The sequence below is a fragment of the Chenopodium album genome, chromosome 11 (assembly GCF_948465745.1).
Source record: "Chenopodium album chromosome 11, dcCheAlbu1.1, whole genome shotgun sequence".
NCBI lineage: Eukaryota > Viridiplantae > Streptophyta > Magnoliopsida > Caryophyllales > Amaranthaceae > Chenopodium > Chenopodium album.
In genome coordinates, this window is record NC_137844.1 from 23,551,017 (window position 1) to 23,623,105 (window position 72,089).

The following is a 72,089-nucleotide window of genomic DNA, read 5'->3' on the forward strand; positions in this document are numbered from 1 at the left end:
TTTGGTGGGTTGGTTACCCACATTACGATCAAACACCTAGGTTTCACCCCTACCGACCGTAGCAAAGTAGAAGGCTCTACCCTTATGGACCTTGCTTACCTATGAGGCCTTAATTGGATCCAAACCATGGGTGGCGAGATGGGATGGATAATCCACCGAGAGTCGGGTAGGAGGGACCAAGCCTTTAAGCTACCTAACCCCACCTTGACTAAGTTTGAGAAGGGTAAGCCTTCCTATACATTTGAGTTAGATGGTCAAGGGGAGGCTCAAGCGGCTCACCATACACCACCCCACCCACAACCTCCATTCTAACCACCGCCTCAACCCTACACGCATGACATCCCTACCTCTTCCATTGATTATAACATTGATCCTAATGCCCCATATGACTTCTCGGCTTTTAGGAGCCAATTAGATAAGATTGAGAGGGGACAAGGAAAAGTAGAGGGTTTAGTGCGAAACCTTGACACTACAGTAGGTTCTCTAGATAGACGGGTTGGGCATGTGGAGCGAAACCTAGGGAGGGGTTTATACCCCATGTATGATGACAATGCCCACCGATAGGCTATTCCCCCTGAGAATCTTGTTCCCGATTGGTTTCAATACCCCCAAGGAGGGTATTCGACCCCCGGTGCCTATGGTAGTTATGTGGACTATTCTTCGGTCCATGGTTATGGGGTCGATGCTCCTTTTGGTGGGCTTGGGGGGAATGTGGACCCTAACTATTTTGCAGGTGGTTCGGGTTATGGAGGTGTTTATTCGAGCCATGGAGGTGCCGACTCTAGCCATGGCGGAGGCTACTCGAGGATGAACGAGGATGAGGATGAGGAGTAGCTACTCCTAGCTACACTCCCAAGTCAATGAAGGCATTGCTTGATTTGGCTTGGGGGAGATGATCTTGTAAATATGGTAATTCTCTCTCTCCTATCTCTATTTATTGCTTTCTAGTATAGATTTATTTTCTTTCTAGTGTAGTTTTTATTGATTTCCTATATGAAAAATACAAAAAAATTAGAAAATAAAAAAAAAATACAAAAATACGTTCCAATGAATTATGAATCATGTTTCCCTGTGCTCTATACTTGAAAAATATTGTTTTGATTCTTGGTATATGATGATGAGCATTGTGGATTTGTTGATCATGATTTGAAGTTTGATTGCTTGGATGCCTTAACATGCGTCAATTTTTTCCAACTACTTGTGAATATAGTGCTTGACTAGTTGATTTGGTTAGGAATGTGTGTTAGTTCCTGGTATGTCAATGAATTTGAGCATTGGTTTGAAACTATGAGTAGTATTTCATGGCTCATTATTATGCACATGAGGAGGACGAAGGCATTTGTTCTTTAGGTGGCCTTCAGATGATATTAGTTACATTTGTTCCCTGCTTGCTACCCATGTTGTTGCCTTGACTTTTTGTTGTTTATTAGCCACATTACAAGCCATATTTTCCCCATTGGTTACTAGTCCCAAGCTTGGCTTGGGGGAGCTATTATTAAGTGAGGTGAGGGAGTTTGTAGTGTGCTTATTATTTGCAAAATTTGGGTGGGTTTTGAGAAGTTATTTGTTCTTGATCATATTTTATTTTTGATGAGTTTGGAAGTTGAATTGTCTTGAAAAAATAAAGTACGATAATATGAAAGAAAAAATAAAAGAAGTTCGAAAAAAGGAAAAAAAATGTTTAATGTTCAAGTGTTCTAAGTTAAGGTTGATCAAAAGAAAAGAAAGAAAAAAATTGAGTTTCAATGAAAAATTCATGTTTGATAGTTTAGAGTTTGTGATTCACTCGAGTTCTACATTATTATATTTTTATGAGTGAAATTGTAAGAGTTGGGATTGTTTGAAATTTTTGGAGTTGTATTTGGTGGATTTTTGTTGCAGTTGGTTATGTTGGAGATGTTGATCATTATTTATTTTGATTATGGGTTTTATTAGGATTTGGCTCCCTTTAAGCATAGCTTTTCTTTCACATATTCCCAAATATATCCTACCCTTTTTCCCAAGTCTTACATTACAAGCTTTAAAGACCTTCCGACCTTGTGCATAGAGTTGTGTAGATGTGAAAGTGTTGCTTATCAATGCAAGTTATGATTTGACATATTTCGAGTCGACTAGTAGGTTGAGTGTATGTCTTTTTAAACAAACGAGAGTGTGAGTTGGGAGGGCATTGTTCTCATTAAAGAGGTTGGGATGGAGAGCGATCGAGTACATCTTTTACTCGCCACATAAATGAGAGTTGAGTGTGTGTGTGCACTAGTCTTGAATTCTATATACTCATGTGGTTTGCTTTACTTGACAATTGTTGGGGAGGATGAGTGATTAGATGAATGAGATTGATTGACGTTGAAGCATGTTTATTGGATTTGCCATGAATTGTTGGTTCTTGATTTTGATTATTTGGGGTGAGGCATGTTTTATCTATTCATTGATGAGCTCTTTGCTTAGGGATAAGCAAAGATTCGGCTTGGGGGAGTTTGATATGTCTACTTTATATGGTGTTTTACCCCCGTCCCTTAGTCATAATAAGTAGTGTTTTTGGCTCGTTGGAGCCACTTTTATTACTAATTGGTGCTTTCTAGTGTTTTCGTAGTTTTGGTTGAGTTTTGTAGGGAATTGCATCTTTGGAGCTTTTTCCCCGGGATTATTGTGGTATAACTACGAGCATTTGAAAGCATGACCGATTGCTTTTGGACACCGAGTATTCAAGACCCGAAGTGGAGATTCTAATTGGGCCAAGAATGGAGCCCAATCCAAGTTCAGCATATAGCCGAGCCCGATCGGGCAAGCTTTAGCCTGATCAGGCAGACGCCAAGAACAAGAGGGCGAAGAGAAAAGGCAGGCCCGATCGGGCGCGTGTTTCTGGGGAGGCTTCTTCGACGATTACTTAGTTTCTGTTTAGGAGTAATTTTGGGTTATTGAATAAATAAGATTTTAATGCTTTTGCTTAGTACCTCTTCTCTTAGACTTTCTCTCTCTACTTTGCTTTAGATTAGTTTCTCTCTCTACAACATTATTCTCCATTTTTGTTCTTAATTCAACTCCTTAATTCCGATTACTTTGGTAACGATTTCTTTTACTTTAATCTCATTTATTTTACTTTATTTCTTTCATCATGTCTTGTTTAATCGCTTTGTTTAGTTTATATTTAATTATGTGTGAGTTGTCTTCTTTCTAGGGTTTATGGGGATCCATAAATAATATGAAGGGGTAATTTATTATTATTGATTATCAATGTTTGATTATTTTCCTATTAATTGATTTAATGCTATGCAACTAGACATGCGCAGGTCTCTTATGTATGAGTTTGACAATATTAATTCGAGATTCGAGAGATGAGAATTGATATTTAGGCTTAGTTTCAATGGGTGGACTAATTTATAAATGGTTAAGTCGAGATTCGAGAGATGAGATTTAATACCGGTAAATTAACTATGTGATTGTAATACGTAGCGAAAGCCCTTTATGATCTGAATAATTGATACATTGATGATTGATTATTATGTTTTACCCTGGAATATTATTTATTGGTGAACCTATGCCCTAGGTCTTTTATTTCTTGATTTTCCTCCTACTTTTATTCCTTTCCACTTTTACTCTTAGTAGTTTAGTTCCCTTTTACAATAACAATTTGTTTACTTGATAATTTAGATTATATTGATTAATTAGGAAAAAATTAACTCGTTTTCCTGTGGTTCGACCCTTCTTCCTTATCTACGTAGTTAGTGGATTTAGGTATTATTTTTGATTGGGTGATTACGACTTTAGCCTGTCAGATATTCAATTACATATTCCCATTAAACGTGCAATATAGTGATCATAAAAAATATTATAAAATAAACATTAATATTGGAAGCAATCCAACAATAAATGGTTAGTCAAATCAAATATAAATAAACCTAATCATGATACTAGTAACAAGAATAAAAATAAAAGTAATTAAGTGATTAATTACTAACTTTCCGTGTTTCCTTGAGTTGCTACATCATGAATAAATTATTAATAAATTCAATAAAAATATAAATCAAATTAAAACAATTAAATTAAATTAAAAAGAAGAGTAAATTTGGTCCAAACCCTCAATCGTTTCTACCTTTTCACGTCTTGGTTTAAATATGGAATTTTTGGTCATGTATGGACTCCTTGGAATGCTTAAGGAATGTATGATGAGAGAATAATGAGGCTAGTATTAGGCTAAAGCATAAAAGAGAAAGAGAGAATGATTTTGGTGTATAAGAGAGGAAGAGATAATGATATTTGGTGATCAAGCTTGTTGATGATTTAAAAAGGGGTGATATGACCTCTAATTATAAATAAAAAAAAAGGGTTGAAGAATCAAAAAAAGATTTGAATTTGAATCGGAATAAAATTCTTGTGATAGGTAGCAATTTTTACAGTTTTTATTTTTATCATATCTTTTGATACATAAATTGGAATAAGATAACTAATATGTCGTTATAAAGCTCTTGAAGCTTAATATTTAACCCAATTGAAATCAAATCAAAATAGTTTGTAGAATAAAAGATATGGCCAAAATAGTGGGATGGTGTTAGTTTTGGATAATATATATTATTGAAAAGATAATTTCAAGGGCTATCCAACCATCTATGATTTGAATAAAAACAATCAGAAACAAAAATCATATCTGACTATGTTTGAACGTCTTTTAATTCGAATAAAATTACGACTTTCAAAAAGTTGAGTTTTATTCAATTTCCAAATCATTAATCTTATCTTTTCAAAAAGGAAAATTAAGATCTTTTAGAAACTTATAAGAGCTTCTAATTAATCTTAATTGGTTTAGGAATGAGATTAAAGCCTTTGATCCCTCCAAATGATCATTGGTCGTAGGTAAGGTGGGCTTAAGTTCGGTTTGGGCTCAATTCTGTATTTTGGCCATAACTTATTCGTTATTACTTGGATTTGGGCTTATAATATATATTTGGAAATCTCTTTTCAAACCCCGTCCATCTATTCAATCATTGGACCCAGATTATGGACTAAAATAAACTGGTCTAAATGTTTTTATAAAATTGACACGAAATGAATGATTTTAAGGGTTTAAAGGCACGAAAAGAGGAAAAGAAGTTATGGTTTGGGGAAATGGGATAGGAATTGGGTTGGTTTATGAATTGTGTTGGGATTCAATATGGATTCAAGAACTCCAATATTAAATACTCAACGTAACCAATAATGGAGATGAAAGATTGTTCATCATCGGGTTTGGTTTTGGGGAGACATTTTTAGGTGTCTACAACACCCAATGTAGGAGTTGTTGTACAAAGTAAAAGGATTTAATTTGACAAGCACCAAAAGTAAGGGATTAAGGGAGTATACTTGAGCCTTTTTGTTTTTTATAACCTTGAGCCTAGCCATGTTACAATCTTGGAAAGACCCTCCTTGAGGTAGACGATAACCATGTACTAAAATCATCATTCTACGAAAATATGGGCCACCTTAGGCCTTTACACATATGAACCTACTATTGAGTAGTTATGCCCATACATAAAATGCAAGAAGTGTTAAGTAAATGATTACAAAATCATATAAAAAATCAAATGATTTGGATGATTTGATAGCCATTGGCTTGATGACACCATTTTAGTAAAGCAATCGAATCAAACTAAATTCGATGTTTTCTATATATTTTGCCAAAAAAAAAGATAACTATCCCTTAAAAAAAAGAATCATCTGATTTTATTTTAATAATAGGGCTATTACTACCAAGGTGATTTAAGTTCTATATACATTGCCTAGAAAGAAAACGAGTTATTACAGTAAATTGATTTGATATATCGACAGCCTCGACGTCAACTTTAGATCTCTTTTACAACTCTTGAGCATTGGTGTTCTCACTTATCATGATCAACTAATATGTCCGCCTGTGTGGGATATCGTCATCCTCCTTAACCGAGGAATATTGATTGAACATGATCGCTATATGAAAAAATGATCGTTATCCCTATCACACGTATACTTCACTGCCAGATGATCACGATGATTCAAATATTAAGTTAATAATCAATACTTTTTGAAAACATCTCTATTTCTCTTTTTTTTTTATTCTTTTTTGGCAAAGTTGGAACCCCTTCCTTTTTATGCAAATCCGTCTTTTTTGTTCATTTCTTTTTGAGGGGTAAATCGGGCTGATCCCTCCTATTTGGCAACTAAAATACATAAAAAAAAGTATAATTTTTTCGCTCTTTGCCACAAACTAGGGGCTAAAAAAGCCAAGACATCCCCACTTCTCTTTATTTACAGATTTGAACACGCTATGTGTGCTACAAAATCAATGTCATGCAAAGCTTATTACGAATCATCTTAATAATCAACTCATAAAGCGAAGAATACCACTTCCTATTATTTGAGCAAGTTAATTAATTATGTTAGCTGATCAAACAGTTCGTGATAAACATATGCAATATTCCACAAATTGAAAATACAAATCCTGGGGCTTTAAATAGATATGAGAGACATCCCCTAGCATTTGTGTATGAACTCTGAAATTCACCTAAATCTACACTTGGGGGCTACAAAAATATAGGTTTCACCTTAACTGTCGTTTTGAAATCAGACCATATTTTGGAAAGTTATTCGAATGATTTTATAAATTATTTTAACACTCCATAAAACCTATGTTTGATAAATATTCATTTTCAAACTACGACGCCTGTTTAATTGGAAGAACTTCACTTTCAATCAACAAAATATGACAATGATGACAAACACTTATAGGGAAAGATAACAAGATTAGATATACAAAAGTTTGCTCATATTTTCATATCTTTGTTGAAATAAGTTGCAAATTTTAACTTACCTTCATCAATCTTGGACGAAGAAAGTCACAATAAATTACGAGCTAGACTTATCTATCCATTTTGGGTCCAGTTTCGAAAATAAGATGATTATGAAATAATAGCTTCACTTCATTTTCAAAATATTAAATTTATTGGACCCAATCCATATTTTGAATTTTAATTCGAAATAACATGTTTCTAAAAAAATAGTCTTCAAAATTCTCTTTCTGAATGTTTCATTTTCTCAAAATAAATGAATTGTCAGATTTTCCATAACTTTTTGGACAATACATGCATATTTCAAAAAGGAGTGACTAAGTTTTGACTTCTTTAGCTTCTTTACTCGAACTTGTTCTCGCCTAGTCATCCTACGAATATTGGCTTAGGGATGGTAAACGAACCACCTACAAAACCAAAATAAAAGGTTGATAGGAAAAATGAAATTATTTAATGTTTTAAATCCACTTTGAGAATAATATCACCATAATGATCTCTACCAACTTTTTGACATTAGGTAAAGATTACTAAACCTTCAACACAATTGTTTTTTGTTTGTAAACAAGCAAAGAACTAACTTGATTTCTTGAACATGACTACTAATATGCGAAAGCCATGTCATTGTCCTAAATATCTCAAAACACAAAACATGGAATACATAGGCTCATTCCCATATCATGATTATATGAATGGCCTAAACAATAGCAATTCATTAGAACTACCCCAAATTGGGGCTCCAAGACTTGATAAATAACAATAATGCGCGTAACCCGACACATGGGGGATCCTATGTCCATAATAAATAAAATGAGATATTCATGCCATTCAAGCTATTGTCGAGAATCACCTAAACTATAAATAAGTTTACATAGATCTCGAGCCTTACAATTTTCAAATGCATCACAATGATTTAATAATCATTTTGTTCCTTTGAAAACTAAGTTTGCAATTGATCTTGGCCATTGAACAAGCTACATATTCGAGCCATTTTCAAGTTCAACTTCAAAAAGTAATCTTAGTGCGTACTTGTTTTTTCAGTACTTCAATTTACTCTAAAGATTAGAGAGTACGACTAGTATAAAGCAAAAGAAACAAAATCATGAGTATCAAAATAGAATTCAACCTCATACAACATACTTGCTCATACGAAAGTTCAATACTTAATCGTTCATCATGAAAATTGTATAAAGACATTTCATTAAGGCAAACAATTTCATGAGTTAAAACGTAAATGAAAGACTCGTAAGTTAAAAATTAAGGGGTCTTCATTTTTTTAGATTCTCTATTGCTGCATATGGAATTTCACAAAGATGATAATTGATGAGCGTCATTTATGGAGCTCAATAGAGTAGTTTTCGACTCCTTTTTCTATATTTTCTCGTGTTATTTTCTTATAATCTTTCTAGTTTTCTTTTATTTTCCGTCTTTATAGCTCATTGTGCTTTTTCGTTCACTTTTTATGAGTTTTCCATGATTTTTGTTCTTAATTAGCTATTTTAGTTTAATTTCTATTCTTTTTCCTTTCTGTCTTACTTTTACTTGATCTCTTGCAAGTGAATTTTTGAAATCTTGTTTGCCGCTCCCTTACAGATGTTTTCTCATTGATTTTAGGTCCGGAGTGTGCAAATATTTGATGATTAAAAGGCTGCCCACCTCGCGGGCATCACCTCGAGAGCACCAATGATGAGGATCACGAGAGCGCAAGGATCAACAAGCGAGCAAGGGAAGCAAAACCATGAGCACCACAGCAGGGGTGCGCGCGCACAGTGGTCTGGTGCGTGCGCATGGGGTGCTCCGCCTCCCTTTGCTCGATTTGTTATAAATAGCCTTGACTTTTCCTTTTTTAGGGGTAGAATATTTTATATGTACTTGAGACTTATTTCTAGAAAGAGAAGAGGGAGAAAGTAGAGAGAGAAACTTGAGATTACTTGTTTTGTACTTCAATTTCAACTTTGAGCTTGGATTTCATCTTCAATCAATGAATGTTTGTGAGATTTATTTCCTTTGAATTTACTTTGCCTGCTATTTCCTTTAATTCTTGAATGTTTGATTTCAATTTTGATCTTTGGTTGAGAATTTGTATAATGTTTGATTTTCTCTTTGGTTAAGCTTGAAATGACGAGGTTTGTGATTCAATTTGTATTGTTTTTCAATTCCACCATGATTAGTGAGTAGATTAGTAGCTAGGGAGAAGGGGAAGTATGGTTGATTAATGATTATTGCTAGTTGATGATTCTTGGTTAATTGATTTGTTGCAATTAAATTAGTTGGCATAGTTGTGCATGTGATTAATTATAATAGGAGTGATCAACCTATAAGATTAATCTAGATTGCATAGCAAATTTCAATGACACGAACCCTTGCTTTGAGAGTTGCTATAATTGATTTAATTTGATTGTGATTTTCCTTGTTATCCATTCATAGTGAACCCTAGCTTGGCTTATAGGAGATAGCTTTTGGATTCCATTAGTTGCGACTATTATTTGTCCTTTGCAATGTTTGAATCAATCGAGTCATCCATCGATTAGCATAATCATTGAGCTTGTATGTTGAACCTATATCTCTAGTGTTTAGCATTTTGAATTTCTTTGATTTGTTGCTTTTTTGATACCTTAGTTACAATCCAATTCATCTTACAATCTTCGAAGTAGCTTGACCTAGGTTGTAGCGTTCTCCTACTCATTCCTTTGGGTTTGACCCTTGACTTACTCTATACTCGTATTAGGTTTGTTAAGTGATTATAAATTTGTTTGGCACTAGGGGAGATTAGAAAACGACCTACATTTTCCCTACGTCAAAATGACGTCGTTGCCGTGGAATGATATTGGTGCTTTGTTATAGTTGTTGAGTCTACTTCATCTTAAATTGAAAATACAAAAAGATTTTTCTCTTTTTGGATACATTTGTAGCCGTGCTACTAACTGTTTCTTTTGAGATTGTATGCATAGAGCATGTGGTCGTTCACTAGTGCCACTTGATCCGGAAATAGAGAGGACAATTGGAAGGATAAGAGTTGCTAAACGATATTTGAGTTCTAGCTCTTCAAGTGAAGAAGAACCACAACAAGAAGAACAAGCAAGGATGGGAGAAAATCCGAGAATGGCATTGAAGGAATTGGGGATTCCCGGTGCATATAGGTTTGAAAGTGGGATTGCTCCACCTATAACACCGGCAAATTACTTTGAAATAAGGCGGCAATGATCACTTTGATAGAGAGGCGACAATTTAGGGGGGCCAAGCATGAAAGCCCACTAAATAATCTCAAGGAGTTCAAAAAGTATTGCAACACTATCAAAGTGAATGGAATTTCCTAAGAATTCATCCGCCTCAAGCTTTTTCCCTTTTCCCTCATAGGGCGTGCCTTGGAGTGGCTAGACAAGGAGGTCAAACCCTATTCTCTAAGGGCATAGGACGAAGTGACCAATGAATTTCTATGAAGCATGGGAGAGATACAAAGAGTATCAAAGAGAATGTCCTTACCACGGAATTCCTACTTACCAAATTATTCAAATGTTCTATGGTGGCCTAAGTCCTCAAGGAAAGTCATGTCTTGATGGAGGAGCCGAAGGTCCTATCATGAATAAAATAGAGGAGGAAGTGGTAGACATAATTGAAGATGTAGTGAGGTACTATAGAGATTGGCAAGATGGTGAAAGGGAGTCAACTAGCAAGAGTAGTTCTTCGGTGTACTCGGTTGATCATCTTAATGCGATAAACAACTTGTCTTCACAAATGACAAACTTGGGGAAGGAAATGTCCGCTATCAAGGCAAAGTTGGAAAGTACTACCTCCCAAGTTTCAAATATTCCCTCCCAATCTAAGGGGAGAGGTATGTCTTCTAACTTTCAACCTTTTCCCTCTTCTAGTAACATGCCTAGTGGTTGCTTGTTTTATGATGTTTGTGGATCGTATGATCATGATGCTTCTAATTGCCGTCACGCATGTATGGATGTTTGTGATGATCAAGATGGAAATGTGAATGAGCATGTGAATTATGTGTCAAGCATTAATGATTCTAGGTTTGAGAATCAAAGAGGTTAATGGAATAGGAATTACCACAATCATGGGAATTTTGACAACTATAACCAAGGTGGTGGTAATAGGAACCAAGGGATCCAAAATTCCCGAGGTAACTATAACAACCAAGGTTATAGTAGCCAAAATCAAAACAAAAATTATGGTAATCATAACCAAGGTTATGGTAACCATAATAAAGGTTATGGTCAAAATCAAGGAAGAGGTAATTGGAACAATCAAAATAGGGGAAATTTTCAAAACAATGCTCAAAGGGGTCCGCCACCCGGATTTGCTCCAAAGACCCAAAATGATAATTCCTATGTTCAATCCTACTCTTCTTCTTCTTCTTTTAGGACCAACTTGGAAGAAATCATTGAAAACCAAACTAAGTTGTTGAACACTTACACGGTGGTGAGTGACAAGAAGTTTAATGAAATGATGACCCACAATAAGATGCTTGAAAACTAAATTTCTCAATTTGTCAATGCTTTGAAAGACCATGCAAGACCTTCTTTTTTACCTTCTCAAAGCTTATACCCTAAGAGAGCCGTTAATGTCATAGTAACAAGGAGTGGTAAGGTGCTTAAGGAGAGTTTGCCTAGCAAGAGCAAGAATGAGAAGGGTGACAAGGAGGTTTTAGTTGAGGATGAGGGAGATGGGTGCATCATTGAGTTAAGTGATGGTAGAGCCACCTAAGGAGGTGAAGGAAGAGAGAGAAGTTGTGAAAACTAATCTTCCCTGTCCATAAAGGTTCATGAGACACAAGTTGGATGAACAATTTGAAAATTTATTGACATGCTCAAGCAACTTCACCTTTCTCTAACATTTATCGATGTTGTCACCCAAATGCCTAACTATGAAAAATTTCTCAAAGACATTGTGAGTAGTAGAAGGACTTGTGATGTTATGGAGACGGTGAACTGGACCGAGGATTGTAGTGCAATCATAATGAATAAGATGTCACCTAAGCTAAAAGATCCTGGAAACTTTTCCATCCTTTATGCCATTTACAAAATGCAAATCGACGATGCCATATGTGACCTAGGAGCTAGTGTTAGCCTTATGCCATATTCAGTGTACCAAAGACTCGAACTAGGGGAACTCTTCCCTACTAACATTACTTTGTAATTGGCCGATAAGTCAATCAAGTTTCTTAAGGGTAAGGTGGAGGATGTCCCTTTGAGGGTTGGAAAATTTGTTATTCCGGTGGATTTTGTGGTGCTTGAGATGGATGAAGATTCTAGCCCCATTCCTATCATTCTAGGGACAACCTTCCTCGCTACTTCGGGTGCTATGATAGATGTCAAGAGTGCTAAAATTTCACTTGAAGTAGGGGATGAGGTGATAGAATTTGACTTGAATGATAGTATGAAGTATCCATGTTCTTCTTTAGAGAATTGTATGATGATTAACTCTCTTGATCATGTTGTATATTCCATGCATGATCAATTGCTCACCTCTAACGATGCTCTTGAGAATGTTTTGTTGAATAAGGAAAAGATAGGTGCTCCTAGCAAGGAGATGGCTTTGTATGTAGATGTGCTCAATGGAAGCCTTAAGGATGTTGATGAGAAAATGTGCATGAACATTACTAGCCAAGAAGCATTGCAAGAGGCTACATCAAAGGAAGGTAAAGGTGTCCCCATGGTTGAGCTCAAACCTCTTCCATCACACCTTAGGTATGAATTCTTAGGCCTTAACTCAACTTTTCCCGTGATTGTCAATTCCTCCTTGAGTGAGAGCCAAGCCCAAAAGTTGTGTGGTGTATTGAGAAAGCACCAAGGTGCTTTTGTCTATACCATTGATGACCTCAAGGGTATTAGTCCTGCCTTATGTATGCACCACATCACTCTTGAGGATAATGCTTCACTTAGCATTGAAAGACAACGAAAGCTTTACCCTCAAATGGGGGTAGTGGTCGAGAAGGAAATCACCAAGCTATTGGATGCGGGAATCATATTCCCCATCTCTAGCTCAAGGTGGGTTTCCCGGTCCACGTTGTCCCAAAGTAAGGAGGCATGACCGTTGTAGAAAATGAGAAAGGTGAGCTCATTCCTACAAGAACGGTCATGGGATGGAGGATGTGTATAGATTATAGACGTCTAAACACATCCACCAAAACGGATCATTTCCCCTTTCCCTTCATTGATCAAATGCTTGAAAAACTAACAAGGTACAAGTATTATTGTTTTCTTGATGGCTAATCCGGTTTCTTTCAAATTCCTATTCACCCGGATGACCAAGACAAAATAACTTTTACTTTCCCATATGTAACTTTTTCCTATAGGAGAATGCCATTCGGGTTTTGCAACGCCCCCGCCACTTTCCTACGGTGCATGATGAGCATTTTTGGAGAATGTTGGAAGAAGAAATGGAAGTGTTTATGGATGATTTTTCGGTGGGAGGTGTTTCATTTGAGGCTTGTCTTGAGAATCTTGAAAAGTGTTTGGCTCGATGTGAGAAAGTGAATCTAGTCTTGAATTGGGAGAAGTATCACTTCATGGTTGAGGAAGGCATTGTTCTTGGTCATAAGATCTCTCACAAGGGAATTGAGGTGGACCAAGCAAAGATTGGGGTCATTAAAAAGCTTCCACCTCCGGTTAATGTGAAAGGTGTGAGATCTTTCTTGGGGCATGTCGGATTCTATAGGAAATTCATCAAGGATTTCTATCTACTTGCTAAAACCCTCAATGATATTCTTCAAAAGGATGTCGAGTTCGTATTTGATGATAGATGCTTTGAAGAATTCAACAAATTGAAGAAAGCCTTGACTTCCACCCCCATAGTCCAAGCCCCGAGATGGGATTTACCTTTTGAATTGATGTGTGATGCTAGTGATACAACTATTGGAGGTGTTTTGGGTCAAATAGTTGATAAGAAGCTCCATGTCATCTATTATATGTCAAAAACTCTCAATGGAGCTCAACGAAAATACACAACAATGGAAAAAGTGTTTTTGGCAATTTTGCATGCTTTTGAGAAATTCCGTTGTTATTTGTTGGGTTCCAAGACTATTGTTTTCACGGATCATACGGCTCTCAAGTATCTCTTTTCTAATAAAGAATCAAAGCCTAGATTGCTTCGGTGGGTGTTTGAACTTCAAACCTTTGATATTGAGGTTAGAGACAAGAAAGGGGCGGAGAATGTTGTGGCGGATCACCTTTCTCGCCTTGAGGACTCTCAAGTCCAAGATGATGGTTCTCCTATTGAAGATAGGATGATGGATGATTTTCTATATGCTATTGATGTGAAGGAACTCCCTTGGTTTGCCGATTTGGTTAATTTTCTAGCATGTGGGGAGTTTCCACCTTCATTTTCGAAGAATCAAAGGAAGATGCTCAAGAGAGAAGACCAACATTGTTTGTTGGATGATCCAATTTTGTATAAGTAAGGAGTTGATGGTTTGCTCCATCGTTGCATTCCAAGTGAAGAAGTGCTAATGTCTTGAAGATGTGCCACTCGGATCCTAGTGGTGGCCATATGGGAGTTTCTAAAACCGCTTCAAAGATTCTCCAAAGCGGTTTATGGTGGCCGCATCTTTTCAAGGACACTTGGGGTTTTATCAAGTCTTGTGATAGATGCTAAAGGACCGAAAACATTTCGAAGAGGAATGAGATGCCTCAACAACCCATCCTTGAGTTGGAGGTTTTCGATGTATGGGGCATTGACTTCATGGGACCATTCCCTTCTTCCTTTGGAAACTAATACATCCTTGTGGAGGTCGATTATGTTTCTAAATGGGTTGAGGCCATTGCTTCCCTACAAATGACCATAAGGTGGTGATGAAGCTATTAAAAAAATCATCTTTTCGAGGTTCGGTGTGCCCAAGGCTGTGATAAGTGACAACGGAACGCATTTTGTTCACAATGCTTTCAAAAAGTTGTTGAAAAAGCATGGAGTTCATCAACGTTTCGGTCTTCCCTACCAACCTCAAACTAGTGGACAAGTTGAGGAGTCCAACCGTCAAATAAAGTTAATCCTGGAGAAGACAGTTGCTAGGAATAGGAAAGATTGAGCGGACAAGCTTGATGATGCTTTATGGGCATATTGAACGGTTTTCAAGACCCCCATAGGCACCACTCCATACCGCCTTGTTTATGGAAAGTCTTGTCATCTTCCGGTAGAGCTTGAGCACCGCGCTCATTAGGCAATCAAGAAAATCAACTTTGATTTAGCGAGTGCGGGAGAGCAAAGGTGGTTGGATCTTCATGAATTAGAAGAACTTAGGCTCGATGCTTATGATTGTGCAAGTACTTACAAAGCTCGATCTAAGGATGCTCATGACACATTGAGAAGAAAAAGTTTTGTGTAGGTGACAAAGTTCTTCTTTATAATTCTAAGATTAAGTTGTTCCCCGAAAAGCTCATGTCAAGGTGGACTGGTCCTTATTTGGTTCAAGATGTCTTAGCCAACCCCTTATTTTCGTCCCTCATAAAGCAGCCCCCTCTTATTCTCACTCTCTCTCCCCGACCCTTCTTTCCCTATTTCCCCCTTCACTCTTTTTCATCTTTCTCCTTCCAATTCATCTCAAAATACATCAAATTTCTCATCTTAAACTCATCACTCACAAATTACAACAACAATCTTACAATTTCATTCAAAAAAATTTGAAATTTTCGGATAATTTTCAAAAATTTGGGTCCAAAATTCAAAATTTTGGGTGTTTGATTTTGTGTTTGGAACTTGCTTCTTGGTGTTCTAATTGATTTATAATCTTCATTTGTGCCATTTTCAAGAGTTTTAAGGCTTCATTTAGGTATAATTTCTCACTTTCTAGTCATCTTCTTCCTCATTTTTGAAGCTTAAAACCCTTGTTTGTGCTTTAATGGTAGAACTCCATTGTTGGTTCTTTTTGCTTGTATTTTGTGTTGAATGATGTTATTTGATGATAATTTGAAGCTTTTTCATGATGAATTTGTTTACCTTGCTTGAATCCTTGAACCACCATTGTTGGACATTTTCTCTCTCATGGGTATGTTGGATGATAGCTTTATTTCTTTGATAATTCAATGTTTTTGAATTATTTTGCATATAATGATTCGTGATTTGGTCTTTTGTGTCAAGCTTTGCCTTTGATTCATGACTAGTTGCCTCTTAATTTTGCTTCTATATTCATGGCCTAGTTCATTGTGACCACTTCTTGTTTCATTCTTGATTGGATTATATATGTGCTTGATTCTTGAGCATTTCTCTTATGCATATTTCTTGAACAAGGAAATTAGTTGATGATTTGCTTATGTTTAGCTTTTCTTCTTGTAGATGGCCCCTATACGTCGAAAGAAGCGAGCTAGATCAAGCTTATGTAAATCCCGACATGTTGTTCCACCTCCTCTAGAGGTGGTCGAGACGCATGGCATTGAGTTCTCTAAAGAAATGCATTGGGATAGATTCATTCAACTAACAAAGAGGAATCATAAATCCACAAGGTTCTATGATCAAGCGACTACCAAATTTCTTGGAATTGATGATGATGTTCGTCTCCTTGCCAAGAATCTCGGTATTTTGGAGTTCTTGGACTTGAGTGTGCCTACTTATGCTAGGGTGACATATGAGTTTCTCTCGTCCCTTGAGGTGATCCGTAAGACTAATTCAAGGACGTTGACTTTTCAATTAACAATGATCATCGGTTATCTGAGTCTCATCTTTGCTCATATTTCCGATTTCCTTGGGATGTGGATAAAGATCATATTGTATATCCGGCCAATGTTAAGATGACTAATGATCATGAGTATGATGAGCTCAAGTGGTGGCGGGGAATCTCTGATGAAGGGAAATATGAGCCTCAAACTTCAAAGGTCACATCTATCATCCATCCAGCTATGAGATACGTCAATTGTATTCTCACCTATGCCCTATGCTCTAAAGATTAATTGGGAGCCATTTCCCGTGAGGAATTATGTTGGCTTTGGATAGCCGATCAAGATCCGGGAGAGCTTGAGCTTTCTAATTTTACTCAACATTTGATCAACCGATTTCTTGATATTCGAGATGGTCTTTCACTTTTGGGGAGCATTCAAATTGGGGGCATGATCTCCATTCTTGCCCTGCCTTGATGATTCATACAAGGATTTTCTTTGTGAACTTCCGCCAATAGTTGATCCTCAGGAGAAGACGCCTTCCTACTTCCTCAACATCTATGCTCTTGTTAACTAAAAGTTCATCGATCTAACCAAGAGACAAGATCTTTACATTTGGAAGGTCTCCCGTGTCAAGGATTGGTTCTCTCTTGGTTATGATTTCCATGCTAGTGTATGATTTCCATGTTAGGAGGGGGGAGATTGAACCTTACTTGAACTATCTATACCTCCCGGTCTAACAAGGACCTATCCCTCAATGGGAACCCTTTGACCCATCCATTGGACCTAGACCTTGTTACCCCTACTAGGAGGGTCCTCATATCCACCCTAATACTATTTTTGGCACCACCCCGGCCACTTACGATTATAGGCGGCCCGGTGGGTGCGACTATACTTATGATCCTGCGAACCCTATGCCTTTCCCGAACCCCAAGACTTTTGGTGAGTGGAACTTGTTGGCCGAGCCGATCGTGGATGATTGGTCTCATTTCTTCGCGGTAGATCGTGCTAGGAAGGAGAGGAGGTTAAGGGGAAAGGCCCCTATGGAGGTGAGTTAGATGGCTAGCTCGAGTCATGTTTTGGAGACCAGTAAAGGGAGTTCCCACTCTACCCCTTACCATAGTGCAGAGTGAGACTATCGTGTCTACCCCCCTTTCTTATTTGCTTTATACGTTGTTCTGTTTTTGCCTATGTGTTATTAGGATTAGAGTTTGGGGGGTAGTTCATTTCAAGCTCGAGGGTAATTTATGTTGTTTCTGTGCTTCACCATTCCCCCCTTTGCTGTCGTGGTTCACTCTGGGTCTCTTTTGCTTGCTGGCATTGATCATTGTTTGTCTCTTACTTTTACTTGATTTCTTGCAAGTGAAGTTTTTAAATCTTTTTTGCCGCTCCCTTACGGATGTTTTCTCATTGATTTTAGGTCCGGAGTGTGCAAATATTGAAGATTAAAAGGCTGCCCTCCTCGCCGGCATCACCTCGAGAGCACCAATGATGAGGATGCACGAGAGCGCAAGGATCAACGAGCGAGAAACGGAAGCCAAGCCACGAGCACAAAATCAGGGGTACGCGCGCACAGACCCTGCTGTGCGCGCGCACAATGGTCTGGTGTGTGCACACGGGGTACTCCGCCTCCCTTCGCTCGATTTGTTATAAATAGTCTTGACTTTTCCTTTTTTAGGTGTAGACGAATTTATATGTACTTGAGATTTATTTCCAGAAAGAGAAGAGAGAGAACGTAGAGAGAGAAACTTGAGATTACTTACTTTGTTTTTTAATTTCATCTTTGATTTCAACTTTGAGCTTGGATTTCATCTTCAATTAATGAAAGTTTGTGAGATTTCTTTCCTTTGAATTTACTTTGCTTCTATTTCGTTAAATTCTTGAATGTTTGATTTGAATTTTGATCTTTTGTTGAGAATTTGTTGAATGTTATTTTCCTTGTTAGACATTCATATTGAACCCTAGCTTAGTTTATAGGAGACAGCTTTTGGATTCCATTAGTTGTGACTATTGTTTGTCCTTTGCAATGTTTGAATCAATCGAGTCATCCATCGATTAACATAATCATTGAGCTGGCATGTGGAACCTATATCCCTAGTGTTTAGCATTTTGAATTTCTTTGATTTGTTTAGCTTTTTGATACCTTAGTTACAATCCAATTCATCTTACAATCTTTGAAGTAACTTGACCTAGGCTATATCTTTCTCCTACTCCTTCCTTTGGGTTCGACCCTTGATTTACCTTATACTCATATTAGGTTTGTTAAGTGATTATAAATTTGTTTAACTTTAGGAGAGATTAGAAAACGACCTACATTTTCCCTAAGTCAATAATATCTACTTTCTTGAGCTTCAATCCGTAACAAAATTTGAACTCAAGAGAAAGAATTCGAGAGTAGCAAGAATAAAGGAAAAGTTGAGCAACATTTCCTCTTACTTGTTCCAACGAACGACCAATATTACTTGACTTAGGGTCTGTTCTCTTCAGCTTATTTTCAGTTCAGTTCAGTTCAGTTCATCTCCAATAAGTTCACTTCAGTTCAGTTCAACTCCAATAAGTTCACTTCAGTTCAGTTCAGTTCAGTTCTTAATTTCCTTCTCACATAACATAATCAGTTCAATTCAGTTTTGTTCAGCTCTAATAAGTTCAGCTTAGTTTAGTTAAGCTTAGTTTAATTAATCAGAACAGGCCCTTAGCAAATTTCATTTGTTAAAACTATGAATGGTCGAAATCGATTTTAACACACTCGTTTAAACGTTTCAATGATCCTAGTTATTATAACAATAAGACAAAACACGATATTTCTAGACCCATTTTGAGCAACATGAAAAGGGTCTAATTCTTATAAACAAACAAGTCATCGAAGCTACCCAATATTGGGGGCTACGACATTCGAAAATATAAAATGGGGGCTCAAAAGCCCGAGATATAGCCAAATTACACCAGTTCGTTAATATCTTCAAGATTTTCCAAAATTTACTAGTTTATTATGCAAATCTTAAAATCACAGTTTTATAAGTGAATAATAATTACTTTCGGTTATTGTTATCATTTTTAAAACAAATTTTGTAACTTAGGCATGACAAAAATAAACATGAGTCACAAGAACAATTTCATGCCATTATCAAAGTTCAAAATTTCGATCATAATTTTAGTGCATAATTGTCGTTCTAATAACACTTCAATTTACATTAAAATTTACGTGTATAGTCCATGTGAGCGAAAAAAAAAGTTCATGCACAAATTCGAAAATTAAATACGTATATGCTTGCATATGCTTATACAGGATCAATACTTTACCATTTCACATGAAATTTATTACAATATACTCCTTAAACATGTCCCAATGACATAGAACAAAAAAATTCATGAGAACAAGTAGAATCGAAAGCCCCGAACTTCTGAAAGTTAGGGTTTCTCATTCGACATTCTCCATTTTATTGACCAAGTTCAAACTCTTGTACAATAAAAGGAGTAAGATTACTTTCCTTATCTTCAAACACCAATAAAAAAGGGAAAGAGATCGAAAATGGTGAAAGAAGAGTAGAAGAGAGTTAGCTGCAGATCACTCTTCTCCACCTTTTTTTTACTGATTCAAATGTCGTGCTCAACTCATCAAGTTGCGCATGGCATCCCAACGCAACACAAAACCATGCGTGCGCCTGGCCAACGCAACCTATTGAGTTTTTTAAAAGACTAGTACTCAGATTACAATCCATTTTGAATTTTTTCTAACGGCTTTGTACGCTATTAAACGTAATGACACATGAATTATCAAAATCTTTTAAATTTCTTAGCATTTTTTCTTCTTTGATAGTTTTTTGCATCATCCTACAAGCACACCGTGCTTTGTGCTTACCCTAAGCATACATTGTGGATGTTTTTCGTAAAAGTGTCTTAAAATATTCTGTAGTGGTGCTTTACGTAAAGCTCCCATTAACAGGTTTGGCATTTTACTGTACTAACTATGAAAGTGTCACGTTTTTTTTGTTTTTTTTTTGGCGTCTAGAACAAAAAGAATGGCGTATCGTACAACTTAAAATTGTACGGCGTAGGTGTTGTGTAAAATTGCACCCACTTCCTAGCAACGTGATGTACCTCTCGTAACGAAAATGGTAGAACTTCTTTACAAACTTTATGTGTCAGCTTAACGAGTCGATAGGCATGCCGAACTATCGAGAATAGAGAATTCTTGATCAGAGACAAATACGGAGTTAGTGAGCTTACTGCCTTTACCGGACAGTTAGGGTGTCCATCCACCCCATGTATAAGCGACAAAGCGAAGTCGCACCTATTTAGACACGTGCCCCTAGTTCTGAGACGCGTGTTTTCATCTTGTAGACAAAACCACTAAGAGAGTTGCCGATGTTCTCTTCTTTCACTAGATTTTGATATATGCCTCTAGTCCTGAAACATGTATTTCTATCTTGTGGACCCTGAACATTTTGTTTTGGCAAGCGAGTGTCAAGACCCCTATTCAAGTGTTAGGCTTCGAACGCCGAAACACCTCTCATTTTATCATCTTTTACTTCGTTAAAATCATGGACTAAAGTTTCAATGACATATCGAGGAACTTTAGACCGCATATGCCATATTAAGAGGGTATCATCCTTCTTACTCTTTTTTAAAACGATATATTCTCATAACATAACATCACTCAGGGATTATTATTTGTAAAAGCGTTCTACACTTGCAAAGGGTCAATCTAGATTCTTTAGCGCACTAAATCCAGAAAATACTTTTTCTGCTCTTAGCAGCTACTTGTCTTGAACATTTAGCGAATCGAGGATAGTTTCGACACTCTCAACACTACTGAAAGATTCCTTGTCTTTAAGCAACTTTGCAAAATGAGTCTTAAATTTATTTCCTTGTGATATGAATGATGTCCTTCGAACAAGTGCATTATTTTGATAGAAGGTTCGAAATCATTAGAAAGCTAATTATTTAGTGAGGTCAAGTGATCGGAATGCCTAGTTGGAGGCCGCTTCCGATCAGTAATATTAATGTATAATTAATATTACAGCTTAATCTTGAATGAACCGTTTGAGTCACACCCAAGAAACTAACGATTATTATGAACATAGACGTCGGATATCGACCTAAAAGCGTCGAGATCGAGCGTCGCAAGTAGAGTCGAATTAATTAAAGACGAGACAGTAAAAATCAATTGATCAACAATTACCAAAATACCCCTAGCATCGGAATGCCCCGAGAAAACCAAGTACTAGGGGAAAGTGCTGCTAGCATGCGCACCGCACCAAACCGAGCCTACTAGTAATGCTGGCGGGTGCGTGGCACGACATGCTAGCACGCCAATGCTAGCAACGCTAGCAAGCGCGCACAGCTAGCAAGCTAACAGCGCTAGCGAGCTATCACTACTAGCAACAGGCATGCAGCAGCTCGCAAGCTTGCGTGGCTTGCTAGGGCCGAGGCAGCAACCAGCCCGCACATTCGCATGCACACGGGCAAGCCCAGCCGAGCACAAGGCCGCCAGCATGGCGCGCCTTGGTGACCAAGGCTGGGCGCCACGTGGCGCCGTGTGAGTGGCTCCGGTTTGGAGCATGTGTGAGGCGGTTTAGGGATCCTAGGGGGGCAAGGCTTTTGTCCCCCACCCCCCTTGTGGTCCTCACCTACTCTCTCACCTTTCTTGCCACTTGGTTATTAATTATTGCTTTGCTTTTTTCCTTATGCTTTTAAATTAAAAATAAAATGGAAAAATGATTTTTAACTAACTCTCCCACATTACTGGGAGAGAGGAATGCTGGTTGGAATTTTCTATAAAGACCCATATATTGGGATTTGAGAAACCCGCTTGAGTTGAACTTAATAAGGCATCTCCTAAGAGAAAAAAAACTTTTAAGTTCATTAAAAATCGAGTAAGTTTATTTTGGTCTAGCTCGGCTAAACTTCGAGTATAGACTGGACGGGTCGAGTTACGGGTGGATTTCCGTTTGAGGTCTACGCACGTGCAGGACGCGAAGCTTTCCAAGTAAGAGCTCGTCGAGCGAGCGAAGCACGCATCAAGGGTAATATTTTCTTTTCTCTTTATCTTGTTAATTATGCTTTTTAGTTCTATTAATTGTGATCGGGTCTTGGGGTCGGGTTATGTTCCACGGAAAGTCGGACTTACAGAAACCCAACAGCGGTATCAGAGCTTTGCTCATTTATTTTTGTAACTAATATTTTCATGGGTTTTAAAATGGAATTAATTTCCGGTTTTTGTTTATAATTAAGTTTGTAGCTCACTTTTATTAATTTTAATCTTGTTTTAATTTGAATTTTGGATCCCGAACCCAGATTTTCACTCAAGAATTGTGATTTTGGTTGAATCCATGTTTTGGAAAAATTATGATCCTTTTAGGTATGTGAAAAAGTCAAATTCTGCCAAAAATTCCTGTTTCGAGGGATTTTTCGTTTTGACGAAAATTTGTAAATCTTTTAAACCTTGAATCTTAACGTCACATTAATTGTGATTATGTGTTTGGTTCTTTCCTTTATGCTTCTGCAATTTTAGACCACTTTTGAGCATGATTACTTTGAAGTAATTGGTGGTTAATGGTTGGCTCAAATTTTCACATAATTACAAATAAATTGCTTTAAGTGTGAAAATTTTGTGTTTTGAGGTTCTTAAGTACTAAAGATTTAACCTTTAATTATTTTAGTTGGTTGGAACTTTGTGTTACAAATTCCATGATTATTTATCGTACTTTTCTTGATTTAATCATTTATTAAGTTGATTGAAATCAGAAAGTTTCAAACTTGTGTTCGAATTTTAATTAATCTCATATTAGAAGATGTAATTTTTCCAAGATTCACAAGTTAAAGTTGAAATTTTTCATTGAAAATTTATGCTCATTATTCCAACTCCCTTTTAATTTTGTCAAATCTCATGATTAATTTATGTTGGTTAAATTAATAGTTAGAGTAGCCCTTCATTTTGTTGCATCAAGTTGAACCAAATTTTATTTAAAGAATAGTTCTTGGATTAATTGGTTTTGTGCACTAGAATGAATTTTGTTTTGTTAGACTTGTTTTAATTTTAATTTTTGCTCAAAAATATTGATTCTAATTAAAATTAATTTAGAATTGATGATAAATGTCACACGAAAAAGTCGAGAATAATCACGAGGCACATGCACTAAATGTTGGGTTTCGAAAAGTCCAACTTTCAGCAAATAAAACCCGACCCCCAAGACCTGCTCACAATTAATATAACTAAAAGATATAAATAACAAGACAGGGTAAAAAGACCATCTTACCCTTGACGCGTGCTTTGCTCTATCAACGAGCTCTTACTTCAAAAGCCGAGCCTCGCAAGCGCGTAGACCTCAAACAATAGTCCACCCGCAACCAAAACCTGAGAGGTCTATAACTTGGAGTTTAGCCGAGTTCGGACAAAATACAACTACTCGAGTTTTATGTGAACTTACAGGTTTTCTCACAATTATGAAGATGCATTTTTTAGTTTAAACTCAAGTGAAGTTCTCCAATTCCCAAGGTGGGAATTTTTAGAGAACACCATATGAGGATTCTACTCTCCCATCAATGTCGGAAGTTATTAAAATCAATTTCTCATTTTATTTTTAAATCAAAAATAAAAGAAAATATCAAGGCAATAATTAATCAACAAGTGGAAACATGGAGGGAGAGGGTAGGTGAGGACCACAAAGAGAGGGGACCATTTCCTTCCTCCCCAAGCTTCCCCAAACTGCCACACTCATCCTCCACGGACCCAACCACGTCGCGCCACGTGGCGCCAGCCTTGTGCACCAAGGCACGACCAGGTGGCGGCCTAGTGCGTGGTTGCGCCTGCTGCGTGTGCTTCGTACGTGCGAGCTGGTCAAAGCAACGGCCGTGCAAGCCACGTACATATAAGACCTGCTGGCCGAGGCCTGCTGATACCTGTGCTTGCACGCTAGCGCAATGCTAGTTGCTAGCTGGTGTGCGCGCTAGCGCTGCTAGATGTTATGCGAGCTAGCATTGGCGTGCTAGCACCATTTGCCCCTAGCACTCGGTTTACTCGGGGCATTTCGATGCTAGGGGTATTTTGGTAATTGTTGATTAATTAAATGATTTTTAACGTCTCATCTTTTATTAATTCGACTCGACTTACAACGCTCAGTCTCCTAGCTCGATTTCCGACGTCAATGTTCATAAAACTCGAGCGACTTATTAATTCCTTCCGAATTAATTCATCGTGTCGGATGGTTAGTTGATTGGGTGTGACCCGAAGGGTTCAATCAAGATTAAGCTTTAATATTAATTACACATTAATATTACTGATCGGAAGCGACTCCAACTAGGCATTCCAATCACTTGACCTCACTGAATAACTAGCTTTCTAATATTTCCGAACCCTCTATCGGAATAATACACTTGTTCGAAGGACACCATTCCTATCAATCTCCCACTTAATAGCTTATTTCCTATGTCACATAATGTCTCTTCATGAACTATAAGGTAAGATTATTTGTCATCCTTATTACGTCTAAAAGTGTTTCTCGAAATCCGAGTTCAACTGTTAATAAGCAGATGATTTCTTAAAATCCATCTGAGAACGGCCATGCATTTTTACAGTCTCGCTCTTCAAGAGGCCTTGTAAACAACAAAGACATGTTCCCTACAAATAAAATAGGGGGTGAAAGGAATGGTATCGTTCGAACAAGTGTATTATTCTGATAGCGGGTTTAGAATTATTAGAAAGCTAATATATTCAGTAAGGTCAAGTGATCGGAATGCCTGGGTGGAGGCCGCTTCCGATCAGTAATATTAATATAATTAATATTACAGCTTAATCTTGACTAAACCCTTCGGGTCACACCCAAGCAAATATATGCGAACCAACTCGACGAATTAATTCGGAAGAAATTAATTCGTCGCCTGAGTGTTAAATATTTAGACGTCGGTAATTCGAGCTTAGAGCGTCGAAACCGATCGTCGGAAGTCGAGTCTAAAATGATAAAAGACGAGACGCGCAAAATAATAATAAATCGACCATATTCCCGAAAATACCCCTAGCATCGGTGTGCCCCGAGCATCCGAATGCTAGGGGCAAGACGAGCTAGCACACCGTGCTAGCAGCCCCGGCCAGCCGCGGCTAGGCACAGCAGCAGTCGCGCCGTGCCACGGCAGCAGCCGCAGCCGCACCAAACCGCAGCAGCAGCTGGTGCGGGCTGGGCTCGGGTCAGGTGCGGGCTGGCTGCGGGCCACGTGCGGGCTGGTGCGGGCCGGGCTCGGGCTTGGCTCGTGGCTTGGCTCGGGCCATAGGGCCATGAACAAGGGGAAGCTTGGAATATGGGAGTAAGTGGGAGAGGACATGTGGCACAAGGAGAGTATTGAGTGGGGAGCAAGTATGGTCCCCTACTCTCCATGTGGTCCTCACCAACCCATCTCACATGGTAATGCTACTTGTAGATTTATTATTAGTTTGCAATTTTAATTTAATTTAGTTTTAAATTAATTTGTGGAATTTCATGATCCCACATTGATGGGATAGAAATTCCCACTCATACTTTCCTCTATAAATACCAACTTTGGGTTTTGGAGTAAAGTGCTTGAGTGGGAGTTAGAAAGAGCATTCCATAATTTTGGGAAAACTCTTAAACTCACATAACACTCAGGTTTGGGTCGGACCTTGCTAACCCCAAGGTAGTAAACCTTAAAGTTGTGTTCTCCCATTTGTGGGTGGATACCGTTGGAGGCGCGGCGCTTGACGTGCTAGTAGATTTCAAGTATGAGCCCCGGGTTTTGGGCGAAGCTCTCTTCGAGGGTAAGATTCGTTATCTTTTCTTTGTGAATATTTATTTATGCTTTGTGATTTTAATCATTGCGAGTGGTTCCTTGGGAGGGGTTGTTTCCGCGGTGAGTCGGACTCACCAAATTTCAACAGCGGTATCGGAGCCCCGCTCGTTTATTTTTATAATCATGTTTTTCAAGGTTTATTTTTTGGCTTAATTTTCTGGTTTATGTTGCTAATTAGATTAGTAGCTCGGTTTTATTTATTTAATCCCGTTTTTAATGTCGAATTTGGCCCAGAACCCAGATTTTCGCCCAAGACTAGTGCATTTTGGGTGGAAAACGTGTTCTAGAAATGGTTTTCCTCCGTTGGGACTGTGATTTTAGCCAAATTCTGACCAGAAATGACTTTTTCGAGGGTTTTTTCGTTTTTGACGAAAAATTTTAAATCTTTTCTAACCTTGAAATTAATGGCATAAATTGTTGATTATATGGTTGATTATTTGCATAATTTTCTGCACTTTTATGTCCCCTTAAAGCACACTTACTTGGTAGTATTTGATGCTTAAAGGTTGATTTAATTTCACATAATTGCAAACTAATTGCCTTTTAGTGTGAAAATTTTATTTTTAAGGCTTCCTAAGTGTTAAAGATTCAATCTTTATTTATGATAAGTGATTGAAACTTTGATAACCACTAAATTCCATGTTATTTGAGTTGAACTTTGTTGTTTTAATCATTTTGAGTTGATTAGAAACATAAAGTTTCGATTTTTGTGATAGAAATTTGGTTATCTTCATGTTGGAAGATACAATTTTCAAGGATTCACAAATTTTAGATGTTAGAATTTTCATTTGAACATTAAAGTTCATATTTTTCCAACTTCCCTTTACTTTGTCAAATTCTCAAGTTTAATTTAAATTGATTAAATTGAAAGTGAGAAATTGCCTCAATTTTATTTTGCACCAAGCTAAACCAATTTAATTAAAGATGGTTCTTGGAATTATTTTGGTTATTGCACTTTGAAAATTTTATTAAGTTAGACTTATTTAAAATTTTATTTTGCTAACTAAATTAGTTCTAAAATTAATTTAGAATTAATTATTTTTGTCTCGCGGAAAAGGGATCAAATCCCAAGGTAGTGGCAGCGGCTCCCGGCCATGTGCCGTGGGTCGTGTGTTCGTGGTCTTGGCATGTGCGTATGCTTGGTGCGGTGAGGTGACTAGCCGTAGTAGGCTTGAAGTTAATCATTTTGCCGTTTATTTATTTTAATTAATTTTGTTCATTTTAATTAAAATTTTGGGAGGCTAGGCCTCGGGTTTTTGAGCGGCATTGGAAAAATTTCATTTTGACAAGTTTGGGTGCTACCGACTTAATTAATTGTATTAGTTAAGGAAATGCGGAATTTAGTGGGAGCTTCAATTGTTAATGACGTAATTTATATAATCGGTTAAACAACTTTGACTAGTTTGAATTAGGCATGTTAATCGGATTAACCACCTAGATTAGTTACTAGTGCGCGCGTTGTTTGAATGCATTTTACTTGTTGTTAATTTTGTAAATTGCATGGGCCATTCACAAATAGTGAATGGATGAATGGAATATATATATATTCTCTCTCTCTCTCTCACAGGTTTTATGAAATGGCAACTAGTGGGACCCGACTAGGATAGTAAATACGGACTACGTGCCGTTATGTATTTTTGTAAATCTAAATACGGTCTACGCACCGTTAAGTATTTTTGTACTTTAATATTTAGATTATTCCTAGTTATAGACACTAGTTTTTGCATAGTTTGGTTAAGTCTTGAAGACGGCGTATCTTGGAAGACAAAGCCTTGAAATGCAAATGAAGACCTTTTGAAGATATGAAGATTTCTAGGGGTCATGCTAGTTGCCAATATGCATCTATTATTTCGCTTTATATTTTATGGTTATATATATGTGTGTGAAATATTCGTTAGATGCATGTTTAGGTTTTCTTGATGTTGCGATGATTTGTTAAGTTCACTTAAATCAACCAACATAGAAATCCTAGGTCCCTAATAATATTGAGTAAAACTTGCCTTTCCAAAACAACACTTACTAACCGGACGATGGTGATGGTAGGCTACGCCAAAGCGAGGTGCCATCACTCCTCTAAGGGGCATAAGGCACACCGGGTGTGCACATTGGTTTTGGTTTAACTCATTGGTATGAGTGAGGAGTCCTCACATACCGTGGCAAAAAAGACACATCGTCAAAGATGCATTAGATGCGACGATTGTCTAACCAAGAGTGGCTTAGATCCATTAGCAAGGAAATGCTTACCTAGAAGATTGAGTGTTTAAGACAAGCCAAAGCATGCTTAACCACTCTTTGTTTCTTCGGATCTTGGAATCGCCTTATTTTCGCCAAATAGGGACAATTTTTATGCGTAAATAAGACGTTTAATAAGATTGAAGTTTGCATGAATGCTATTAAATTTCAAACTTATTATGTTCTTGATAAATGGTTATACTTTGCACTTATATTCATAGTACACTAAATCAAATAATATTATTTCCATGATTGGTAAAGGAAATCCTTGAGAATAGTTCTCAAAGACAGGAAAAGCATTTCTAAAATACAATTCTCATAAATGAATTTTATAACTAAGTCCAAAAGGACGGTTGGACATCATGTAATCAAAATACTAGGTAGTTTTGATAAAACATGAGGTATTGAGTTGAAAACTCAAGATTGTCAATGTTTGACAACCAACGTATCTTTTCGCATCATACATAATTGAGTAGGACTTATTGATGTAGTAATTCGAGTAAGAATTAATGGAAAAGATGGAACTTTGTTTTACGGCGCACTAGGTGCTTGATTATGCGTAACAAAGTATAAGAGTCAAGGTACTTAAAGAAATGATTCTTAAAGTATGATTATGAGATATTGTATAATAAGAAATATAGGAAAGAAGGAACGAAAAAAAGGAATTAGATTTCATTTCAATTCATGAGTTCATGTTATTGTAAATAACTTAGCAATTCGTTATCTTCACAAGTATCAGATACTGCTTGAGTGTTCCACTATGATAGTGACCTCAAACTATTGAAGTTAAGCTAAGTTATCGACTTACAAGCTTAGAATGAAGCAAGAAGAGCTACATCAATTGTAAGGTCGTATGTTTTGTTTAAAGACCTTTTAAGCCAAAGGCTGGAACAAGTAATGGTTATTATGTTCCATAATCAGCAATTAATCCGTTTACACACGAAAAGACTCACATTCAAAGTAATGAGCAATAGTTGCGAGATATATTTGAATGGAATGGTTATCCAAGCGTTGAGTTAAGAATGCTTGATTATAAACAAACATTTCTCTAACATGATAAACTCACTAAGTTCAAGTCATGGGCTTGATTTGCGTTCCAAACATCTTTAGAAATGTCACATCGACAAGAACGTACTCAAGGCTCTATTAGATAGGCTCTTGATAGTTGCTCGAATTGGAATCGTTCTAAGACAAGCAAGTCTTACTTGTTAAAACTAACAAAGCAGAGAGTTATTGCTCTCGGTATAAACAATTGACTCCGAAGGCTAAAGAGGGTTCAATTACTTCAACGTTTCACAAAGAATTTGAAAGGATATGGCTATATTCATCAAATGTGAACAAACTTGACTTGAGTAGCTCAAGAGTTCAGTGAAGTATAGAATCAACTTGGCAAGATATCAAAACGTCTAGATTAGATCGAGCGATGTTTGCTTGAGCCAAGCGTGACTATCTCAAAGTTATGAATGGAAATTTTCATAAATAACTCCACAAAGAACATGGTGTGTCTTCACGGATACCTCGGTGTCATTTGAAAATGACACGAACGATGATGGTTCACAACCCTTCCTATAAAGTTCTTAAAGATTTTAACAAATGATTAATGTTACACTAAACAAAATGTCGAAGCTAAGAAAGGACGCCATATTTAGTTATGGATAGAAATAACTTCTAAAAGTCTTTTCAAGTATATGTCTAAGGCTCTTAGTCTTAGTGGGAGTTCACTAGCTCAGTGGGAGCAAAGTGGCTCAGTGGGAGCTAGGTGACTTAGAGGGAGCTGAATGGCTCAATAAAGACTAAGATAGCTCAAGTAGGAGCTAACTGTTTGTTTCACAACGAACTTTTACCCAAAGACAATATACATGTCTCTTTGTAAGCATTCAAGTGAGACTACGGGTATTACCTCCACATCCTAATTGAGGACAAAAAAAATTGTTTGTTGCTCTAAGTAGTGTCTTTCTGGAAAGTAACACGTTTCCAAAACGACAAGTGGGAGGAAAATGAACTCGATGACCATCGAGCTTAGCAACAAACTAGAACTGAGAATCTCAGAAGACCTTAAAGGACTTCGTGATAATGCTTGATCAAGAATACTCAAAAGGACTTTATAAGTGCCTTAAAAGAGAATTCATTACTCACAAAACATTAAAGATGTTGGAGTAAGATCAACATAATAAAAGGGCTTTGAAAGCGCCTTAAAACTCAGTGTTCGATGCAATTACCCCGTATAGGTATAGAATTCACCAAAGGCTTGGATTGAATCCTATAAATTTTCTGTTAAGTTAGAAACAAACCTAAGACTTACAAGCATACTATTTACTATTAGATAGTAAAGGAATAATGTCTTGTAAGATAGCTACGATAAATCCAAATTCCGAATAATGGTTAAAAGCTATGAAAATCCGAAATAGACTCCATGTTTGAAAATCATGTTTGAAACTAGATTAATCTGCATGAAAGGTGAAAGACCCATCGATTGCAAATAAGTTTTCAAGGAGAAAACTAACAAATGTGGAAATGTATATGCATACAAAGCTAGATTGATTGTAAAGGATATAATTAATTTCAAGGAGTTGATTTTAATAAAATCCCATTGACCAATCGGAATGCTCAAGTCTTTTCGTGATTGATCTAGCAAAATTGCGCATATGAAATATGGCAAAATAGATACCAAAACCGCCTTCCCAAAATGGAATTTTGGAAATGACTATGAAATAGTCTAAGGGTTTTGAAAATCTAAATAATGCTAGATTTGAAAGCAAGCACATGGAATCCGTCATGGGATTAAAGAAAGCATTGCATGAAAAAATTGGAACATGTTTTCTCATAAAGTTAATAAGAGGATTGACTTATGGAGAAACATAGAAATTCTGATAAACAAGAAGTTTAGTGGGAGCAAAAGTAATGGTCCAACAAGATGTTTACGAACTCTATTGTGAAACAACTATCAAATGCTAAATGCTTAGATTTGAAAGTATTTTCGACAATGGACCGAGCTAAAGACGATACTTAGTACATGTTGGGAATTAAGTTCTATGGTATAGACTTAATTAAAATGTTTAAATGAGTAAAGGAAATTACCATGTTGAACATGAAGGACTTTGAAAGGCTTTCGGCCCATATGTATGAAGCTAAGTAAATGTTTGAACTAAGTATAAGCTAGGCTAAGTACTAAATCAAACAAGAAAGACTCTAGTAAGAGACTTTCAATCATATCATATAGCGAACAATTTGGCAAGACTCAGTGTAACTGTATGAGCTAAATGTCACATGGATGGAATAAAATTGAGAATAATTCTAGAATTAAATCCATCATGTAAAGCTATGATATGGAATCGTCAAATGACTTACATGCTTAGAGCATGTGAAGTACGTATATAATACCAATCGACATTAATCTAAGTATTAGATCATTAGATTATAGTCAAGAACATCCAAAGAACTTAGATAAGTAGTTGGATGAGTTCTTGACGCATGGAAACAAATATAATTTGAGTTTTGATGTTGCAAGCACAAACCTTAACAAGGATTAGTTCCTTAGCAAGGAAGCCATTTATAAGCACGAGGCAAGAAGTGTCGTGGCTTGAGAATGGTAACATGGATGTGCATCCATGTATAATGTGCGGGAATTTAAGGAAAATTTCCATGATCACAAGTGATTAGGGTATCCCAAATCGTTGTGAGTCGCTTGGAGTAAAACCCAAGCAAGGCATCATCGGGGAGTCTACTAAAATATATGTTGAAAATATTGTTGCCTTAAAGGCAATAATAAGATAGATGTTAAATGGAAAGGTTCGTTGCTGAACATTAATGATTGTAGGTTGTCAAGTAGAAGGTCTTAAATCATGAAAATGAGTGGGAGCCATTGCTTGGACAATAAATCCTGAATCACATGTAATCCATTAACACTCTCAAAATTTTATCATCTTATTATGGAAATGGTGGATAATGAAGATGCTAAGGTTTGCCAAGTAATTATAACTAAACCTATGCAATAAGTGAACGACAACATTCATAATTGCATGAAAGAAATCAAGCATATGAAATATGAGTGTTATTTCTATGAATGTTTTATGAAGAGTACTACTCTTAAAACATTTGGGAAAAACCATTTATCATAAGATGAAACATTGTGAAGTTTCATAGTGGAATAAAATATTTCTAAATATTCCACAAAACTATTTAGTTGTGGTTTAGAATTAAATAATGAGTCCATTCGATTTTAATAAATATTCAAAATAAGGTATCAAGTCAATGGCTTGGATAAAGAAACACCTATTAAGTGAACGTTGAATATTTTAATCGAAAATTATCCCTAATCAAGGTCGTATTTTGTGGACGAATAATGACCATCAGAGATTAGTGTGTAGTATGATTTGTAGCACCGTTTCTTGTGCTATGAGGATACAAATCATTTGCACAGGTATTGGTTTAGAACCATACTGGACAGACCTATGAGGATGCTTTAAGAGATTAAAAATCGAAATAAGTATTTTCTCATTATTACTATCATAACTCTTTTCCTTTGACCATGAGTAGTGGGAGATCTCTTGTTTGAGTACTGGTCCGCTTTGGTATCCGCCAAACGTCTGCCGTAACTGGGGATTATAACGACAGATATCGGGCGGGTGAGTCCTACATCTCTTGTTGTTTACAAGGCCTCTCGTTGTTTGAGTACTGGTCCGCTTTAGTAAGAGAAGCTACATTACAAGACTGGAAATGTCCCCCTACTAACAATAGGGAACATGTCTTGTTGTTTACAAGGCCTCTCGAAGAGCGAGACTGTGAAAAATGCATGGCCGTGCTCAGATGGATTTTAGAAATCATCTTCTTATTGACAGTCAAACTCGGATTTTGAGAAACACTTCTGGACGTAACAGAGATGACTAGTAATCTTACTCTGTAGTTCATGAAGAGACATGAAGAGACATAGGATAAGGGCTATACACTAAATGAACACTTGTCCGGAAGGACAAGTGGGAGATTGAAAGGAATGGTGTCCTTCGAACAAGTGTATTATTCTGATAGCGGGTTCAGAATTATTAGAAAGCTAATATATTCAGTAAGGTCAAGTGATCGGAATGCCTGGGTGGAGGCCGCTTCCGATAAGTAATATTAATATAATTAATATTACAGCTTAATCTTGACTGAACCCTTCGAGTCACACCCAAGCAAATATATGCGAACCAACTCGACGAATTAATTCGGAAGAAATTAATTCGTCGCCTGAGTGTTAAATATTTAGACGTCGGTAATTCGAGCTTAAAGCGTCGAAACCGATCGTCGGAAGTCGAGTCTAAAATGATAAAAGACGAAACGCGCAAAATAATAATAAATCGACCACATTCCCGAAAATACCCCTAGCATCGGTGTGCCCCGAGCATCCGAATGCTAGGGGCAAGACGAGCTAGCACACCGTGCTAGCAGCCCCGGCCAGTCGCGGCTAGGCACAGCAGCAGCCGCACCAAACCGCAGCAGCAGCTGGTGCGGGCTGGGCTCCGGTCAGGTGCGGGCTGGCTGCGGGCCACGTGCGGGCTGGTGCGGGCCGAGCTCGGGCTGGGCTCAGGCTTGGCTCGTGGCTTGGCTCGGGCCATAGGGCCATGAACAAGGGGATGCTTGGAATATGGGAGTAAGTGGGAGAGGACATGTGGCACAAGGAGTAAGTGCTTGAGTGGGAGTTAGAAAGAGCATTCCATAATTTTGGGAAAACTCTTAAACTCACATAACACTCGGGTTTGGGTCGGACCTTGCTAACCCCAAGGTAGTAGACCTTAAAGTTGTGTTCGCCCATTTGTGGGTGGATACCGTTGGAGGCGCGGCGCTTGACGTGCTAGTAGCTTTCAAGTAAGAGCCCCGGGTTTTGGGCGAAGCTCGCTTCGAGGGTAAGATTCTTTATCTTTTCTTTGTGAATATTTATTTATGCTTTGTGATTTTAATTATTGCGAGTGGTTCCTTGGGAGGGGTTGTTTCCGCGGTGAGTCGGACTCACCAAACCCCAACAGGGGGACATTCCCACTCTTGTATTGCTAGCTTCTCTTACTAAGAGGACCTAGCCACCCGAGTGTTGTTGTTATAATCCCCATGTACGGAAGACGTTTGACGAACACCAAAGCAGACTACTACTCAAAGAAGAGAACTCACAATACTGAGGTATACTTTTGACGATTTTTAAATCTTGTAAGGTATTCTCGTAGGTCGATCCAGTATGGTTCTAAACCAATACCTGTGCAAATGATTTATTACAATCATGTCCTTGTAGCACAAGAAACGGTGCTATAAAACCAACTACACACTAATCTCAAGTGGTCATTAATCGTCCATCATTTAAATAACCTTGATTAGGGATAATTTTGGATTATAATATTCAATGTTCACTTAATAGGTTTTTCTTTATCCAAGACTGGTCTTGATACCCTATTTTGGATAGTATCAAAATGGAATGGACTCAATATTTAATCCTAAACCACAATTAAATAGAAATGGAGTGATAAAATTGCATGAAATTAAATTACTCCAAAACTTGAATGGTTCATCATACTATCTTACATTAAAATGTTCAAAATTAATTAAAACACTAAAGAAGGAAATCAAAGCCAATCACCAACGCGCCTGATTCCCATTGCCTCAACATGCTTGTTGTGCTTCACTTGAGGCAGAGGTCTAGTATGTGGATCAGCTACATTGTCGTCCGTTCCAACTTTACAAATTCTGATTTCACCCTCCGACTTCAAGTCCCTTATCATGTGAAATCGCCGCTTTACATGTTTGACCTTCTGATGTTCTCTTGGCTCTCTAGCCTAAGCAATAGATCCATTATTGTCACAATAGAGGGCTATTGGACCCTTAATGGAGGGTATAACAAAAAGTTCACCAACGAACTTACGAATCAAAACTACCTCCTTAGTCGTTTTAGCAGTTGCCAAGTATTCGGCATAAGTAGTAGAATCTACAATTGTGCTCTACTTGGCACTCTTCCAACTAAACACTCCTCCATTTAGACAGAATATGTATCCAGACTGTGATTTGAAATCGTCTTTGTCTGTTTGGGAGCCTGCGTCAGTGTAACCTTAAACAACTAATTCATCTGAGCCACCATACACCAAGAATTTATCCTTGTTCCATTTTAGGTACTTTAGGATATTCTTGGCCATAGTCTAATGCGCCTTTCCCAGGTCTGATTGGTATTGGCTCATAGCGCTCAAGGCATATGATACATGTGGCCTCAAGCATATCATGGCATACATGATCGATCCAATAAGCAAAGCATATGGAATCTGATTCATCCTTTCTCACTCATCAGGTGCCTTTGCACACTGCTTCTTGCTTAAGGTTATGCCATGTGACATGGGTAGGTAACTTCTTTTGGCCTCTTCCATGTTGAAACGAGCCAGTCCCTTATCAATGTAAGTACTCTTGCTCAATCCAATCATCCTCTTAGATCTATCCCTGTAGATCTTGATCCCCAATATGTATTGAGCCTCTCCCAAGTCTTACATTGAAAAACATTTTCCTAGCTAATCCTATACAGACTCTACCATCGGAATACTGTTTCCAATGAGGATTATGTCATTGAAATATAAGACTAGGAAGGTGATGTTACTCCCACTGACCTTCTTGTAAACACAAGACTCATTAGGATTCTTGATAATATAAAACTTACTGATGGCTTCATCGAATTGTAGATTACAACTTCTGCTTGCTTGCTTTAACCCATAACTGGACTTTTTAAGTTTGCATACCTTCTCAGCATTGTTTTGGTCTACAAATCCTTCAGGTTGTTTCGTATACATAGTTTCTTCCAAAATGCCATTGAGGAAGGCGATTTTAACGTCTATCTGCCATATTTCATAATTGTAATATGCAGCAATTGCTAGGATGATCCGAATAGATTTAAGCATTGCGACAAGAGAAAAGGTTTAATCATAGTCAATGCCATGAATTTGCCTATTACTTTTCGCTCACAGTCTAGCTTTGTAAATGAATACATTTCCATCTTTGTCGGTTTTCAATTTGAAAATCCACTTACATCTGATAGTTGTGTAACCTTTGGGTAAGTCCACCAAGTCCCATACTTGATTTTCATATATGGAACCCATTTTAGATCTCATGGCCTCTTGCCATTTAGCAGAGTCGGAGCTTGCTATTGCTTGCTTGTAGGTTGCCGGTTCGTCTCCATCCACTAATTGGATATCCTGATTCTCGGTTAATACGACGCAAGATACCTTTTAGGTTGAGACCTTTGCCTCTACGACCTACTTAGGGTAATGGACTAAGCATTTGCATTGTCGGTTTAACTTTGCACATTTTGACCAACGTCAACAGATGTTGTTTGAGCACTTTGACTATCAATATGATTTTGTTGCTCGTCCTCTCGAACTTAATCAAGTTCGAATTTCCTCCCACTTGTCATTTTGGAAAGGTGTTCCTTCTCCAAAAAGACACCATTGCGAACAACAAACACTTTGTTCTTGGATTTTTTGTAGAAGTATTACCCTTTGGTTTTTTTTTTTTTTTTTTTTTTTTTTTGTAGCCCACAAAGAAACTTATTTATTGACACATGCTTCGCAACCCCAGATCATGAGAAAATAAAACCTGAGGGGTTTCTTCGTCCATAATTCGTATGAAGTCTTTTCTACAGCTTTTAATGGAGCACGGTTCAATGTTAGTGCCCCAGTTAGAAGTACGTGTCCCCAAAAAGAGATAGGAAGATCACTAAGACCCATTGTTAATCGCACCATGTCTAGCAAGGTTCGATTTCTCCTTTTAGATACTCCGTTCCATTGTGGAGTTTCTGGAGGTGTCAATTCTGAAAGTATACCCTTTTCTTATAGATGGTCATCGAATTCTTGGCTCAAGTATTCACCACCTTGAACTGATCGAAGGGCTTTGATTTTCTTGCCAATCCAATTTTCAACTTCACTCTAAAATTCTTTGAATTTCTCAAACGATTCAGATTTGTGCGACATAAAGTAGACATATCCATATCTACTATAGTAATCTGTGAAGGTGATAAAATATCGATGGCCGTTCCTTGTGGTTGTGATCATTGGTCCACAAACATCGTTATCTATTAGGCCCAACAAGTCACTTTCCCTTACGTAGGTCATAGAAGCCAAATGTGCAAAGTGCAAAATACAAATGCTTAGTTCAATACCTTACGTAGGTCACAGAGGCTAAAGTCTCAACATGATAGATATCTTGGTGTCGTATTAACCAAGAATCAAAACATCCTAGCAGTGGATGGAGACGAACCGGTAACCTACAAGCAAGCTATGGCGAGCTCTAACTCTGCTAAGTGGAAAGAAGCCATGAGATCTGAAATGGACTCCATGTTTGAAAATCAAGTATAGGACTAGGTTGATTTACCCGAAGGTTACACACCTATCGAATGTAAATGTATTTTTAAATAGAAAACCAACAATATGGAAATGTATTTATTTACAAAGCTAGACTGGTAGCAAAAGGATACAGGCAAATTCACGGTGTTGATTATGATGAAACCTTTTCTCCTGTCGCAATGCTTAAGTCCGTTCGGATCATCCTAGCGATTGCTGCATATTAAAATTATGAAATATGGCAAATGGACGTCGAAACCGCCGTCCTTAATGGAATTTTGGAGGAAACTGTGTATATGACACAGCCTGAAGGTTTTGTCAACTAAAACAATGCTGGGAAGGTATGAACGCTTAAAAAGTCCATTTATGGGTTAACGGAAGCAAGAAGAAGTTGGAATCTGCGATTCGATGCAGCCATCAATAAGTTTGGTTTTATCAATAATCAAGACGAATCTTGTGTTTACAAGAAGGTCAGTGGGAGTGACATCGCCTTCCTAGTCTTATATGTCGATGACATATTACTCATTGAAAATAACATTCCAATGCTAGAGTTCGTAAAGGCCTGGTTTGGAAAATGTTTTTCAATGAAAGACTTGGGAGAGGCACAATATATATTAGGCATCAAGATCTACAGGGATAGATTTAAAAGGATGATTGGATTGAGAAAAAGTACTTACATTGATAAGGTACTGGCATGATTCAACATGGAGGAGGCCTAGAGGGGTCACCTACCCATGTCACATGGCATAACCCTAAGCAAGAAGCAGTGTCCAAAGGCACCTGATGAGCGAGAAAGGATTAATCTGATTCCTTATGCTTTTCTTATTGGATCGATCATGTATGCCATGATATGTACTAAGCCTGATGTATTGTATGCCTTGAGTGCTACGAGCCAATACCAATCAGACCCAGGAAGGGCGCCGGCTAAAAATATACTAAAGTACATGAAAAAGAACAAGGATAAGTTCCTGGTATATGGTGGCTCAGATGAATTAGTTGTTGAAGGATACATCAACGCAAGCTTTTAAACAGATAGAGACAAATTCAAATCGCAAACAGGATACGTATTCTTTCTAAATGGAGGAGCGTTTAGTTTGAAGAGTGCTAAGCAAAGCACAACTGCAGATTCTACAACTGAAGTCGAATACTTGGCAGCTATTGAAGCAGCTAAGGAGGTAGTTTGGATTCGTAAGTTCGTTGGTGAACTTGATGTTGTACCCTCCATCAAGGGTCCAATAGCCCTCTATTATGAAAATAATGGAGCTATTGCTCAGGCCATAGAGCCAAGGGAACATTAAAAGGCCAAACATGTCAAGCGAGGATTTCACATGATAAGAGAATGGAAGTAAGAGGGTGAAATCAGAATTTTGTAAGTTGTAATGCACGACAATGTAGCCAATCCACTTACTAAACCTTTGCCTCAAGTGAAGCAAAAGAACCACGTTGAGGCAATGGGAATGAGGCACGTTGGGGATTGTCTTTGATTCCCTTATTTGGTTTTTTAATTAATTTTTACTATTTTTAATGTAAAACACTATGATGAATCATTCAAAATTTGGAGTAATTTAATTTCACGCAATTTTATCGCTCTGTTTCTATTTAATTTTCGTTAAGGATTAAATATTGAGCCCATTCCATTATGAGAATATTCAAAATAGGGTATCAAGACCAGTCTTGGATAAAGAAACACCTATTAAGTGAACATTGAATATTGTAATAAAAAATTACCCCTAATCAAGGTCATTTAAATGATGGACGATTAATGACCACTTGAGATTAGTGTGTAGTTTGATTTATAGCACCGTTTCTTGTGCTACAAGGACATTATTGTCATAAATCATTTGCACAGGTATTAGTTTAGAACCATACCAGATCAACCTATGAGAATACTTTAAGAGATTTAAAAATCGTCATAAGTACACCTCTCATTATGGCTATCAAAACCTCTTTCCTAGACCATGAGTATTGTGAGTTCTCTTGTTCGAGTACTAGTCTGTTTTGATGTTCGTCAAATATTTGTCGTACATGGGGATTATAACGGCAACACTCAGGCGGCTTGGTCCTCTTAGTAAGGGAAACTAACGGTACAAGACTGGGAATGTCCCCTTAGTAACCATAGGGAACAAGTCTTTATTGTTTACAAGGCCTCTTGAAGAGCGAGACTGTGAAAATGCATGGTCGTGCTCAGATGGATTTTAAGAAATCATCTGCTTATTGACAGTCGAACTCGGATTTCGAGAAACACTTTAGGACGTAATAAGGATGATGAATAATCTTACCTTATAGTTCATCAAGAGACATTAAATGACATAGAAAGTAGGTAATACATAAAAATCACACTTGTCCAGAAGGTCAAGTGGGAGATTGATAGGAATAATGTCCTTCGAATAAGTGTATTATTCCGATATAGGGTTCGGAATTATTAGAAATCTAATTATTTAGTGAGGTCAAGTGATCGGAATTCATAGTTAGAGGCTTCTTCCGAACAGTAATATTAATGTATAATTAATATTACAACTTAATCTTGACTGAACCCTTCGGGTCACACCCAAGCAACTAAAGATTCATCACGACAAATTAATCCAAAAGGAACTAATAAGTCACTCGAATATTACGAAAATAGACGTCAGATATCGAGCTATAAGCGTCAAGACCGAGTGTCGCAAGTCGAGTCGAATTAAAAAAAAGACGAGACGGTAAAAACCACTTAATCAACAATTACCAAAATACCCCTAGCATTGGAATGCCCTGAGAACACCGAGTGCTAGAGGCAAGTGGTGCTAGCATGGAAGTTATCATGCACGCCGCACTAAGCCGAGTCTACTAGCAGTGCTGGCTGGTGCGTGGCGCGGCATGCTAGCACGCCAATGCTAGCAAGCGCGCACAGCTAGCAAGCTAGCAGCGTGCTAGCGTGCTAGCACTACTAGCAGCAGGCACGCAGCATCCTCGGCCAGCAGCCTGCAAGCTTACGCCTCATGCTAGGACCAAGGAAGCAAGCAACCCGCACACTCGCACGCACACGGGCAGGCCCAGCCGAGTACAAGGCCGCCACCTGGGCACGCCTTGGTGCCCAAGGCTGGGCACCACGTCGCACAGTGTGAGTGGCTCCTGTGTTGGTCTATGTGTGAGGCAGTTTGGGGATCCTTGGGGGACAAGGCTTTGGTCCCCCCACCCTTGTGGTCCTCACCTACTCTCTCCCTCCTTGGTTGCCACTTGTTGATAAATTATTGGTTTGGTTTTTACTTTTTTTTTTTTAATTAAAAATAAAATGAAAAAATGATTTTTTTACCAACTCTCCCACATTGATGGGAGAGAGGAATGTTGGTGGGAATTCTCTATAAGTACCCATGTATTGGAATTTGAGAAACCCACTTGAGTTGAACTCAATAAGGCATCTCCAAAGAGAGAAAACCTCTAAGTTCATTAAAACTCGAGTAAGTTTATTTTGGTCTAGCTCGACTAAACTTCGAGTAGAGACCGGACGGGTCTAGTTGCGGGTGGATTTCCGTTAAAGGTCTACACACGTGCGGGACTCAAAGCTTTCCAAGTAAGAGCTCTTCGAGCGAGCGATGTGCGCATTAAGGGTAATATTGTCTTTTCTCTTTTTCTCGTTAATTATGCTTTTTATTTATATTAATTGTGAGCGGGTCTTGGGGTCGGGTTTTGTTTCGCGGAAAGCCGGACTTTCCGAAACCCAACACCTTCGTTACTTTGATCATCGTCTATTTTATACTCGATCAAAGTGGGGGCTAACTATGGACACCTACTTTTGGCCTCCTATCCCGACAGGATGTGCGATGATGTTATTAAAAATTCGCTCTTCATGCTAGATCAATGTTGAAGTATTAATGGACTACAAAAATGCATTATGAAGTAAGTTAAAACCAATATTTGAGATCAAGTTACCTTAAAGCCTTGTCCGATTACTAATTAGGCCTAAAACGTGCTCATACGTGTTTAAACTTGATTAATAATGGACCCAAATGCGTCAAATGCAATAATATGATCCAAAGGATCTTACATTGTAAAAAACCAAGCCAATAAGATAATCCAATTATAAAATTTCCATGAGAGGCTTATACAAATGGATAGCCATTTTAAAGAGCTTTCCAACAGTATATTATAATCCCAATTTCGAGTTAAAACAAAGAATTTAGCATCAAAATACTAAACCAGGCCCTAAAATCGACACCCTTGCACTCCAACGGCCATATCTTTTGATCCATTACAGATTTTAACCTAATTCTAATGGCATTAAAAATAAGACATTATGATATTTCCAATTGTATCTTACACATATTAATGTTACTTTACAATCAAAAGTTATGGAAGTTTTAAAAACGCGTTTTTTGTATAACGCAAACCACACCGAGCGCAACTCCTTAAGTTGCGTGCGCGAGTCAATGAGACTCCTTACTAGTTTCTTACAAAACAGCGTAATGATAGGATCAACTCTAATTCAAGGTCCCCTAAACAATCAGAAATTCAAATCCTAATACCCTCAAAAGGTGTAAAGTCCTAGGCTTTTAAAGGGTCATGTCCATAGAGGAGAAGGATCTCGTACGATGGGCACACCTTCCTTGCAAGGAATATACGGCCCCAAGATGTTCCTGCCCTATTTTGAAAAGGGGAGTGGACTACTTATGGGTGACAAGCTATTAGTCGGGCGATAGATTAAGGTTACGAATCTCCGGCACGTATCAGATTTCTTCACCATTTCTATGGCGTCGAAATTAATACTCGACCAATAGTACTCCTGGTGGGTAACTTTCTCAGCTAGGGCACGTCCGCCTATGTGCGATCCGCATTGAACTTGATGAAGGTCATCTAATACATCATGCCCCCTTTCTAGGGTGATGCATTTCAAGTATGGTTTTACAAAGGCTGTTTTGAATAATTCCCTGTTCTTGAATTCGAAGCAAGCCGCCCTCCTCTTCATCAGCCAACTCTCTTTTGGGTCGTCCGGGAGTGTTCCATCCTTTAAATAAGAGTCCACTCTGTTCATCTAGGTAGAGCTTCTGTCAATAATTTGCACAGGCTCGGCATCAATACTCCTCTTTTCCTTTACTTCCCAAAACATTAATTTAGAAGTATCACATGATGTCGTAGAAGTCAGCTTAGAGAGCGTGTTTGCTTGATGAATCTCAGAGCGGGGAACTTGTTGTTAAGTGAAATGCTCTAGGCTCTCGGCCTCATCTTTTACTATCTGCAGATATTTCATCATATCCGGCTCCCTGGCTTCTTAATCACCATTAACTTGGCTGACTATCAGCTGGGAGTTCAAAATAGCATCAACTTTTGTTGCCCCGGCCGCCATACACATTCTAAGGCCAGACAGAACGACTTCATACTCAGCCTCGTTGTTAAAGGTTTAAACTAAAATCTCATTGCATACTCAAACTTATCTCCTTCAGGAGAATGAAAAATGATACTAGCTCCACATTTGGTCGCTGTTGCACTTCAATCCACAAAAACTTTCTAGATCTAATCCCATGCCAGCTACAAGTTTAGCCGTGTCATTTCAGCCAAAAAATCAACGAAGGCTTTCCCCTTGATTGCTTTTCTAGGCTCGAACATGATATTAAAACCTCTCAATTCTAAGGCCTTTTTAAGAATTCGACCACTGGCCTCCAATGTTGTGAACGGTTTCTTCAACTAATTGTCCATGTAAACCACAATTGAATGAGCAGTATGGCCTTGGTTTTTTCAATGCCGTGAACAATGCTAGCCCAAATTTCTCGATGGGTGGATACCTCAGCTCGGCATTGTGAAAGACATGGATTATGAAATACACGAAGATCTGATAGCCGTCCCTCACAACAAGGAGGACGACACTTAAAGAGTGATCTGAGATTGCAAGGTACATGTATAGCTTTTCATCCTTGAGCGGACTAACAAGCCGAGGAAGGGTATGCAGATGGTTTTCAATTATACGAAGGCTTCCTTGGCCTCTTTTGTCCACTAAAACATGAATTTTTTCTTGATTGTCTGAAAGAAATATCGGCATTTATCCCCTGACCTTGACAGAAATCGGTTGACTACAGCTAGACAGCTGATCAGTCTTTGACCCTCTTTGATAGTTCTCGGCGATTTCATGTCTAAGACCGCCTGGATCTTTTCAGGTTTGGCCTGAATTCCACGCAGATCGATAAAAAATCCAATAAATTTGCTAGACTCAACACCAAAGACACATTTATTTGGATTTAACATCATCTTATGCCACCAGAGTTCGGTAAACATTTCACGGAGATCATTCAGATGGTCAACCAGTCGTTTTGACTTGACAATCATGTCATCAATGTAGGCTTCCATATTCCGGCCAATCTGGTCTCTAGAGACCGTGTTCACGAGTTTCCGAAAAGTAGTTGGGGCACTCTTTAAACCCAAATGCATAACTTTGTTACAATATAGCCCCTGCTTAATCACAAATGTTGTTTTTTCTTAATCTTCCTCCCATAAAGGGATCTGGTGGAATCCGAAGTATGCATCCATGAAGCTCATAAGGGCATGTTCAGCCGTTCAAACAACCAGCTGGTTGATTTTGGGCAAGGGGAAACTATCCTTAGGAAACGCCTTATTAAGATCGGCATAATCCACGCACATTCTCCATGTTTTGTTCTGCTTTTCCACAAGCGTCCAACAACTTTGTAACTTCTATTGCGGCCGCCTAATTCCTCTCTTCTCTATGATTCTACTTCTTTTACCAAACAAGCTTGATAGTTGGATTCATGGAAAACTTATGAACGGCCAGATCTAGACTGATGCTCGGCATTTCATGGGCTTCTAACTGAAAGGAATGTTGTCCTTCGAACAAGTGTATTATTTCGATAGAGGGTTCGAAGCTATTAGAAAGCTAATTATTCAGTAAGTTCAAGTGATCGGAATGCCTAGGTGGAGGCCACTTCCGATCAGTAATATTAATGTATAATTAATATTACAGCTTAATCATGACTGAACCCTTCGGGTCACACCCAAGCAACTAACAATCCAACACGACGAATTAGTCCTAAAGCAATTAATGAGTCACTCGAGTATTATGAACAAAGACGACGGATTGGGAGCTTAGAGTGTCAGAATCGAATCTTAAAAATCAAGCCAAAATATAGGAATGGGCGAGACGGGAAAATGTTTCAAGTAACAAGTAAGAACAATAGCCACACGAAAGGCTAGGGAAGCGCGCCAAATAAAAAGCGCGGCACGTGGCAGCGCACGTGGCAGCACGCCATGTAGCAGCACATATGGAAACACGCCATGTGGCAGCACGCGTGGCAGCACGCCACGTAGAGAGCACGCCACGTTGGTAACGCGCCAAGTAGCAGCGCACGATGACAGCGTTGTTGGGGTTTGGTGAGTCCGACTCACCACGGAAATAAACCCAAAAACAAGACCGCACTCGCAATCAATAAATAAAACCATAAACATAATTAACTTAATGACAAGATTAAGATAATAATTATACCTTTGACGCATGCTTCGCCTGACCTCAAGGGGCTCTTACTTCGAAAGCTAGCCTCGAAAATACAACGACCTCCAACGAAAGTCCACCCACAAGTCGAACAGCGACTAGGTCCAATGCCTTTGAGATAGCAAGGCCCGACCAAAACCTGAGTAATTGAGTTCAAAGGCTTTAACAATGGTGATGCCTTTTTCAACTCTAGAGTTCAAAGGTTTTCACTACTAGTGATGCCTTTTCCAACTCTTACTCAAGTTCTTTTCCCAATACCCCAAGTTGGGTATTTATAGGGAAATGCAAGAGTGTGAAAAGCTCTCCCATCAATGTGGGAGAATTTGATTTTCTCATTTTATTTTAAAGCTAAAATAAAATTAAAAATCAAACTAGTAATAAATCAACAAGTGGCAAGCTCATAAGGAAGAGTAGGTGAGGACCATTTGGAGGAGGGGGGGACCAAACTTGCCCCCGACTCTTCTCCCCATAATCGGTCACCTCTATTCCTTGCCCTCTCATTAGCTTCGGACATGTGGCAACTCACTTGGGCACCCATGGTTGCCTTGTGCGCTGCCATGGTGTGGTTGTGAGGCTTCGACCCACCTCACTTCCGCCCTAAACCGTGGGCTGCTAGCTGCCACGACCTAGCAAGCCACGCACCAAGTGTGCGGGCTGCTAGCTGCCGTATGGTAGCACAGGAACGCACACTAGTGCGGGCTGCTAACTGCGGTATGCTAGCCTAGCCCGGCACTTGGTGCATGCTGCTAGCATTTGTTGCGCCCCTAGCACTCGGTTTTTCCGATGATAGGGGTATTTTGGTCATTGTTGATTTATTATTATTTTCATGTCTCGTCTTTTACTATTTTGGACTCGACTTTTGACGCTCAGTTTCGACGCTCCAAGATCGAATTTCCGATGTCTAAATATTAATTACTCGATCGACTTATTAATTAATTCATAATTAATTCGTCGCTTCGGCTCGTTAGATGCTTGGGTGTGACCTGAAGGGTTCAGTCAAGATTAAGCTGTAAAATTAATTATGCATTAATATTACTGATCGGAAGCGGCCTCCACCCAAGTATTCCGATCACTTGATCTTACAGAAAAATTAGCTTTCTAAAATTCCGAACCCCCTATCCGAATAATACACTTTTTCGAAGGACACTATTCCTTTCAATCTCCCACTTGTCCTTCCGGACAAGTGTGCTTTTAGTGTATAGCCCTTTTCCTATGTCGCTTAATGCCTCTTCATGAACTATAAGGTAAGATTAATTTGTCATCCTTATTGCGTCCAGAAATGTTTCTCGATTCCAAGTCCGACTGTCAATAAACAGATGATTTCTAAAATCCATCCGAGCACGGCCATGCATTTTACAGTCTCGCTCTACGAGAGGCCTTTTAAACAACAAAGACATCTTCACTATTTTTTAATAGGTGGACATTTCAAGTCTTGTAATGTAGCTTCTCTTACTGAGAGGACTGAGACGCCCGAGTGATGCCGTTATAATCCCCTATTACGGCAGAAGTTTGACAATCATCAAAGCGGACTAGTACTCAAACAAGAAAGCTCACAATACTCATGGTCGAGGAAAAAGGTTCCGATAGCAATAATGAGAAGTATACTTATGACGATTTTTAATCTCTTAAAGTATTCTCATAGGTCGATCCAGTATGGTTCTAAACCAATACCTGTGTAAATGATTTATGACGATCATGTCCTTGTAGCACAAGAAACGGTGCTATAAATCAAACTACACACTAATCTCAAGTGGTCATTAATCGTCCATCGTTTAAATGACCTCGATTAGGGATAATTTTCGATTATAATATTCAATGTTCACTTAATAGGTGTTTCCTTACCAAGACTGGTCTTGATACCCTATTTTGAGTATTCCAAGAATCGAATGGATTCATTATTTAATTCTAAACCATAATTAAATAATCAATGGAGTGATTTAAATCGCATGAAAAATTTAATTACTCCAAAGCTGAATGGTTCATCATAGTGATTTACATTAAATTGTCAAAAATTAATTAAAACACTAAAAATAAGGAAATCAAAGCCAATCTCCGACGTGCCTGATTCCCATTGCCTCAACGTGCTTGTTATGCTTCACTTGAGCCAAAGGTTTAGGTAGTGGATCGGCTACATTATCATCTGTTCCAGCCTTATAAATTCTGATTTCACCTTCTGATTTCCATTCTCGAATCATGTGAAACCGCTGCTTGACATGTTTGACCTTCTGATGTTCTCTTGGCTCTCTGGCCTGAGCAATAGCTCCATTGTTGTCACAATAGAGGTCTATTGGACCCTTGATGGAGGGTACAACGCCATGTTCACCAATGAACTTGCGAATCCAAACTGCCTCCTTAGTTGCCTCATATGCTGCTAAGTATTCGGCTTCAGTTGTAGAATCTGCAGTTGTGCTTTGCTTAGCACTCTTCCAACTAAACGCTCCTGCATTGAGACAGAATATGTACCTAGACTGTGATTTGAAGTCGTCCATGTCTGTCTGGAAGCTTGCGTCGGTATAACCCTCAACAAGTAATTCATCTCTGCCACCATAGACCAGGAATTTATCCTTGTTCCTTTTCAGGTACTTTAGGAGATTCTTGACCGTAGTCCAACGCGCCTCTCCTGGGTTTGATTGGTATCGGCTCCTAGCGCTCGAGGAATACAATACATTTGGCCTAGTACATATCATGGCATACATGATCGATCCAATTAGCGAAGCATATGGAATCTAATTCATCCTTTCTCGCTTATCAAGTGTCTTTGGACACTGCTTCTTGCTTAGGGTTATGCCATGAGAAATGGGTAGGTGACCTCTCTTGGCCCCTTCTATTTGGAAATGAGCTAGTACCTTATCAATATAAGTACTTTTACTCAATCCTATCATCCTTTTCGATCCATCCCTATAAATCTTGATGCCTAGTATGTACTAAGCCTCTTCCAAGTCTTTCATTGAAAAACATTTTCCGAGCCAGGCCTTTACAGACTCTAATAACTGAATGTTGTTTCCAATGAGTAATATGTCATTGACATATAAGACTAAGAAGGAGATATAACTCCCACTGACCTTCTTGTAAACACAAAACTCATCTGGATTCTTGATAAAACCATACTTACTGATGGCTTCATCGAATCGCAAATTCCAACTTCTGCTTGCTTGCTTTAATCCATAAATGGACTTCTTAAGCTTGCATACCTTTCCAGCGTTGTTTTGGTCGACAAAACCTTCAGGCTGTGTCATATACACAATTTCTTCCAAAATACCATTTAGGAAGGCGGTTTTGACATCCATCTGCCATGTTTCATAATTGTAATATGCAGCAATCGCTAGGAGAATCTGAACGTATTTAAGCATTGCGACTAGAGAAAAGGTTTCATCATAATCAATACCATGAACTTGTCTATAACATTTTGCTACCAATCTAGCTTTGTAAATAAATACATTTCCATCTTTATCGGTTTTCAACTTTAAAATCCACTTAAATCCGATAGGTGTGTAACCTTCGGGTAAGTCAACCAAGTCCCAGACTTGATTTTCAAACACAAAATAAATTTTAGATCTCACGGCCTCTTGCCATTTAGCAGAGTCGGTGCTTGCCATCGCTAGCTTGTAGGTTGCCGGTTCATCTCCAACCGTGATCAGGATGTCCTTATTCTCGGTTAATACTAAACCAAGATATCTATCAGGTTGAGATCTCGGCCTCCGAGACCTACGTAGGGTAATGGACTGAGCATTTGCATTGTCGGTTCGAATTTGCATATTTTGATCACTTTGACTTTTGTCAACAGATGATGTTTGAGCACTTTGACTGTCATTGTGACTTTGTTGCTCATCCGGTCATCGAAGGGCTTTGACTTTCTTGCCAAGCTGATTTTCAACTTCACTTTGAAGTTCTTTGAACTTTTCAAACGATTCAGATTTATGCGACATGAGGTAGACATAGCCATATCTACTATAGTCGTCTATGAAGGTGATGAAATATCGATGCCCATTTCTTATGGCGGAGCTCATTGGTCCACATACATCGGTATGTATTAGACCCAATAAGTCACCTGCTCTTTCTTCCAACTTGGAGAATGGCTGCTTTATCATCTTGCCTAATTAACATCCTTCGCGATTCTCAAAAGATTCTAAATCGAAAGAGTCAAAAACGCCTTCTTGTAGAAGCTTCTTGATGCGTTTGATGTTAATGTGGCCAAGACGACAATGCCACAAGTAAGTTTGATTTGACTCCATGATCTTAGCTCTTATGATATCATTATAAACAATTTTTTCTAAACACACAAAAGTGTCATTTCCATAAATATAAACAAGACATGAAACAAAAGTCTTGTGATCAAAGTTAAAATGACGTCCAACGTCATGAGATCAAAGTATGGTAGATAAAACTCAACAAGTTTTAGAATTTAGACAAAACACATGATAATACAAGCTTTCTTTGGATAGATTATCTTCATCTTCCACTTGTGTACTCATGTCCACTTGAAAAGCGCCGCTCACTTTGTTCCTGAAATAGGAGCATCGAGTGAGTCAATTTTCCGGAATCTAATACCTTATAAATTGCTTGTATTCAAGTGTCAAGATGATACCTAAGATTGAGGCTCCTTTTCCACTTGTCTCATCTTCCAGATACTCGCTACATTCTCTTTTGTAGTGACCTTGCTTACTACAATAGAAGCAGCGCATCTTATCCTTGTTCTTGAACTCCTTCTTCTTAGGCCTTAGAGCAAACTTAGCCGCCTTGCAAGAATAGGTTTTCTGGAGCTGTTGGACAACTTCCTTGTAGGATAGTTTGTCCCAATTGTTGGTAAGTTGCATCTTAATTGCAATGTACCTCGAGTGGAGTTAGTTTAAAAGCATATGAGCCGCTTGCTCATCCTCCACCGGCCAACCAATCAGTTCCAGATGGTTAAATAACCTTGTCATCTTTTGTGTATGGGCTTGAAGCGACATCCCGGGTCTAAGACTTGCACTATAGACCCTAGCCCATACTTCTTGCCTCTCTTTGCTGAGACAACCATCTTGCGGTGGCTTGATTGTCATGTTAGATAGTGACCTAGTCACTTCCTCCACAAGTCCATCATAGTTTCCCCTGTCGCTCTTTGTGACCCTCAGATTAACCAAATCTTCTAGAGCCTTGAGGAGTACATCCGGAAGGTAGTTGGAGAATTTCCTCTTCCACTGTTCCGAAATGGAGTTTGCCATGAGTCGCGAGACTCTTTTTCAATCATAACTCCACTCCTCATGAGCTTCATCGCTCATAACCCCTTTTGAGTAGAAACTCGGGATGGGTGTATCCAAGATATGCTCTAGGTAGAAATTGCAGAGGGTCATACGGAGTTCTTCCTCCCATTCCTTGAAGTTCACCAAATTCAAGATAAATGGTAACTTCTCGGGAAGATCTGGGAATATTAGATTATTGTCGATAGTTGAAGACATGATTCTACAATTTGAAAGAATTTTAATGGAAAACCATTCATGATACTTAAATAAGATTGAATTTAATTCATGCATATTTCAAACTTATTTAACGTCTTATTTACACAAAAAAATTGTCCCTATTTTGTGAAAATAAGTCGATTCCAAGATCCAAGGAAATAAAGAGTGGCTAAGAATTATTTGGCTTGTCTTAGTACTCAATCTCCCAAGGTAAGCAACGCTTTGCTAATGGCTCCAAGCCACTCTTGGTTGAATAAATCGTCGCATCTAATGCTCTCTCAACAATTTATTCACTTTGCCACGACATGTTAGGACTCCATCACTCATATCGTTGAGTACAACCAAAACCAACTTGCATACCCGGTATGCCTTATGAGTCTAGGGAGTAATAGTGATGCCTCACTTTGGCATAGCCCATCACTACTCTCAATAGGTCGATATGCGTTTTTTTGGAATGGCAATTTCACTAAATATTTTAGGGACCTAGGGTTTCTATGTTGGTTGATTTAAGTGAACTTAATTAATCATCACAACATTCGAAATCCTAAACATGCATCTAACATATAATTCATATATAAATGATCATAAATATGTAAAGCATAAGCATTATGATGCATATTGGCAACTAGCATGACCCTTTGAATTCTTCAAGTCTTCAAAAGGTCTTCTTTTGTAACTTCATGGCTTTGTCTTCCAAGAACCCCCGTTTTCAAGACTTGACCAAAATTATGCAACTACTAGTGTTTACGATTAGGACTATTCTAAAAATACTCAACAGTACGTAGACCGCATTTAGATTTACAAAAATACATCACGGCTCGCAGTCCGTATTTTCTATCTTAATCGGTCCCTACTAGTTGCCATTTTATTAAACCTGTGAGAGAATATACATTCCATTCACTAGTTGTGAATGGCCCATGCATTTTACAACGATAAAACAAGCAACAATGCATAAACACACGATAACTAGTAACTAATCTAGGTGGTAAATCCAATTAACACGCCTAATTAAAACTAGACAAAGTTGTTTTAACCAAATATATAAATAAGCGCAATTAATATTTGAAGCTCCCACTAAATTCCGCATCCAACTTAATTTATCCAATTAATTAAGCCGGTAAAACCCAATTATTTGCCAAAATAAATTTTTTGCAAATGTCGCTCAAAAAACTGAGGCCTAGCCTCCAAAATTTATTAAAATAATTAAAACCAAATTAAATTAATAAAATACTTAATACGATTAAATCGACAAATCAAGCAAAAAATTACGTAGCCCAACATATCTAAGTGCCTAGCACTAAGATTTGGAGTGCTCACAACTCGCACAACCGAATGAAGCTCAAGGAATGTGGGAGTGGGACACGATGTCGCTAGGCGTTACATCGCCCACATCAGCGAACTTTAACATACCAATTCGTGGCCCATTATGGCCATGTTGCACGAGCTCATTGCACCACATTGCTTCACAAGCAATGTCTATGCATATTACCCTTAATTATGTACCAAGCTATGCACTCAAAGCACATTCAATGCAAGCTCAATGCAAGCACCTTACACGGCTTACCCATGGCAAGCCACGAGGCCGCACACACGATGCGCGCACAGCAACTAGCTGCTGCCGCACCTTGTGGCTGCCATGGTGCGCTAAGGTGTGCACACAGCAGCTCCTCCCCGCACACAGCAGTACCAAGTCGAGGCACCCGAGCAGCCTCAGCAGCCCATGGCTTCTTCGGCCTTGATTTTGGTGCTCATGCCTCGGGAAAAATCCCGATTTTGTGTGACATAATTAATCAATTCTAAATTAATTTTATAATCAATTAATTTTGAGGAAAAATGAAATTATAACAAGTCCAACTTAAATAAATTCATCCAAGTGCATAAAACAAACAATTACTCCAAGAACCATTCTTTAATAAAATTGGTTTAACTTGGTGCAACAAAATAAGAGGGCAATTACTCACTATTAATTTAATCAATTTAAATTAATCTTTAGAATTTGACAAAATAAAAGGGAGTTGGAAAAATGAACATAAGTTCAATAAAGATTCCAACTTTAATACTTGTGAATCCTTGAAAAAATTATATCTTCCAATATGAAGATAAACAAATTTCTATCACAAGTTTCAAACTTTATGATTCCAATCAACTTAAAATTGATTAAATCAACAAAGTTCAATAAAAATTCATGGAATTTAGTAAATCAAAGTTTCAATTATTTAAAATAATTAAAGATTGAATCTTTAGTACTTAGAAGCCTCAAAGAACAACAATTTCACACTTAATGAAATTAATTTGCAATTATGTGAAAAATAAAACCAAGCTTTCAAACACAAATTACTACCAAGTAATCATGTCTAAAGAGGTTTAAAATTGCATATAAAATAAGGATTGAACCAATTACATAACCACCATAAATATGTAATTAATTTTCAAGGTTAGAAAGACTTAAAATTTTTCGTAAAAATGAAAAATTCCTCGAAAAGTGCATTTCTGGTCATTTTTTGGCTAAAATTGAGTCCTAAAAGGGTAAAAACATTTCCAGAACACCTTTTCCACCCAAAATTCACTATTTTTGGGTCGAAATCTGGGTTCGAGAGCTGAGTCAGCTCTAATACGGGATTAAAATTAATAAAACGAGCTACTCATCTAACTAGCAAATTAAAACAAGAAAAATTAAGCCATAAAAACACCTTGAAAAATAATATGATTTTAAAAATAAATGAGCGAGGCTTCGATACCGCTGTTGGGGTTTGGTGAGTCCGACTCACCGCGGAAACAAACCCAAAAACAAGACCGCACTCGCAATGAATAAAACCATAAACATAATTAACTTAATGACAAGATTAAGATAATGATTATACCTTTGACGCGTGCTTCGCCCGACCTCAAGGGGCTCTTACTTCGAAAGCTAGCCTCGAAAATACGACGACCTCCAACAGAAGTCCACCCACAACTCGAACACCGACTAGGTCCAATGCCTTGAAGTTAGCAAGACCCGACCAAAACCCGAGTAATTGAGTTCAAAGGTTTTCACAATGGTGATGCCTTTTTCAACTCTTGAGTTCAAAGGTTTTCACTACTACTGATGCCTTTTCCAACTCTTACTCAAGTTCTTTTCCCAATACCCCAAGTTGGGTATTTATAGGGAAATGCAAGAGTGTGAAAAGCTCTCCCATCAATGTGGGAGAATTTGATTTTCTCATTTTATTTTAAAGCTAAAATAAAATTAATAATCAAACTCGTAATAAATCAACAAGTGGCAAACTCATAAGGAAGAGTAGGTAAGGACCATTTGGAGGAGGGGGGGACCAAACTTGCCCCCCACTCTTACTCCCATAACCGACCACCTCTATTCTTAGCCCTCCCATTAGCTTCGGCCATGTGGAAACTCACTTGGGCACCCATGGTTTCCTTGTGCGTTGCCATGGTGCGCTTGTGAGGCTTCAGCCCACCTCACTTGCGCCCAAAACCATGGGCTGCTAGCTGCCACGGCCTAGCAAGCCACGCACCATGTGTGCGGGCTGCTAGCTGCCGTATGCTAGCACAGCCACGCACACTAGTGTAGGCTGCTAGCTGCGGTATGCTAGCCTAGCCCGGCACTTGGTGCAGGCTGCTAGCATTTGCCGCGCCCCTAACACTCGGTTTTTCCGATGCTAGGGGTATTTTGGTCATTGTTGATTTATTATTATTTTCACGTCTCGTCTTTTACTATTTTGGACTCGACTTCCGACGCTCGGTTTCGACGCTCCAAGCTCGAATTTCCGACGTCTAAATATTAATTGCTTGGGTGTGACCCGAAGGGTTCAGTCAAGATTAAGTTGTAATATTAATTATGCATTAATATTACTGATCGGAAGCGGCCTCCACCCAGGCATTCCGATCACTTCACCTTACTGAAAAATTAGCTTTCTAATAATTCCGAACCCCCTCTCGGAATAATACACTTGTTCGAAGGACACTATTCCTTTCAAGTGTGCCACGTGGTAGCGGGTCGCAGACCCGGGTGACAAGTCACGGTCGCGGGCCGATGGGTGGCGACCATCTTGGGGCTCAAGGTTGGGTGCCACATGGTTAGCTCACAATGGATGTGAGTTGACTTAGGGAGCAAGTGAGGAAGTGGTCCTCACCTAACCATGTGACACTTGTTACTTAGTGGTTCCTTGGTTTATTTAACTAGGAATTGAATTCAACATTGTTTCCATGTGGGATCTTTTTGAGAAAATGTCCCACATTAAAAGATGAGAGGAATTCACAAGGAAGCAATGCTTATAAATAGCCAAGGCATACCTTGTGATTGTTCACTTCAGTAGGAACTCAATAAGGCATCTTCACTTGAGAGAAAACCTTTAAGTTCATAGAATACTCGAGTAGTGTTTTTGTCCGACTTGGCTAACCTCCAAGTAAGAGACCGGTCGGGGTCGTGTTGTGGGTTGATATCGTCGGAGGCCATTGCGCTTGTGAGGCTTAGCTTTCTCAAGTAAGAGCTCCGTTGGTCGAGAGAAGCACGCATCAAGGGTAATTTAGTCTTTTTATATCATTTAGTTATATTAATTGTGAGCGGGTCTTGGGGTCGAGTTTTGTTCCGCGGTGAGTTGGACGCATCGAAACCCAACATTGATATCGGAGCCTTGCTCATTTATTTTTGTAACTAAAATTTTTAAGGGTTTAAAAATGGATTTAATTTCTAGTTGTGTTGCTAATTAGATTAGTAGCTCGATTTTATTAATTTTAACTCGTTTTATTAAGAAATTTGGCTCCAAAACCCAGATTTTCGCCCTAGACTAGTGAATTTTTGGTGGAATTGATATTCTGGAAACATTCCATTCCTTTCCGGGCTGCGAAAAAGCCAAATTATGCCCCGAAATGTCTATTTTGAGGAATTTTTCGTTTTGACGAAAAATTTTAAATCTTTTAAACCTTGAATCTTTATGGCATATAAATTGTGATTATGCATTTGGTTATTTCCTTTATGCTACTGAAATTTTAGACCACTTTTGAGCATAATTATATGGTAGTAATTGGTGCTTAATAGTTGGCTAAAATTTTCACATAATTGCAAATAAATTAATTTAAGTGTGAAAAGTTTGTATCTTCGGGCTCATAAGTACTAAAGATTCAATCTTTAATTATTTATTGTATACACTAAATGTGAGTCAGAACCTCGATGTCAAGCCATACTATTTATTGTTGACATGAGAAACGGTAAATTTTAGGTTCTATAGTATTGTACACACCTAATTGTGTCTCCCCAAAATCCAAACCCAGTGATGAGTACCTTTTATGTCATTGATATCGAGTAAGGTAAAATACTGAAGAGTCTCGTGAATTCCCCTATTTTCTAAAATGTTTTAATAAAAATAATTCATTTTCTATTTCGAAAATAATTCATATCGTGTCCTATTTATGAAAAACGTCCAATCTAGTTAATTTTGGTCCATAATCTGGGTCTAAAAAATGTATAGTTGGATGGGGCTGGAAAAGACCTTTCCAACTACATATTACAAGCCAATTTCGAGTTATAAAGAGGAAGTTATGGCCAAAATACTAAACTAGGCCTAAACAGAGCTTTATGTGCGGAACCAATAATCATGTGAAAGGTCCATTAATATTAATTATATTTCTAAAAATATTAGGATTAATTAGAAGCTTCTATAAGTTTCTAAAATATCTTAATTATTCTTTTTGTAAAAATAAGATTAAATAATTTGAAATTGAATAAAACTCCGCTTTTGGAAAGTCCTAACTCTATTCGAATTTAAAGATGTTCAAAGACGATAAGATATTATTTTCGTGCCTCATTATTTTTATCCAAATCTTTTATGGTTGCATATTCCTTGAAATATATTTCCAATGATATATTATAATATTAATTTCGAGTTATAATGAAAAAGATATGAAAGAAATACAAAAACTCTAAAATTGATACCTTTCCACTATTTCAAACATATATTTTATTATACAATAGATTTTAATCTTTTTCCAATTGGGTTGGAAAGTAGACTTAAAGACCTTTCCAACAATATATTATTTTCCGTATTCAGTCTTCTGGATCAAAAGATATGATAAAAACAAAATCCGCAAAAAAAAAAACTATTTTTATCGCACCGCAATTCTTCTTATCGTGCCGCGTCAAAAGGAGTGTTATTCCGTTTCGAATTCTAACTCTTTTTTATTGTTTTCGGTCATTTTTCTCTATAAATAGTGTCTTTTTTCCACCATTTTAATTCACTCACAATCATCAATCTTCTCTTTCTCTCTCTAAGCTAAAGTTTTTCTCTCTCTTTCTAGATTTTCAAAACCTTTTCATACACATACACCATACGTCTTTCATGAGACTTAGACGCCCCTAACCAAGCTCGAAGTTGCCTTAGACCTCGACGTGAAAGGTTGATAGTTCTGAGGGTTTAGTCCCAAATCTAATTTCAATTAATATATTAATTGTTTGATTTAATATCTTCATAGAAGTTACTAACGTGTGTATTCTTTTGATAGAAAGAGGTACGAGACATCAAAGTAAGTAATTAGATTAATTTTTCTTTTTCTTTTGATATAGGAATCATGCTTATATTATTTTATTAATTCCTAATAACATGTTAGGATGCTTTTATTGCTTTCTAGTATCATATTTAGAAAGTTAACTAATATTTTTAATAGCATGTATGTTCCTAGCATCATGTTAGGATTAAATGTTTGATTTTTATTGTTTAGTGACATTCTAAGATTTGTTATTAGTCATGTTAGTATCATGCCTAGGATCTTTCTAATATTATTATGATTTGATAATATTATGATGATGATGATGATGATGATGATGATGATTTGTTGTGTCAAATTATATATATAATTTAACGTTATTTGTTAATTTATGAATGTTTTCATGTTATTTGTTAATTTACGAATAATTTATATATAATTTGTTAATGTTATCATAATGCTTGATATTATTATTATTGTTTGGTCACGCCCTCTCTTTCAGGTTTAACGAAAATTTGTACTTGAAATCACGCTTAATAAGATAATCAATAATTTGAATTAGGCTAATATATTTTTAATTCAAGTGATCACCAATAATAGATTTATTTTTGCATTAATAATCAACCAACATAAATTAATTAGGTTTAGGATTGATATATTGATTGTATGTCAATCGAAAAGCGCACACCAATATGAGAAGAACAAAGTAGAAGCTTGAACAAAGCATTGTCCTCAATGCTTAAAATAGAGAAAAAGACACTTACATCAAAATATTTTTGAACTTTTTCATTTTTCACATTTTTTTTTCAATTTTGCCAAAGCATTTGAATTTGCTTTGCTTTTTTCTCATTTTTTCATTTTTTTTTCCAATTTTTCACTTTATTTCATTGTCCTCGCCTCTTTTAACTATGAACGACTTTTTCAACTTTGCATTTGGTTTTTATTTACAAGATATTCACAATACAAACTTGCATTCATTATAAGAACCAATACACAACTCGTCCACCATATTCTCCAACACAATGATCAATTGCTTCATAAAAACCAATAATGTAAACAAAAATGAAACAAAAGGCTCCAAATCTAAAGATATGGCTTGAAAAGAAGATTTTTGGCTCAAATGGTTAACAAGTAGACAAATGAAAACCCAAAATAAAGAAAAGAAAACTATCCTAGAAAAAAAAAATCACAACCCCAAAATATGCCTTTGTCCATCTTAAATGGCTCGGTTGCGATTTCGGGAGATGAAAGACAAATTCTAGATAAAGTACACAATAGTCAAGGATCCATGTGCCGCTCATGCAAGATATGTAGAAGGCTTAAAAAGAATTAAACCTCACATGGTTGTAGCAATAACTCACTATTAGTTTCAAATTCACCAAAAGGGAGGAATAGCAAATTTTCAAAAACAAATAGAATTCGGCTCCAAGGTCCCAAAATTTCAAAAGACACTACCTTAGCATACTCTATCCTAGAATCAACAAAACATACTCTCAAACCGTGCACACTGTTACCATTTAAGAAGAAAAGCATTCAACTATACAAGTCCAAAAGTATTATGTCCAAAGCAAGAACAAAACAAAACACAATGCAAATTTGCCTTGAAAGAAACAAAAATCTTTTTGGATTTTTTCAAAATTAAAGAACATGGAAATGCATATACAAATGTGCATGGCATATATGAATCAACATCCCACCAAACATGATAGAATACCCTCCCCCAAGCTTAAATGAGACAACACGCTCAAACATAAATCAAATAATCCATGGGAGGGGAAAAAGGAAGAAATCAATCCAACAAACCAACATACGTCTAACAAATCAACAACCATTAGAGAAAGAGCAAGGAAAGATATTTCCGGATGTTGGTGGATGTAAATACCCGCAAATGACACAGTTCAACCTTTCAAAGCGATTTCCCTTTAGAATTAAATCTTGCTTTCCATATGCTAGCAAAATAGGAGTCAATCTTCCTTGATTCTTAATTCAAACCAATGCACTAGAGTACATCAAGTCATGTACCTAGCAGAAGGCACACAAACATTTCCATGAGAGAAAATCTATTCTAAAATGAAAAGAAAATGAAAGCAATAAAACACGGGTTACTTCCCGAGAAAGGCTTGTTTAAGGTCCAAGCTTGACCGCTCTAGAAAATAATATTGCAACGAATGCAAGAGCTTGTCAAATGCACTACTACACATTTCGTAAGATAGAAGGTAGGCAAATGACGGGAAGAGGATGTGCAACAAGCTTAGTGCACACCCATGAGGAGAGAGATGCCAAGAAAAGGAAGAAAAATCAAAAGGAAATTCAACAAAATAAGAAAAAGAAGAAGAGGAAGAAGAAAAAGAAGAATAAGGCAAACTCTCCTCATAATGTTTTTAGGTGGCAAAATCACCCTTTTTTTCAAAAGAAGACGAATGAGGGACATGTAAATAATCATAAATAAGGCGGTCCCCAATAGGCTTATTGACAAAAGAAGGGAGGGACATAGGAATGTAGGGGATATTGTTAAATTTTCTTGAAAAGGGGACATGAGAAGAGGGAATAGGGGCTATGGTCTCACAAATGAACTCTTCTTCACCACCATGCCTCAAATCACCAATAAGAGCATGAAAATCAATCATAGAATCCTCAAAAGAAGAACACTCATGACCTTTATCTCCCTTAAATATCCAACTTCCAAGAGGAACTACATAATCCCCTTCATCACAACAATGAAAAATAACTCCTTCAACATCCTTAAAGCCCAAAGTCTCAAAATCATGCATGAATGGATGCAAATTCATTTCAAACTCATCTCTCTCCCATGAAGTACCCTCAATGAACTCATTCAAAAGGTTATGGGTTTTCATTTGTCTCTCAAAGAACTTATTGGACATAACCTCAAACGAATCCAAATACTCATGGATAGAAGAATCACAATCATGAACTTGAGACTCATCACAATCAAGAAAGGAAAGGGAGTTTAGATTCACAAAATCACCCTCATCAACACCACTCTCAACTCCCTTTCCTTCACTCTTATGCTCACTAATACGATCCTCACACACTCTTGGTTGCTCAAAATCATCATCATCATCCTCAACACACATATTAAAGTAAGAAATTTCACAAACAAGCATTAAAGATGACAATTGGCTTTCTAGCTCCTCTTTCCTTCCCTTTCCTTCCTCAAGACGCTCCTCATTCTTTTTCATTATCTCTAATTGACTTCTCAAAGATTTAAGAATCAACTCCTTACTAGGCCCAAGATCATTATCAAGCTCAATACGCCTAATTTGAGTTTCAAAAATAGCAATAAGAGATTCAAAAGGAGTAGAAGGTTGAGGCTCAATAAGAGAAGAAGAAGAAAAACCAAAATAGGAAGATTTAACATTAAGATCATGAGCATATACATCACGTTGGGGCGTAGGGGCACAATCAAGCATGTGAGATTCATCATTGAGGAAACGAAGCATATTACAAGAAGGCATGGTAAATAATGGAGAAAATTGAAACACACCATTAGCATCAACTTGAGCATGCACCTCATCATCATGAACAAAAGGGAAAGTAGAGGTGAAATCATTTGTTCTAGGTTCAATCATGAGATCATATGACAATTCATGGGAGTCCATCCTAATATTAGAAGAATCAAGGCATTGCACATCAATATTAGAATTATGATTACCCCTATTATAGACATCCCAAGCAAACCAAACATAGAAATCCCAAGCATCATCAATTGACAATGCTCTAAATTCACCGTTATGCATGCATTCAACTTCATCCCTAGTTTGCTCATTCAAACCAAAATAACAAATCTCAAAAGCTTCCCAAAGATCACAAAAATTGTAATCAAGAAATCCCTCAAGTCTATTGAAATATGCACAAAAAGGCTCATTGTCATATTAAGGGAACGAGAGACACACCGTTTATTTCTTTTTTTAAAACAAGAAAAAATCAAATAAAAGAAAAGTATATACAAAAACCTAGACTTAAGCAATCAAAAACACTAAAACATAGACACCGTTCCCCGGCAACGGCGCCAATTTTACGAGGGGAAAGACTAGGTCGTTGACTAATCCTCCCTAAGTCAAACTAAATTTATAAACACTTAACAAACCTAAATACAAGTATAGAGGTAAGCAAGGGTTGAACCCAAAGGAACGGTTATGTTCAAGTGCCCTCAATTATGCGCCTAAGCTACGTCGAAGTCGAAGGTTAAGAGGTAACTCTAATAACTAACAAACAAACAACCAAACAAATAAACACTAGGAATGGGGATCAACAAGTAATCATGACAATTGCAACAACTTGGGACAAACATGCTTATCAAAGGTTGTGAAGACTAATGATAACAGCAATCAATTGGAATAAAAGAGCTATCATCTAATCGTTAAGCTAGATGTTTCTACGAATAACAAACTAAGAGAATCACAATCCAAACCATTTGATAATTGCAATTCCTAAATCAATTGGTCGTGTCATTAGCAATTACAATGCAATCTAGCATAATTCTCAAGCCCTAATTGAATTACACACATGCAAACTTACATTAATCACTTTAATCTCAACAATCAATCAACACAATTCCCAAATTAATCACAATCAATCATCATACAAGTTTCACCCAATTCCTAGACAAACACCTACTCAAGAATCATCATATATTAATAAACAACTAAGGGAATCAAGAATCAACAAAATATGAAGAACAATTACACTGATCAAGATTTAACATCAAAACCAAACCAAACAAACATGAATCTAAACAAAATAATAAGATGAGATAGAGTTAGAAATGCTCATTGATAATAGAGAAGATCTTCAACACAATTGTCACCCTTGTATCATCAATCTCTCAAATCACCATTGAAATCTCTCACTTTCTCTCTCTAAATCTACTCCTAAACTAACCCTAAAACTATAGAGAGAAACTCTCAACAAGGCTAAAATTATGATCAAAACTATGTCTAGAACTTCTTACAAAAATCGGGTTAAGAAAGGTATTTATAAGAGGCGCAGAAAAGGGATCGAGAGAAGCCGGAAAATAGAGAGGAGCGCCCGCACACGAGGCACGCGCGCTCGAGCACAGGGTCTGCGCGCCGGCGCTTTTCTGGGTTTCTTCAAACTTTCTCGCCGCTTTGTGCACTTGACAACGATCCTGTGAGATCCGGATGATGCATGATGATAGTGGCAGTTTCTAAGGGCCTTCACGGTGGGTTCAACACCACATTTTCATGGGAGCACAGCTTGAGAGCGCAAGAGCTAGAACTTGGAGCATCCACTTCCTTGCATCTTAAGCTTTCCCAATGCTATGAGCCTACTTCAAAAGCTTCTTCTAACTTAGAAAACTACCAATATCAAGCCCCGAACCTCAGTCAATACATACAACCATGAAAAGAGAAGAAATAAAAGGGAAAACACAAGAAAAACCATAAAAACACACAACAAGGGAGAAAAGGGAAATAAAGAGAAAATGCATAAAACTAAGCATTTATTAAGAAAGAAAGCTATAAAAAGAAGGTAAAAAAAAACCTATACTCGTCAAATGAGTGCCATAAATGGCACTCATCAATGGAGAAAACCACATTCATTATGCAATGGGGAGAAAAAAAATGTCATCCGGGCTGAAAAATGCGGGTGCCTCCTACCATAGAGTAGCAACAGCATTGTTACATGATATGATGCATAAAGAATTGGAGGTTTATGTTGATGATATGATCGTCAAATCAAAAGATCGACCAGGCCACATCGTTGCACTCCACAAGTTCTTTGAACGACTCTGCAAATACAGCATGAGATTGAATCCAGCAAAGTGTGCATTCGAAGTTTCATTAGGAAAACGCCTTGGCTTCGTGATAAGTTTTCGAGGGATTGAAATAGATCCAAGAAAAGTCAAGGAGATTATGGCCATGCCACTGACGAAGGGGAAAACTAGGTCGTTGACTAATCCTCCCTAAGCTAAATAAAATTTAAAAACACCTAACAAACCTAAATACAAGTATAGAGGTAAGTCAATGGTCGAACCCAAAGGAACGGTTATGTTCAAGCGCTTTCAATATGCCTAAGCTAGGTCGAAGTCAAAGGGTGAAGAAGGTAACCCTAACAACTACTAAAACAAATAAGCAAACAAATGAAACCCTAGGAATGGTGATCAACAAGTAATCATGACAATTGCAACAACTTGGGACAAACATGCCAATCAATGGTTGTGAAGACTAATGATAAGAGCTATCAATTGGAATCAAAGAGCTATCTCCTAATCGTTAAGCTAGGGTTCACTATGAATAACAAACTAGGAGAATCGCAATCCAAACCAAACGATAATTGCAATTCCTAAATCAATGGGTAGTATCAATACATATCACAATGCAATCTAGCATAATTCTCAAGGCCTAATCAAATTACACACTTGCAAACTTACATTAATCACTTTTATCTGAACAATCAATTAACATAATTCCCAAATTATTGACAATCAATCATACAAAATTCACCCAATCCCTAGCAAAACAACTACTCAAGAAGCATCATCTAATCAACAAACAACTAAGGAAATCAAGAATCAATAAAATATGAAGAACAATGACATTAATCAAGATCAAACATCAAAATCAAATCAAACAAACATGAAATTAAACAAAGCAATAAAATGAGATAGAGTTAGAAATCTTCATTGATGTATTATGGAGATCTTGAATACAATTGCCACCTTGAATCTTCAATTTATCAAATCCCCAATGAAATCTCTCACTTTCTCTCTCTAAATGTACACCTAAACTAACCCTAAAACTAGAGATAGAAACACTCAACTAAGCTAAAATTATGATAAAAATTATGTCTAAAATAAGTATTTATAATAGGCGTGGAAAAGGAATCGAGCGAAACCAGAAACAGGGAGGAGAGCCAAGGCGGGAAGGGGTGCGCACCCGCGCACAGGCATGCGCGCCCGCGCTCGTGGGTTGCACGCCCACGCTATTCTGGATTTCTTCAACTTCTTCGCCGCTTCGTGCATTCATAAAAGGGTCTCCGTGAGTTCCACTTGATGAACATTGGAGGTGGTAGTTTCCAAGGGCCTCCACGGTGGGTTCAACACCATTTTTCATGAGAGTGTGGTTTGAGAGTACAGGAGCTAGAACTTGGAGCATTCACTTCCTTGCACCTTGAGCTTTCCCAATGCTATAAGCTTGCTCCAAATGCATCTTCCAACTTAGTAGGCCACCAATACCAAGACTCGAACCTCGTACAATACTTACAACCACAAAAAGAAAGCAAATAAAGGAGAAAACATTAGAAAAACCATAAAAACACAAAATAAGAGAGAAAAGGAAAAATATAGAGAAAATGCATAAAACTAAGCATTTATTAAGAAAAAAAGCTATGAAAAGAAGGTAAAAACAACCTAAATAATCATCAAATGAGTGCTATAAATGGCACTCATCAAATACCCCCAAGCTTAACTTTTGCTCGTACTCGAGCAAAACCAAAACAAGTAAGGGAAAAGTGATGAGCTTATTCTAACAAACAAAAGAAGAAAAGAGGAGACAAGAATATACACTGACTCACTTTCGTAGGAATCACGGTTTTTTTTGCTACAACAAGCTCTTACAACCCCAAAGTTGCCAATGAGGACGAGTGAGGGTTTCTTAAGAGGTTAACCCAAAACTCTCTCAAACAAAGCAAACAAGGCAAAGCATGAAAAAGAAATTAAAAAAAAAAGAAAAGAAAACAAATGTTCATGAATGGACTTTTGCAAATGAACAAGCACAAATGGATGCAATTCTTTCTAAACAAATGAGGGAGCGTACGTTTCAAGATATCCATGGTTGATTGAAACATAAAATATGCTAAGCATAGAGAACTAATAAGACACAATTCACCTTCATCCTAGACAATCTTACCGCGTTCTTCCTGGTAGTTTCAAATCCACCTCTAGTGAGCATCTCAATGATTCCTCGAAAAATCCGAAAAAGAAGAGATTTTCAAGGCTACTCGACATCTTGACTATGGACACCGCTCCATAGGCTTGACTCACTTCTCCCTCCATCGACTTGTGACTCAACGACGTAGGGAAATGTAGCTCGTTATCTAATCATCCCTAGAGCCAAAAAAATTTAAACACTTAACAAACCTAAATACGAGTATAGAGGTAAGTCAAGGGTCGAACCCAAAGGAACGGTAATGTTCAAGCACTCTTAATTATGCGCCTAAGCTAGGTCGAAGTCGAAGGTGAAGAAGGAACACTAACAAACAAATAACCAAACAAATAAAACACTAGGAGCGAGATCAACAAGTAATCATGACAATTGCAACAACTTAGGAAGATCATGCCAATCAAAGGTTGTGAAAACTATTGATAAGAGCTATCAATTGGAATCAAAGAGCTATCTCCTAATTGTTAAGCTAGGGTTCACTATGAATAACAAACTAAGAGAATCACAATCCAAACCAATCTATAATTGCAATTCCTAAATCAATTGGTCGTGTCATTAGCAATTACAATGCAATCTAGCATAATTCTCAAGGCCTAATCGAATTACACACATGTAAACCTTCATTAATCACTTTAATCTCAACAATCAATCAACACAATTCCCAAATTAAGCACAATCAATCAATCATACAAGTTTTACCCAATTCCTAGCCAAACAACTACTAAAGAATCATCATCTATCAACAAACAACTAAAGAAATCAAGAATTAACAAAATATCAAGAACAATTACACTAATCAAGAATCAAACCAAACAAAATTAAACCAAACAAACATGAAATTAAACAAAGTAATAAAGAGGAGAGAGAGTGAGAAATCCTCATTGATTGATAATGGAGATCTTACATACAATTGTCATCTTGAATCTTCAATCTCTCACATAACCATTGAAATTCCTCACTTTTTCTCTCTAAAACTACTCCTAAACTAACCCTGGCTCTAGAGAGAGAAGCTCTTAACCTAAGCTAAAATATGAGAGAGAAATTCTAAGCTGGTCTAAAGTTGTTCAAAGATAGAAAGGTCAAAAGTATATATAACAAAGCTAAACAAAAGGGACGGAGAGACACGGTGCACACGCGCAACAAGCCCGTGCGTGCGAACAGAGGGGTCTGCGCGCACACACCCCTACTGCATCCTTGCGGTGCGCGCAGCTCCTCTTGCTTGCTCGTAATCCCTTGTGTGAAGTCTTTCTCCTAGCGCTCTCGTGCATCCCTATCGACGCCGCTCTCGTGATGATGCCCGCGAGGAGGGCAGCCCTTGATCTTCGCATATTTGCGTGTTCATGACCTAGAATCAGTGAGAGCGCAACCGTGAAAGTGCGGAAAATAAAACATAGAAACTTCACCTATAAAAATTCAAGTAAAAATAAGGGAGAAAGCAAAATGAATTGAAACTAAACTAAAATAGCAAAATAAGAACAAAAATCATGAAAAACTCATAAAGTAAACGAAAACCAAAATGAGTTATAAAGACGGAAAACCAAATAAAACTAAGAAAACTATATGAAAATAATGAAAGAAAATGTAGAAAATAAATCTAAATCTTATTCTTTTGAGTGCCATAAATATGCTCACCATTCCCCCAAGCTAAACTTTTGCTCGTCCTCGAGCAAAACAAAATCCAACCCAAGGGAAAAATGATGACGTTATTCAAGTAAAGAAAGAAACAAGAAAACTAAAGAGGATGAGAATATACACTAACTCACTTTCGTAGGAATCACGGTCAATTTTAGCAACTAAAGACAAGCCGTTTAAACCCCTAGATCGCTCTAGAGGACGATTGATGCTCTCGTAAAGGTTCCCTAAGAGATTAACCCATAACTCTCACAAACAAAACAAACTAGGCAAAGCATGAAAAAGAAGCAAAAAGAAAAGGTAAGAAAACAAATGTTCATGAGTGGACTTTTGCAAATGAACAAGCATAAATGGATGCAGTTCTTCCTAAACAAGTAAGGGAATGCACGTTTCAAGATATCCAAGGATGATTGAAACACAGTATATGCTAAGCACAGAGAACTAATGAAACGAAATTCACTTTCATCTCAAAAAATTTTCAACAAATTCTCCCAATTAGATTCAAATTTACCTTTAATGAGAATTTCAATGGTTCCTCGAAGGAACAGAAAAAGAAGATGTTTGAGGCTACTCGACATCTCGACTATTGCACACTGCTCTATAAACTTGACCTACATCTCCCCCCACCGACTTGTGACTTAACCACAAAGGTCAAAAGGTCTTGGAAAGAGTTGTAGGGCAAAAAGGGTGAAGGTAGGCTAAAATTTGAAATTTGGTGGTATACCTAAATTGTGAAACAAAGATTGGCCAAATCTTAACACCAAAACCAAGTAATCACCAAACAAAAACACCAACACCCCCAAGCTTATTCAAAGCAACAATCACAAACATATATACAAAATACGTAAGAACACTTTCCCCCAAACTTTAACAAAGCATTGTCCTCAATGCTTAAAATAGGGAGAAAGACACTTACATCAAAATATTTTTTGAATTTTTCATTTTTTTTTCAACTTTTGCCTAAGCTTTTGAATTTGCTTTGCTTTTTCTCATTTTTTCATTTTTCACATTATTTCATGTCCTCATCTCTTTTAACTATGGACGGCTTTTTCAGCTTTGCACTTGCTTTTTATTCACAAAACTTGCTTTCATTATAAGAACTAAATAATCCATTTCATACACCAAAACTCCAAGAATAGAGACCAAATGCTTCACAAAAACTAATGATGGGTACACAAATGAAACGAAAGGCTCAAAAGCTAAAGATGTGGCTTGAAAAGAAGGGTTATGGCTCAAACGGTTAGCAAGTAGACAAATAAAAACCCAAAATAAAGAGATAGAACACTATCTTAGAAAAGTAAAAATTACCGCCCTAAAAAGATGCCTTTGTCCTTCCTAAATGGCTCGGTCGCGATCTCGGGAGATGAAACTCAAATTCTATATAAAGCATACAATAGTCAAGGATCCATGTGCCGCTCAAGCAAGATATGTAGAAGGTTAGAAAAGAATGAAACCTCACATGGTCGTAGCAAAAATTCACAATTAGTTTCAAATTCACCAAAAGGGACCAATTACAAATTTTCAAAAACAAATAGAATCTGGCGTCAAGGTCCCAAAAGTTCTAAAGATATTACCTTAGCATACTCTATCCTAGAATCAACCAAAGATACTCTCAAACCGTGTATACTGTTACCATTTAAGAAGAAAAGCATTCAACTATACAAATCCAAAAGTATTGTGTCCAAAGTAAGAACAAAACAAAAACACATTACAAATTTGCCTTGAAAGAAACAAAAATCTTAAAGTTTTTCAAAATAAAGAGCATGGAAATGTATATACAAATGCGCATGGCATATATGAATCAACATCCTACCAAACATGATAGAATACCCTCCCCAAAGCTTGAATGAGACAACATTCTCAAACATAAATCATAGAATCCATGGTAGGGGAAAACAAAGAGATCAATCCAACAAACCAACACATGACCAACAAGTCATCAACCATTATAAGAGAAAGAGCAAGGAAAAATATTACCGGATTTAGGTGGGTGTAAATACCCGCAAATGACCCAATTTAACCTTTCAAAGCTAAGTTCATCTAGAATTGAATCTTGCTTTCCGGTATGCTAGCAAAATAGGAGTCAATCTTCCTTGATTCTTGATTCAAACCAATGCACCAAAGCATATCAAGTCATGTACCTAGAAAAAGGCACACAAAAATTTCCATGAGAGAAAATCTATTCTAAAAAGAAAACAAAATGAAAGCAATAAAACACGGGTTACTTCCCAGAAAGGCTTGCTTAAGGTCCAAGCTTGACCGCTATAGAAAATAATATTGCAACGAACGCAAGAGCTTGTCAAATGCACTACTACACATTTCATAAGATAGAAGGTGCAATAAGCTTAGTGCATACCCATGAGGAGAGAGATGCAAAGAAAAAGAAGAAAAATCAAAAGCAAATTCAACAAAATAAGAAGAAGAAAATGAATAAGGGACATGTAAATCATCATAGACAAGAGGATCCCAATAGGCTTATTGACAAAAGAAGGGAGGGATATAGGAGTGTAAGGGATATGGTTAAATTCCCTAGAAAAAGGGATATGAGAAGAGGGAATAAGGGCAATGGTCTCATAAATGAACTTTTCCTCATCACCATGCCTCAAATCACCAATAAGAGCATGAAAATCAATCATAGAATCCTTCTCCCTTAAACATCCAACTTCCAAGAGAAACTACATAATCCCCTCCATCACAGCTATGAATACCAACTCCCTCACTATCCTCAAAGTCTAAAGTCTCAAAACCATGCATGAATGGAAGCAAATTCATTTCAAACTCATCTCTCACCCATGAAGCATTCTTAATGAACTCACTCAAAAGGCTATGGGTTTTCATTTGACTCTCAAAGAACTTATTGGGCATAACCTAAAACGAGTCCAAATACTCATGGATAGAAGAATCACAATCATGGACAAGAGACTCATCAAGATGGGAAGGAGGGTTGGGGTTTTCGAAATCAACACTCTCTTCATTCTCAACTCCTTCACCATCACTCAAATGCTCACCAATGGGATTCTAACACTCTCTTGGTTTCTCAAAATCATCATCATCATCCTCAACACGTACATTAGATTGGGGTTTTTCACATACAAGCATCAAGGATGACAATTGGCTTTCTAACTCAGCTCTTCTTCTCCTTGCCTCCTCTAGAAGCTCCTCATTCTTTTTCATTATCTCTACTTGACCTCTCATAAAATTAAGAATCATCTCCTTACTAGGCCTAAGATCATTATCAAGCCCAATGCACCTAATTTGAGACTCAAATATATCAACAAGAGATTCAAAAGGTGTAGAAGGTTGAGGCTCAATAAGAGAAGAAGAAGTACAACCAAGATTGGAAGAATCAACATTAAGATCATAAGCATATACATCACATTGGGGAGTGGAGGCACAATTAAACATATGAGATTCATTATTAAGGGAACGAAGCACATCTCAAGAAGGTATAGTAAATAATGAAGAAAATTGAAACACATCATTAGCATCAACTTGAGTATGTACCTCATCATCATGAACAAAAGGGGAAATACAGTTGAAATCATTTGTTCTAGGTTCACTAATGGGATCATGTGACAAATCATGGGAATTCATGCTAATATTATAAGAATCAACACATTGCACATCAACACTAGAATCATGATTACCCCTATTATAGACATCCCTAGCAAACCAAACATAGAAATCCCAAGTATCGTTAATTGACCATGCTCTAAATTCACCATTATGCATGCATTCAACTTCATCCCTAGTTTGCTCATTTAAACCAAAATAACAAATCTCACAAGCCTCACAAGGATTACAACGATTATAGTTCAAAAATCCTATAAGTCTATGGAAATATTCATGAAAAGACTCACCATCATATTGAGGAAAAGAAAAACATACAGGTAACTCATAAGGGATACGGTAATGCAGGACAGTAGTAGAATCATCAGGAAGCAGAATCAGGAAGAAAAAAGCAGATCACACAGTAATCAAGCGAACAAGCAACAATACTAGGAACTAAAGCAGAGAATCCATCAGCATGAAAACATCATCAGCCATACAAAACAACAGAGAAGCATGACACAATCAATGATCAACACCAACAAGCAAAAGAGACCAAGAGTGAACCATAAAAGCGAAGGGGGGAACGGTGAGGCACACAAACAACATACAACACAACCAAGCTTAAAATGAATTACCCCCAAAACTCAAATCCTAATAGCATTAGGCATAAAGAGAACAACATATAAAGCAAACAAGTAAGGGGGTAGACAAGATGGAATCACTTGGCACTATGGTAAGGGGTAGAATAAGTACCCCCTCACCGGTCTCCAAGACTACATGACTAGAGCTAGCGTAATCACCCACCTCTATGGGAGCCTTGCCCCTCAACCTACCCTTTATCCTAGCACGATCCACCACGAAGAAATGATACCAATCATCCAAGATCGGCTCGCCCGACAAGCCCCACCTACCAAAAGTTTTGGGGTTCGGGAAAGGCAAAGGGTTTGCAGGATCATAAATGAAGTCGCACCCACCGGGCCTCTTATAATCGTAAGTGGCCGTGGTGGTGCCAACAATAGCACTAGGGTGGACATTAGGGCCCTCCCAATAAGGGTAACAAAGTCGAGGTCCAAGGGATAGGTCAAAGGGTTCCCATTGAGGGATAGGTCCTTGTTGGACCGGGAGGTACGGATAGTTCAAGTACAGTTCAATCTCCTCCCTCCTAACATGGAAATCATACACTTGACTAGCATGAAAGTCATAGCCAAGAAAGAATTCACGCCCCAAATGGCATAGAATACAAGACATTTGTGATAGAATCAATCATGGCATGCTAAGTGGATAATTCAAGTGAAGTAAAAGAAGAAGAGGAAGGGATAGGTGTACCTCCCTATTCAACCGGGGCCAAATCTTGAAAATCCGTAGAAAGAACATCATCAGAATTGGTTCTTGTCTGATTTGTCTTCCGCCAAAGAGAAGGATCAATACTGCACCTTGGAGGTCTCCAAGTAAGGGAATTCTTCTTTGTCTTACGGTCGGTGGCTGTAGGGAATATTTCAAGAATCCCACACTTGAGCCCCACTGTGATCATACACTTAAGCATGGTGGCATCCAAAGGGAAGGAAGCTAGAGCAAAAGAGTCGCCAACAAGTTTTAGGAACTTGTAAACCATTCACAGGGTGAAGGTTACACCCCTTAACAATTCAGGAAATCGTTAACTCCAAAAGGTCTGGATCCATGACTGGAAGTTTGGGGATGAAGGTACAAATCCAACCTAAAAGAGATTGAACCTGCCCTAATAATAGGCCTCTACTTTATTCTTCTCATATTCATGTGCGTTTTCTGACTAACATGCAATCAATAGGTTAACCCTAAACCTGTTTATCTATGTTGGTTGAATATTAATGTACAAAGAAAACT